Genomic DNA, 67,500 nt, shown 5'->3' with positions numbered 1-67,500 from the left:
TCGACTTTAATGCTACTTTGGTTTGGACTTAAGTGAGATTCATTTGAGTGAAGTCATAGTAAGAGCGGTTCAAACCACGCGGATCGTGTGTTAAACCACGATCTAGGAGGATAGAGGTATCGACTTCTCGATAGGTGACCATAGGAGGGGTTGAGGGTTAAGGTTTCGTGATCACAAAGTAGGTTAGGGTGGATGTTAAACGAGTCCAAGGCTTTTTTATATTGTAATCTCTTCGTGTTTTAGTATTGTGAGTAGTTTAGTTTACTTACATTGTTCCAAATCCCCCTATTCGGTTACTTTGGCCTTAGCACATACTAGGGTTCTTGATTCGCTAATTTGGAACTAACTCTTTTCAGGTTGAGAAGAGAACGGCGTGAAAGCTTCAAGGAGCATCCTTTTGCTATCGAAATAGAAGAAGAGATGCCTTCGAGGGTCGAGCCACGCACATTGAAGGAGCTCACAACTCCTAACCTTGATCAGCAACCCTTATGCATTGCATTCCCACAAGAAGATCAAGGGGAGACTTTTGAGCTGAAATCGGGGTTAATACATTTGCTTCCGACATTCTATGGGCTAAATGGTGAGGATCCGAATAAGCATCTTTCGGAGTTCCATGTGGTGTGTAGCAGCATGAAACCAAGTGGCGTGTCGGAAGAGAAGGTGAAACTCAAGGCATTCCCATTCTCATTAAAAGGTGCGGCAAATGATTGGTTATATTACCTTCCACCGGGTAGCATTTCTACATGGGCTGATTTGAAAAAGGCTTTTCTCGAGCAATATTTTCCGACTTCGATGTCTTTGGTGTTGAAGAAGGAGATAAGCAACATCGAGCAAAAGAGTGATGAAACCTTTTATGAGTATTGGGCCAGATTCAGGAAGTTATGTGCTAGTTGTCCTTCTCATGGTCACTCAGATGAAGATTTAGTGCTCTACTTCTATAATGGATTAAGTGGTGAAGATGCACGAATGGTGAATGCAGCAAGTGGAGGGTCAATTGTGAATAAAACTGCACAAGCTGCTAAAGATTTGATAAACGAGCTAGCTGAGGGCTCGAGACAATTCACTAGAAGAGCAGGAACTCGTCGTATGGCTGTCAAGAGTCCCGGAACTTCTAAGTTAGAGGATCAAGTGCAAGCTTTGACATCCATGATGCGGGAATTCATGACAAAAGAAAAGAATACTCAACATGTGAAAGCTTGTGGCATTTGCTCTTCGAATCATTCCACAAATTTTTGTCCTCATTTGCAGGAGGAAGCGAGTGAAGAGGTAAAGGTGGCCGGATTTCAGGGCCAAGGTTTTCAGAAGCGGTACGACCCGTATTCGAACACATATAATTCTGGGTGGCGAGATCACCCCAATTTGAGATATGGGAACACTTCGGGAAACCAGCAGGGATCGCACCAGTATAACCGTCCTCCACCTCCTTACCCGAGACACGAGGAGCAAGGAGCTCCACATTTTAGGCCACAAGGCCAAGTACAGGGACCGAGTACCAGCATGTCAACTGAAGATATGATTAATGCTTTAACTAAAAATGTGAGTAACATGCAGGGAAATATGGTTCAATTTCAGGAAGAGACCCGATCGAGCATCAAGAATTTGGAGCAACAAATGAGTCAGGTCTCTGGAGCAGTGAGTCGATTAGAGGCTCGAGATTCGGGAAAGCTACCATCTCAAACGGAGCTTAATCCAAAACAGAATACAAGTGCAATCACTTTGAGGAGTGGAAAAGAGATAAAAGAAAGAGATAAAGAGGTCGAGGAGGAGATTGTTGTTTATGAGCCCGAGCCAGAGCCAGAGCCAGAGCCAGAGCCAGAACCTGAGCCTTCCACATCTCATGAGAAGCCCAAGCAATCACCACCTCCACCACTTTATGAGCCAGCTCCTCCTTTCTAGAAGCACTGCGAGATACTCGGAGAAAAGATTGTGATCGTGACATTTACGAGGCTTTCCGTAAGTGTGAGGTAAATATTCCCCTTTTGGATGCTTTAAAGCAAATTCCTAGGTATGCTAAATTTCTTAAGGAAATGTGTTCAACAAAAAGGAAACAAAGGTTAAGGGAAGCTCAAAAGGTAAAGGTTAGCGAGCACGTCTCTGCCATGTTCCAAAAGGCACTTCCTCCGAAGTGCAGTGATCCGGGCATGTTCGCTATCCCTTTAGTGATTGGGAACACGACATTTCCTAGGGCTATGCTAGATTTAGGGGCTTCGATTAATGTCATTCCATATTCTTTGTATGAGTCTCTAGACTTTATGGGACCTTTCCCGACCTCTTTTGGTTTCATGTATATTCTTTTAGCAGTGGATTACGTATCAAAATGGGTGGAGGCTAAGGCCACTCGTACTGACGATGCTAAGGTGGTTGCAGATTTTGTGAAATCTAACATATTTTGCAGGTTTGGAATTCCAAGGGCATTGATTGGTGACAAGGGAACCCATTTTTGCAATCGAACCATTGGTGCGCTGCTGAAAAAGTATCATGTGACTCACAAGACCTCAACGGCCTACCATCCACAAACACATGGCCAAGCGGAGGTGTTTAATCGAGAGACCAAAGCAATCTTGGAGAAAACGGTGAATCCAAGTAGGAAGGATTGGAGCTTGCAATTGGAAGACGCACTATGGGCATATATGACAGCTTATAAAACCCCAATTGGTATGTCACCATACCGATTGGTGTTTGGAAAGCCGTGTCACCTTCTAGTAGAGCTTGAGCACAAAGCATACTGGGCCGTCAAAAACTTCAACATGGCCCTGGATGAAGCTGGATTGCATCGGAAGTTACAATTGCAAGAATTGGAGGAGATAAGGAACGAGGCTTATGAAAACGCATCAATTTACAAAGCAAAGACTAAGGCATGGCATGACAAGTTAATTATAAGAAAAGAGTTTAAGGTGGGCCAAAAGGTCCTCTTGTTTCAGTCCCGCCTCTTGGACCAGGAATAAGTGTTCACAATCTCATGCTAGATTCTTTCATGCAAATCCAAGGTGGCAAATTATATGGGACTAACATGACAGGCCAAACACTGTACGGAGTTGAGACATTAGAAAATGGATTAAATCCATCACTTATGAGCCCCAACCTAATATTACGAGGGTTTGCAGAAAAAACCTTGTGTTCCTTATCAAAGTGTTGCCATGCTTTCCCATCAGCAGGCTGATTAATCACCCCTTTTTCAACATCCCTTTCATGATGCCATTTCATATCGGAAGTTGTTTTGGAGCACATGAATAATCGTTGAAGCCTTGGTTTAAGTGGGAAGTATCGAAGTACCTTTTGAGGAATGTTCTTACCATTTTCCCTTGTTCTAGTTTCCCCACTATGCTTCCCTTGCTTCCCCCTAGAAGCGTTGCAAATTTTATAATTTTCTAACTTCTTGTCATCTTTCCAAAAAAGCATACAGTCATTTACACATGCATCAATTTTTTCATATGAAAGTCCCAAATCTTTAACAGTCTTTTTAGCATCGTAATAGCACTCAGGAAGGGTAGACTCATTTGGCAACAATTGACTTTTCAGAAACTTCAGCAACATAGTAAATGACTCATTACTCCATCTCCCAATTGTTTTGATGTGAAGAAGATTTTTAATTGCAGACAATCGGGAAGAGTTAGAACCTTCAAATAATGGTTTTTTAAAATCATCAAACAACCTATAGAATTTCTCTGCATCAGTGTTAGGTCTTTCTTGTTGATCACTAGGTGTACCAATATGCAGGTCATTTTCACCAAACACTCCACGATTTGAAAAAAAATCCCTAAGCATTGTCTCTATCTCATCCTCATTGTCATCTTCAAACATATCATTATCATTATCACCAACACCACCACCTTCACTAGATTGTAATTCAATCGAATCCTCACCTACCCTTTCTCCATGATGATACCAAAAGGTATAGCTTTGAATAATTCCATAAGTCAATAGATGATCCATAACCATCTTACGACATCCAAATGATGAGTTTTTACATTTTATACATGGACATCTGATTTTATTGTCTTCTTCCGTCTTCTCAAATGCATATTTTAACACCTTTTTCATATGCAACATTCCAGCGATCATCTTTCCCAAGTTTCATCCAATCCTTACAAGGTGCCATTGTAAATATTCTGGACAAATTTTGTATCAATTAAATAATATTACTTACTATACTTCATTTTATAAAATATGCATTTGAAAGGAATATATGACAGATAATCAATCTTAATAAAAGGTACTTCCAGGAATAAATTAGACACAAAAAAGAGAAAGACAATCAGCGTATATGATATAATCTTTCATTAATTTAATAATGACCTACTATATCATATATGCATTCTCATCTCATCTACCTTATCTCTGATTCTAAACAAATTTCAAGACCCCTTAAAGTATGGTTCGAAATTAGGGTCAGGGAAAAGATTCAAATTAAAATAATAATCATTTAAATGAAAATCCGAAAACTTTTTGAAGTACTAGTCTTGAAAGAAACAAAGTTAGCCATTCTAAGACAATTATTTTAATGACATACAATAATTTTCATCATACATAACCCAAAAAATATTCTATACTATTATGCAATATAGCAATACACTCAATACATAAGCAGTAGCATTATGTGAAAATGGGCCTTTTTTAATTAAAAAAATAAAGCAGCACCACTAGTATAATTTTATCAAGAGCATTAATTGAAGTGGAGCAGCAACATTAAGCAGTATCAAGCAACAACGTCAAAAGAAAATAAGCAATAGCTTTGACCACTCAAAGTAGCATCATCGTTAATAGAAATAAAGTATAGTAACGTCACTAAATCGAGCACAATTAACAAGTAACAACTATTGACTATAGTTTTCGAAACCAATATACTCAAACAACAAACACATGGCTTAGGATTAGTAGTTTCAAGCAAAGCATTTCATCAATTAGATGTTAAATTATATGTAAAACAGACAAAATTGAATTGGAACCCAAAAATGAAGGATTGTTTGAAACCCATACCTGAAACAAAATTCTCTTGAGCAAGGAGTTTAGGAAACCCAATATCAGCTTTGTTCGGTCAGATATGTCGAACGCCTCTCACTATACTCGCTACCCCAATCGTTTTGGTTATGGAGAACGCCTCTGACAGTGTTCGTGTCTCCAATTCTGCAACTCAATACTTTGCTCAATAAATTCACTCATTTTAACTTGAATTTTTGCAAATATTTGTGGAAATAATCTAAGTTTTAGATGCCATGGTTGGTGTGTGTAGAGAGAGAAAGGAAAAAGGAGATAGGAGAAAGGAGAAAAGAAAGACTGAACTTTTAGGTTCCTTTTTTAGTAAGATTAAAAATTAATTTTTTTTTCATTTTTTTTACTAGTAAAATTTTAAATTACAACCACAAAATTGTCATAAGTAATTTAGAGATGGTCGTAAGTTGATAATAAAACGGGGAATAAAACCCGCTTAAACTTTTGGTGAAATTTTTCAGTTTATTTACAACGAGTATTTAAGAATTACAACAAGAATTTGGTTTGGTCGTTGAAAAAAGTCAACAATTACGACCAGATTGAAATCTGGTTGTAGTTGACTATATTTTACGACCAGATTCGCGTGTGGTCGTATTCTGTGGTTGTTATTAAGACATTTTGTTGTAGTGTTTAATGACATTAGCTACATCGACTAGCATCCCAATTCCATAATCCTTAATTCATAATGAGAATTCTAATTATAAAACTAAACTAACTAGACTTAACTCACAACCTTCACCTAAATCAAGAACAACAACAACGCACTGCCACAACAACAACAAACAAACAAACAACAAACAATAATAATAACAACCCAATAACATCCACCACAACAATTCCACCACAGCCACCACAACTAAAACAACCATCACAACAACAACAACAACATCAACCACACCAACAATCATAAAGAAACAACACCACCACCACATCAGAGGGGGCGGAAAAAAGAACAGGACACCAACACAGTCGCAACAACGACATAACAAAAGCAACACAACCACCACAACAATAACACAACAACTAATTCCCAATTTACAAATTATCAACCTTTAACATTCTAGATATTTGGCCTCAACTCAGAACCAACTATAAGCTCAATAACACTAGCTACACCATATAACTAGCATCCAACTTCATAACCATAATTCCAAACTCTTAATTCTAAATTCTGTAAACTAATTCTACATATCTTTGGATCATATAACTAACCACAACTAGCAACAATACTTCACAATGACGATGACTCACCAACAACATAACCTCAACCACAAGAACAGAACAACAATAACCCAACAACACTACTACAACAGAGCAACAACAACAATAACAACTTCACAACAACTTCACCACAACCACCACAACAACAACAACATAACAACTCCACCTCAATCATCACAATTACTCCACAAGTCCATGTACTAAACACCTTCCATTTAGAAGCATAATCGTAATGATTTAGTGTATAAGTGTTGTTTAGGTCAAATAAAACATCTCTAATGAACCTTAGCATAATATATCCATGTTATATACTCAATATACACATAATAAAATACACATCATAAGTAAATTCATTTCATAAACATGCTTTACACCAGAAAGAAACAACCACCTAACTATAGGTAGGGAAATCTCTAGGTTGAAACCAAACCAAGTGTGTACCTTCACTTAGGTTGCTTAGTGCACTTAAAACTTCTTATCCTAAGTGGTTTACTCTTCCTGCAACTTCCCCTGAATATGTAAAGTGCTAGGGATTAGTTTCAACAAGCTTATAGATATGAAAAACTAAGCTTAAATACAAGAGGTGTAATCTGTTGAACTTACATCAACTTATGTGATCTTTCAGCAAGGTTTTCTTTATGAGTTTAGGGTCTAAAGATTGGAACTGTTGGGCCCTCATTTTCTGTAGGCTTTGGCGGGATTTGGATTTATTTTGAATTTGTGATTTGCATGGCAGTTGGGTGAAGAAGTGGTGTGACCAAGTCAAATAACGTTGTGCTATGATATCTTGGCAGTTGAGAGAAGCGGAGGATTACACTTGATTCGGCTGACGTGGCCCTTATTTGGAGGAACAACTCAAATGGCAGCTGGGAGTATTTTTTAGATATATATTTGTAATCTTATGTAAACCTAGCTTTTTCTTCTGACTTCTCCTCAAGCAAAAAAAATACATTTTTTTCTCTCTCTTTCTTCGATTCTCTCTGATTACCATCGAGTAATATCTCGCATTGTACTCGATCTTTATATTGACGCCGACGACATATTAGTGGATTGGTGATCAAGAGCATCACCCGCGGTTTTCCCTTTAATTGGGTTTTCCGCGTCAACAATTCTTCTGTCTCTTTATTGTTTTTTTTTCATTTTTATTTCTTATTTATTCGATGATGTTGATTGCTCAAAATATATTGATGTAGTTGTTGGCACCTTCACCTCTTAAGTACTTGGTACAAAATCGGCATAAACAATTTGGCGCCCACCGTGGGGCCATAGCAAGATCTTTATACATCCGTTGACAATCACATTCATTCAGTTCATCTTATTTGCATACATTTTTCCGTACTTTTCCATCTCGTTGTATTTTCAATGGAAGGACAATGGGTCACCACCCAGGAAGTCATTGACGAGCTCAATCGCGTTAAGGCGGAGATGGCGACGTTGAAGGAAATATGTCGCGTCCTGCATGGAGAACCAGAGCTTGAAGTCCGCCCAAAAGCCTTCGAAGGAGCCAAAGCCTCGCAATGTTCGTGACGTCCCTAAGATGTGTGATCTAGACGCCGGCGGATTCGAGACTCCTGTGAACCATGTCATTCCTGAAGACACTGATGATTCAAAAAAGGAAGACAACGATGGTGATGAAAATGGTGGCGTCAATCCTCCAAAGGAGCCCATCCGACGCCGTCTTGATGATCCTATCCAGCAACGTCTCCAGCAATTAGAAGACATGATCGCTCGCATTCCTGGCGTCCCCCGGCCAACGGAAAAAGCCACCCCTAACAGTTATGCTGATTCTCCTTTTGCTGATCCCATTGCGTTGATCGAGGTGCCCAAGCGGTTCTCTGTCCCGTCCATGAAGCTGTATGACGGCACCACAGATCCCAACGACCATGTCGCTCAGTACAAGCAGAGGATGATTACCATTTCAATTTCAAAAAAAATGCGAGAAGCATGCATGTGCAAAGGCTTCGGCTCGACGTTGACTGGGCCAGCACTACAGTGGTTTATCAATCTCAATAACGGGATTATCTCCTCTTTTGCTCAATTAGTTAACACTTTTAATATGCAGTTTGCTAGTAGCCGTAAAATGGAAAAGCAGGCTTGCGATTTACACAGAATTGTGCAAAAATCTGACGAGTCTCTTAAAGAGTTTGTGAACAGGTTTAACCGGGAGAAGGTGTCCATTCCAAATTGTCATGCCCGGACAGCCATCGAAACTTTCAGACGTGGCTTAGATGAAGAGTCTGACCTCTACAAGGAGCTGACCAAATATCCTTGCCCGACGTTCGAAGATGCTCAAGCCAAGGCGTTGGCCCAAATCAGGCGGAAGGAAGACATGCAGTCCAGAAAGGCTTATGCCAGTGCTGATAGCCGGAAGGCGGCGACCAACAAGCAAGCGTCATGGCGTCAAAAGCCGTATGAGCGTCCGCAGCAAGTCTATAGCGTCCGTCACGTCGGGTCGGTCAACGACTGGAAGAATGATCCTGGCCTGCCTCCTAATCTTGCCGAATATGGTTTCAACGTCACCATGGGAGGTATAACACTTTACATTACTTAGGTTCTGCTGTTAAATGGCCTTACAGGAACGAGAAGTCGACGGCCCATCGCGACAAATCTAAATGGTGCGAGTTCCACGGGGACCATGGACATCACACCGACGAATGCGTCGCCTTTAGGCGAGAGGTGTCCCACCTGCTGAAGCAAGGATACTTAAAAGACTTGCTGACGGAGAAAAGGAAGCAAACGGCGTCGAAAAACGACGACCGACGTCAACCACCGTCATCACCAGCACATATCAAGGTAATTAACGTAATTAGTGGTGGATCAGATATATGTGGACTAACATATTCTGCAGCCAAGCGACATGCACGAGACGGTCCGAATCAGGACGCCATCCCCAAGGAGCTCCGTCACCCGCGTGATGCTGAGTTGGAGGCCATGCCCATCACCTTTGATGATGCCGACCTCGGTGACGAAAGGGATATACATCACGACGGACTGGTAATATCTCTAACTGTCAGTAATTGCTTGCTTAAACGTGTGTTAGTGGACAATGGCAGTTCATCAAACATCCTGATGAGAGGCGCTCTAGAAGATATGGGGATCGATGAGCGTGACGTCATCAGGAAATCCACCGTCCTTGTCGGATTTAGCGGAGAGTCCAAGCATACTGTGGGAGAAGTGACGTTGCCCACCTTCGCCAAGGGAGTTAATATGCCAACAAAGTTTTATGTCATTGACTGCCCTTCTTCTTATAATGTGATTTTAGGCAGGCCATGGATCCATAGCATGAAGGCTGTCCCATCATCGTTCCATCAATCTTTTAAGTTTCCCACAAAATGGGGAGTGCAGGAGATCAAAGGGGACAAACGAATCGCGAGAGAATGCTACAAGACGTCTCTCAAACCAAGAAAGTCGGAAGCATATCAATTACAGACGCAAACGTTGGGAGAGCAAGACTTTGACAAGCAGCAAGTGGACGAGGTCGTCTTAGACCCTAGCAAACCAGATTAAACAATCAAAATAGGGGCTGCACTATCTCCCGACGTCCGTCAACAGGTAATAGATTTCTTAAAGGCTAACGCTGACTGTTTTGCATGGTCCCACGAGGACGTCACAGGAATAGATCTTGACGTGATCACACACAAACTTAATGTTGACCCCAATCACAAACCGGTCAAACAGAAGTGACGCAAATTCGCCCCTGAACGAAACTAAATTATCAACGACGAAGTTCAAAAGTTGATTGACACCGGCAAGGTAAGGGAAGTAAAATATCCCGATTGGTTAGCTAACGTCGTTGTTGTCGGTAAGAAAAACGGGAAATGGAGGGTCTGTATAGACTTTACCGATCTCAATAAGGCATGTCCTAAGGACTCATTCCCCTTGCCGCACATCGACACCCTTGTAGATGCCACAGCAGGACATGAGCTGCTGTCATTCATGGACGCCTTCTCAGGGTACAATCAAATACTCATGCATCCAGAGGACCAAGAGAAGACGTCATTCGTCACCGATCACGGCATCTATTGCTACAAGGTTATGCCGTTCGGATTAAAGAACGCTGGCGCAACCTACCAGCGTCTGGTTAACGCCATGTTCAATGACCAGCTAGGGGACACCATGGAGGTCTACATAGATGACATGTTGGTCAAGTCCAAGAATACACATGATCATGTGTCGCATCTCCAGCAATCATTCGACGTCATTCGGAGGTATGGTATGAAACTTAATCCTAAAAAGTGTTCTTTTGGAGTGTCTGCAGGTAAATTTTTGGGATACATAGTTACAAAGCGGGGCATCGAAGCTAGCCCAGATCAAATCAAGGCTATCCTCAACATTCAATCGCCGCGAAATTCGAAATAGGTGAAAAAGTTAACTAGACGTGTCGCCGCGTTGAACCGTTTCATCTCAAAGTCTTCAGACAAATGCAGACTATTCTATGACGTCCTGAAAAAGAACAAAGGATTCGAGTGGACGCCAGAGCACGAGCAAGCCCTCCAAGACCTCAAACAGTATCTCATGACACCACCCTTGCTATCAAAACCAGTAGCCGACGAGCCGCTACAACTGTACGTCGCCGTCAGTGAGTCCTCGGTAAGTGTCGTCCTGGCCAGAGAGGGACAATAAGGGCAATTGCCAGTGTACTATGTAAGTAAGTCATTGGTTGACGCTGAAACCAGGTACGCTTCTCTAGAGAAGCTCGTCCTAGCAATAGTGACGACGCCCAAATAATTAAAACATTATTTCGAGGCACATTCTATCCATGTCAAAACTAACTATCCTGTTAAGTCCATTTTAAGACATCCAGAATTGACAGGAAGAATGAGCAAGTGGGCGATTACACTGAGCAGTTAAGACATTACATATCAACCTCGAAGAGCAATAAAGTCGCAAGCATTAGCGAATTTTGTGGCTGATTTTAGCCCTAGACTGGAAGCGACGACACAGACGGAGGTAAGCATGCTTGAAGTTAATACGACTAATAATAAGTGGGTCTTGCATGTAGATGGGTCCTCCAACTTTCGGGGCGCCGGGTTAGGCATATTGCTAAAGTCGCCACAAGGGGACATCATTGCACGAGCTATCAGTTGCGACTTCAAAGCCACCAACAACGAAGCAGAGTACGAGAGGTTGCTAGCAGGGTTGACGTTGGCCAAAGACTTAAACGCCACTGAAGTAGAAGCATACAGTGACTCACTACTCATCGTCAGTCAAATCAAAGGAGAATTTGCCGCCAAAGATTCCAAAATGACTGCATATCTAGACGCCGTCCAGTCAAAGGTAAAATCTTTTGTGAAGTTTGACATTTTTCAGATCCCTAGAGACCAGAGCACGCAGGCAGATGCATTGGCAAACATTGGATCAGCCATGAGGAAGTCAGGGTTCAAAAGCATACCCATAGTACACTTGTTGTCGCCTGCAATTGATAAAACAACTACGGTTGTTGACGTCAATGACGTTGCGACGGGTGTTGGCGATGTCGCGACGCGATCAGCAAGCTGGCGAACCCCGTTCATTCAGTACCTTAAAGATGGTACCCTCCATGAAGATAGGCTACAAGCCAGAAAGGTAAGTTTCAGAGCTTCAATGTACGTCCTACTTGACGGTATACTGATTCGTAAGTCCATTGCAGGGCCATACCTGAGATGTCTCGACGGCGACGAATGCCAACAAGTGTTACAAGAAATGCATGACGGGTGTTCCGGTAATCACTCGGGAGGACGTAGTCTTTCCAACAGGACTTTATGCATGGGATACTATTGGCCGACACTGCGTCAGGACGCTGTTGTATACGTCAAGAAATGTGACGCCTACCAGCGACATGCCGCCATGTCACATAAGCCTGCAGAGAAGCTGCACCCTACTATTACCCCCTGGCCCTTCATGAGGTGGGGAATGGACATCGTTGGAAAACTACCTCAAGCACCGGGGTAAAAAGTGTTCATGTTAGCACTAACTCACTATTTTTCCAAATGGATTGACGCTGATTCATTCACGCAGGTACGTGATAAAGAAGTTATTACTTTCATATGGCGTAACATCATATGCAGGTTTGGCGTCCCCTCTAAGATCATTTGTGACAACGGCTCCCAATTTATAAGCACGCCCACGAGAAATTTCTTGGCTAAATGGAACATACAACTCAGTACTGCAACACATAGGTATCCGCAAACTAACGGGCAAGCCGAATCAAGCAACAAGTCAATTATCAAAGTCATCAAAAGACGTCTCAAGGCAGCCAAAGGTAAGTGGGCAGAAGAGCTTCTGTCAATCCTTTGGGCAAACAGGACTACCCCCAAGACGGCGACGAGACAAACTCCTTTTTCTTTAGTGTACGGCTGTGAAGCCGTCCTTCCCCCCGAGGTGCGCATCCCGACGTCGCGTTATAGCTTGCTGACTCCAGAAAGGAATGATGAAGAGTTGAGCCACGACATCGTTACAAGCGAAGAATTAAGAGAAGCGCCACTTATCTGTATGGCGTCCGAGCAGCGGATAGTGGCCAGAAGTTTTAATAAGAACGTTAAAGCTAAAACATTCAACGTCGGAGATTAGGTTTTAAGAGAAGTCTTCCAAAACACTAAGGAGCTTAATGCAGGGAAGCTGGCACCAGCATGGGAAGGCCCGTATAGAATCCAAAAAGTGGTAGGCAATGGTGCCTACCGAATATATACCAAGGACGGCAAGCCCATCCCAAGGATTTGGAATGTCGTCCACCTTAATCGTTATCATTTTTTAGTAAAGCATCATCATGTAATAAACAATTAAAATAGGTAATGATGTACTTAACTTGTCCAGATTATATTTTGCCTAATTGGCATGTTTTCTCCTTTACTAACATTGGTACTTGAGTTATGTTAACAACAATGTAGGTATACTCATCATACAAATAAGAGACGCGACGTCAGACGTCGTTGTTATTAATTACAAACTCTTCACGGCTGTATCATGACGGAATAGGGGCAACATATACATTACGAGACGGACGCCCCACCCCGTCAGACACATCTTAACAGCTTTTACATCTACAACGTCATCAAACCAGTGTGTTTAGTTGGAAGTGGCAGTTAGCCCTTCATTGCAACAAAAACACCACTTGGTCCACATCACAAAGGTACCTTACAACATTGTACTTACATACATACTTGTGTTTATAATCAAACATAAACAACATGCATAGCAAACAAGCATGACATAGCCAAACACGTACAAATTATAAACACAACATAATATTGTCATAAAACTACGCATAATCAAAAGTTAATGTTTCACAACCACACCATATAAAACGAAATTCAAAAACATCCAAGTTTTGTGACACAGCACCTCCAAAAGTAAGTCATAAAGCTAACTATTTGTTATAGGTGATGCAACACCTTGCAGTAATTAGGAGGAATCAGGCAACGCCGTCGGTTTCGGTATTGACACCAGAGTCAGTAGTTGTTGTGATGTCAGCATTGTTTTCGCCTTCGGGGACTAGATCTTCTGCCGTCCCAAACACCTCCAAAAACTACCTGACGTCCGCTTCAGGAGTCCATTTCGACGTCTGCCCATCCAAGAATTGTTTCATCAGCCTAGCCTTGGTCTTCCAGGTGTAGCGGCTGGCTGCGTCCATCAGCTCCTCGCGGAGATTTGCTATCGTGGCGTCCGTCTCCTCTTTTAGCGACGTCATGTTAGCCACATGGTTGACGTTCCGACTCTTTTCCTTAGCTAATTTACCAGACTAACTCCGTCACCTTCTTCTCTGCTGCCGTCAGAGCTGATGAAGATCTTTCCAGCTTCTCACGGAGCGTCTTGCACTCCTTCTCCAGGCTAATAGCAGCAGAACGCAGGGCCAAAGAATTTTGGGTGGCCTATGCAGACATTCGGCGTCAGTAAGTACATTTTAAGCAATTGAATGTTATAACATGTGTCGAATGGCTTACATGTATTTGCAAGGCCAACTCTTCATTCGCCACTGTCGCTAGAGGTAAGCTAGCCAGACGACGTTGAGGGGAAGGAAACGCCAGCTTCTTTCCCGACGGAAAGATGGTTGGTGCAGTAATCTCACAGAAATTCTTGGGGAGGCAGATAGTGAAAGTCTCCCCTCTGGGGGTGGCATCCTGGTTGGCTTCGGGGCGTCCGTCGAGCCTGTGTCCTAGCAATCTTGGGAGCGTTCATGGGTGACGGCGTCACAGCTAAGGCGCTTGCGGCTTGTTTCCTCTTCCTGGCCCGTTCTAACATCTCTGCTTCAGAAAGGCCAACAGTTGGTGTCTTGGACCTTGTGGACATGGTATTTTCTGGAGGCGTATAAGTGCCGTCAGTGTCATGAAAACAAGAAAATTCATAAGGACAGCACAGGAGGGTGTGTTACCTAACGCCATAGATAGAGACGTGTCGTTGGTAGGTTCATTGGTGTTGGAAGTATGCTCTTCTGTAGATTGGGGCAAGGCGTCTCCGTCCGACAATGTCAATTCGAACTTGTTGCAGATGGTCCGTTATTTGGCGGAGTACTTCTTGAGGAGCTGATTAATTTTGGTCCTACTGTAGATTGATTCTTCGACGGGCAGGGGTAGTATTTCTGCAACCACAAAGGAAATTAGGCGGCGTCAACAGTGTAGATAAGAAAAGACATAGAAAAGAAAGGTAACTACCTTCGGAGTTCCATCCGTCATATAAGAAATCGAAGCTTTTCCCCATAGATTTCTTGTTTACAAAAAAGTATCTTTTCTTCCACCCTCTGTCATTCGCCCCAAAATTTTCTACTAGAGAGTGTTTCCCGGTTTCCAAGAAAAAAGTATATCTGGAAACTTCTACTCTCTTAACTTCATAAAGGTATCACAGATCTTCAAGGGTGAATTCCATGTTTGTATCCTGGGTCAATTTGTCAATTACATGGATTACACGCCAGACCAAGGGCATGATTTGGGCTGGACTCACTTGCATGACAGAAAGAAGTTGAGTCATTAGGGAATTTAAGGGGAATTTATAGCCAATTTTGAAGGGGTATTCGTATAAAACTACCCAACCCTCAGGACAGTCATCAGGGCGTTCATCTACGGTGGGTGCTCTAATTTTAGTGGATATGGGTAACCCAGATTTGTCAAGAAAATTGTCTATGTCGTCTTCGGTGAATTCACTAGCGACACTCTTCCCCCCTATGACCCCTGCTTCGACTATGATAACTTCATCCGTGCTTTCCATCGTTTTGGGTGCCTTTTTTGAATTCCTAATCCTAGGGAGATTTTCTTCGGGTGCCATAAAAGAAATGTGAAGGATTTAAAGAGAAAGATTACCTGGTTCTCGATTCGTCGAGGGGTTGAGGAAGCACCTGAGGAAGTGACCGTTTTTGAGAGATAATGAATGTTTGAGGAGAGAGAAGTGAGAGAGTGGAAGATGAAGAGATGAAAGGACAAAGTTAATGATGGGGGTCTTAAATAGAGAAGCGTGTCAGGTTGGTGAAAGTGGGCAGTTGTCCCAACGTGGGTGATTGACGGTTTTCTCTAAGGATGGATTACAGACACGCGTCAATCAGGGGCAATTGTTGGGCCCTCATTTTCTGTAGGCTTTGACGGGATTTGGATTTATTTTGAATTTGTGATTTGCATGGCAGTTGGGTGAAGAAGTGGTGTGACCAAGTCAAATAACGTTGCGCTATGATATCTTGGCAGTTGAGAGAAGCGGGGGATTACACTTGATTCGGCTGACGTGGCCCTTATTTGGAGGAACAACTCAAATGGCAGCTGGGAGTATTTTTTAGATATATATATTTGTAATCTTATGTAAACCTAGCTTCTTCTTCTGACTTCTCCTCAAGCAAAAAACATACATTCTACTCTCTCTCTTTCTTCGATTCTCTCTGATTACCATCGAGTAATATCTCACGTTGTACTCGATCTTTGTATTGACGCCGACGGCATATTAGTGGATTGGTGATCAAGAGCATCACCCGCGGTTTTTTCCTTTAATTGGGTTTTTCGCGTTACCAATTCTTCTGTCTCTTTATTGTTTTTTGTTCATTTTTATTTCTTATTTATTCGATGATGTCGATTGCTCAAAATATATTGATCTAGTTATTGGCACCTTCACCTTTTAAGTACTTGGTACAAAATCGGCATAAACAGGAACCAAAGCTTGAACTACTTTGTATGGATGTCTAGTAGAGTTATATGTAAAGAAAAGTAAGTGTCGAAGAAGAATATTTAGGAGAAAAGGGCGAAAAACCAAAACAGTCTTTTATAGACTGATTCTGGCGGTACCCATGAGGGAGGGAAACCATTTCTGGGTGAAATCGGTTTCTTGGTATTTTTACGAGGTTCTTGCTTGAGGTGTTCGCCTTAGGTGTTGGCTTTCATGAATACAAAGGTTTTTGAGAGATCGACACTTAAGTAGCTGCTAAGCAGCTTACTTTGAGCATAGGTATGAGCTGTAATTTCAGCTGGCCAGTTCTTACAATGAAAGCAATTTACCTTAATGAGCCACGTAATTATTAGGTATAAATGACCATTTTAACCTTAAGATATCCCAAGCATGCCATATATCAAGTATGGTTAGGTTCTGAGCTCGGATTCAACCCCGAAAAGCTCTTTAACTGGAAGTTCATCGTTACCCGATAAAATAATCTCCAAACGATTTTCACAATATCAATGTTTAAGGCTCTCAAGGACTTTCTAACTTATCTATTGGTTCTCAAAGCTTTCTTAACCACTAATAATGATAGTGCGTATCCTCTTTGACCTTTCTTAACCATTAAGAATGATAGTGCTTATCCACAAGCTTTCTTAACCGTTAAGAATGGTAGTGCTTATCCACAAGCTTTCTTAACCATTAAGAATGATGGTTCTTATCCACTTTTGTCCTAGTATCATGTTGGAGAGAATTCTACTTAAAGGACCAAAGCCTGATGAAGACTTAATATAGCTAACAAAATATTTGAACTTGCTTAAAAATTCAGGGTATTACAACCTCGGGAAAGACTTTAACTCTTCGGGATGTTCATGTACCGGAAGTTAGGAAGAATCTTGTGTCGGGAGGTCTTTTGAATAAGTTTGGTTTTAAAGTTGTTTTTGAGTCGGATAAGTTTATAATTACCAAGGGTGGTATTTATGTTGGACAAGGTTTACATTGTAATGGAATGTTTAAATTTCGTATTAATAATAAAATTGATACTAGTTCTATTTACATGCTTGATGTTTCTTCTCTATGGCACAATCGTTTATGTCATGTGAACTATTGTAGATTATATGACATGTCTAAGTTGGGTTTAATACCTTCTTTCTATTTAAAGTTAGAGAAGTGTAAGACATGCATGCTAAATAAAATTACAAAGAATCCTTATCCTAGTGTGACTAGACAAACGGTATTGCTAGAATTGGTGCATAGTGACTTGTGTGACTTTCATAGTTCACCTTCTTTGGGAAATAAAAAATATATTGTAACTTTTATTGATGATTTTTCAAGGTTTTGTTACATATATTTATTATTTACTAAAGATGAAGAACTAGAAAAGTTTAAGACCTTTAAGACCGAAGTGGAACTTCAATTTAGTGGAAAAGTTAAAAGACTTCGGACGGATAGGGGTGCTGAATACTATCATCTAGTTATTTTAGTTCCATTGGTGTAATTCATGAAACAACCGCCCCATACTCACCTCAAAGTAATGGTATAGCAGAAAGGAAAAATAGGGTTCTAAAAGAAATGGTAAACACCATGCTTTCTAATTCGGGTCTTAATGACGGTTTTTGGGGTGATGCAATTTTGACTGCATGTTATATATTAAATCGAGTTCCTAATAAAAGGAATAAGACTACCCCTTATGAACTTTGGTATAACAAAAAGCCTAATCTCAAGTACCTTAAGGTATAGGGTTGTAGGGCAATTGTCAAATTGACGGAACCTATAGGAAAACTTTAGGTGAAAAAGAAATTGATTGCATTTTTATAGGCTATGCGGTACATAGCAAAGCCTATAGGTTTTATGTCATTGAGCCCAATGACTTTGCCTCTATCCATTCAGTGATCCTCATCGATTCCAAGACCAAAGGAGATGATACCTAGTACTAGTTCCAATGTTGTGGATGACATTTCTAATGATCATGATACTACAACACCGTAAATTAAGAAAAGTACAAGAATTAGAAAAGAGAAATCTTTTGGACCGGATTTTCAACTATATTTAGTTGAAGGGTCAAGGGAGTCAATTGTGACTCAAATTTCATATTGTTACAATATGGAGGAGGATCCTAGGACCTTTGATGAGGCTATGAAGTCTCATGATTCTGCTTTCTGGAAAGAGGCAGTGAATGATGAAATGGATTCAATAATGGGTAATCATACTTGGATTATAGCTAATTTACCTCCCGGTTGCAAACCACTAGGTTGTAAATGGATTTTTGTATGGAAAAAGAAAATCGATGGAACCATACTAAAACATAAAGCCCGGATAGTGGTCCAAGGTTTTATGCAAAGATATGGTATCGATTATTTTGAAACTTATGCTCTGGTAGCTAGAATAGCTACTATTAGACTTTTGAGAGCATTAGCTGCGATTCATGGTCTAATAATTCACCAAATGGATGTGAAAACTGCTTTCCTTAATGGTGAATTGGAGGATGAAGTGTACATAGATCAACCTGAAGGGTTTGTGGTCAAAGGTCAAGAAACTAAAGTTTGCAAATTAGTTGGATCTTTGTATGGTCTTAAACAAGCACCTAAGCAATGGCAACAAAAATTTGATGAGGTTATTTTGTCTAGTGGCACTAGAGTGGAAAAAAATGGAAGGGCTGCAGTTAAAACAAGCCTAAGGGCTGCGTTTTTGGCCAGCAGAGATTTTAAAGCGTAGCCCTTCACAATGAAGGGCTGCGTTTTAGGCCCAAAACCGCAACCCTTCCATGTTGGAAGGGCTGCGGTTTTGGGCGTAAAATGCAACCCTTCTTGTACAAAGGGCTGCGATTTTGACCATAACCGCAACCCTTTTGACCCAAAAAAAAAAATTGGCAATTTTTTACTCCTAAATATATCCAGAAATTTACAATAATAGGAAAAATCAACAAACAAACAAAACGAAATTATTTATTAACAATCAACAAGAACATCAAATTACAATTTACACTAAAAAAAAAATGAATGAACAAAATTATATATCAAGAAAAATGAAAAACGAAAATAAAAATGAACAGTCCAAATGAACAAGAAAAAGAAAACGAACGAAATTATATAGCAACAAGAAAATAAAAAAACGAAATTACATAGAAATTTACAGTAAGAAAAATGGAAAAAAACGAAAATGAAAAAACAAATGAACGAAAAGGAAAATACAAAAAGAGAAAAAATTATAGATCTGAAATTACATGAACATTAATCAAAACAAAGATCAAGAAATTATAAATCTGAAAAATAAAAATTATCACCGACGACGAGGAAGAGATGAGAGGAGTTCGGCTTAAGCGGAGCATCCACGAATGCAATTTTTCGTCCATAATTTTGAATGTCAGAAGGAGTTCGACCGACCAACGGCACTGGTGGTAGCAGGAGCACGATAAAGTCGCCGGTTTGAGGATGAGGATGGGGGGAGATAACTTTTCGTCACAGTGGTGGCAGGCGAAGGTGTGGCGGCGTGGTGATGCAGCAGTGGATGGACGAAGGGGGGAGGGTGAGAGAGAACGAAGACGCGTGAGAGAGAAGAGGGAGAACGAAGAGGCGTGATAGAGAATTTGTGAGATTATTGCATTGGGTTTTAATTTGTGAGAAACCCTTAAAGCCCCTGCAATTTCTTTTAAATTAAAAGTTATTTAAAAAACCGCAGCCCTTTATTACTTAAAGGGCTGCGATTTTCGGCTAATCGAAGGGCTTCACTATTAAGGGCTGCGTTTTTAGAAAAACGCAGCCCTTGCACCGCAGCCCTTCCAGTTTTTTCCCATAGTGTGGGTCCAAAATAAATCAGTCTGATAAGTGTGTATATAGCAAATTTAATAATAACGTTAAAGGAGTTATAATTTGCTTATATGTTGATGATATACTTATTTTTGGGACTGATTTGGAACAAGTGGAAAAAAACCAAAGTCTTTCTCTCTTCTAACTTCTTCATGAATGATTTGGGTGAAGCGGATGTTATTCTAGGTATTAGAATAATGAGAGGGAAAGGGTCTATTTCTTTATCACAATCCCATTATATTGAGAAGATGGTGAAAAGGTTTAATGAGTCAAATTCGACTCATTTTGCTACTCTCATGGATCCTAGTACTCACTTGGTTCCGAGTAGTGGTACTCCTATTTCACAATTAGAGTATGCAAGCTTAATTGGAAGCTTGATGTATGCTATGACTAGCACTCGGCCGGATATAGCTTTTACTATTGGCAAACTCAGTAGGTATACTAGTAATCCTAGTATGTTCCATTGGCAAGCATTGAGAAAAGTGTTAAGGTATTTGAATAAAACCTTGAATTATGTCATAACTTACAAAAGAGAACCTTCTATCTTAGAAGGTTACTCGGATGCTTGTTGGATTTCCAATAAGTAAGATTATTCATCCACTAGTGCTTGGGTCTTTCTTCTTGGAGGAGGTGTAATTTCATAGGCATCCAAGAAGCAAACATGTATAACGGATTCCACTATGGCATCGGAATTCATTGCTTTGGCTTCTTGTTGCCAAGAAGCGGAATGGCAAAAGGAATGTGTTGAGTGAGGTTGACTTATGGTTCAAACCTATGTCACCTCTTGCTATTCATTGTGATAGTGCATCAACCATAGCTAAAGCTTATAGCAAAGTCTACAATGGCAAGTGAAGGTACATTGGAGTTAGACATAGCTATGTGCGGGATTTGATAAGGAATAGTTGTATAACTATTAATATTGTTCGGTCTAGTTTGAACTTGGCGAATACGTTTACTAAACCGTTGTCAAGGGAATTAGTGAATAAACTGAATAAAGGGATGGGTCCTAAGCCTATTGAACAACCTATGGTAAAGGAAAACTCTATTTGATGTCTAATACAACGTTAAATCTCAAATTCAAAGAGGATAATACTTTTCTAGAAGGTTGGGAGCACTTGTTTAATACATCGCGAGGTTAGTTCTTGTTGCTACAATGTTAAAGAGGTTGAATTTATTCTTAATAAATCTTTGATAAAGTGCTCAATTGTAGGAGCATGTTCGTAAAGATTTACCTATATAAGCTAGAGGTTTGGCTGCTTCACCAAGTCTAATGTTTAACTTGGAATGCTTATGAATGGATATGGACACCAAGGCTTCATAGGTGTCGGAGGTTAAAGAACCTAGTTTATATTTATGTGTGTTAGTATCTTCAATAATTTGTAGTGGTTATATGAGTCAAAGCTTTGTCTATCATTATGATCGAAATTATTGGAAAGTTACTTTTACGAAATGGAAATTCAATCGTAAGATATTTCCATGATGCATGAACATGGGTGCTTGTGATTTATAGCAAGTTGAAAAACTTTTCAACATTACCCTATAAATGGGAGGAGGATTGTTGGAACATTTATAGGGTAATGGGTTTTATGCTCATATGGTCATATACTAGAAGAGGAGGAGGTCTAGTATGCAAAAGATTAGAGTACACAAAATTGCAAAGGCACGTTGAAAAACAAGGAAAACAGAAGACTAGTTGCGGGTCGCGACCTGGGGGCCGTCGCGGGTCGCGACCAGTGCCTCGTCGCGACTTGCGAGTTGTTTATCGCGACTCGCGACGTGTATTCTGTCTTGGGACGTGAAAAGATGCTTTGACGGTTTTCAACCGTTATGATTTGTACGTTATCCGTTCAATGATTATTAGGATCCTTAAATGAGTGGATTAAAGGTCCTTAATCAATTATTAGAGGGGGGTGGGGTTATGAAAGTAACAACTCTAATCTATGAAGGATACATTTCTATATAACCTTTGTGATTCCTATGAGGATGGGGTGAGAAGAAAAAAAAATCAGTTTTTCAACACTCTAAACTTCTTGCTTTGCTTGAGAGAAACTTTGCTAATTTCTCTTTAGTGTTCTTCACAAACTCTAAACACGAGTTCTTGTTGATTCACTTAGAAGATCATCTAAGTGAATTGTTCTCTCTATTGTATCTCATTAGTTATTTCGTGATAACCCGGTGATCCTAGAGGGGCAAAATTAAATTAATAGGAAACCGTAGTTTTCGTGCCTTAGAGTGGTATATCCGGTTCTCTCGTTGATCATACCTAACAAACCTTATTCTCATCAACTAAGAACACTACAAGGAGCTTCGTCTCATCACCAACCCACACTTTGTGCCCATGCAGTAATAAGTCTAGAAGTCATTGCCATCTATGCACGTAATAATAAATGTTTCCAAGATCAGTGAGTAGAAACTAGTAGTTCTCCCCCAACAAAATAAATCGTAGTATATTTATGTAATCCCCCGTAAATTATAAATTTTATAAATATATTTTAATGAATATTTATATATATTTCAATATGCTTTACCATTTATATAATTTACTTTATAAAAGGTTGACTATTTGAAAGTCAAAAGAATTATTTAATGATTTTAAGTAATCAAATATTTTATTTAGTCATGCTTTGAAGAATCATTTTATAAGTAAACTAGTGGAGTTGAAGTAAAAGGATTTTAATATTGGGTTAGAGGAGTCCAAATCTTATATCTTTTCCTATGAACATTGTCATTCAACTAACCCATCAAAGCCCAACTCCTTATTGGATCCCTAATGGGAGAACATATAAATATCATTATTTTCGCAAATCCCCACACATTAAACATATTTATTGTCTCTCTCTTCCACCACTATTTTCAGTTCTCTCCTCTTCTTTTCCTTTCTCTCTTTTTCCTTCTTCCTCCCTCAGTTTCTCCCTCCTCGGCAACCGTCCTCCTCTCTCCTCCTTTGCTTGGTTCTTTATCTTCCTGCTCAAGTTTTATTTAATTCAAAGTTTATATTTTTAAGGATGGGTTTTAATATGATTATATTTAAAATTTATACTTTGGTGATTTAATTATGAATCTAAGATTATATGATTTATATAATGAAGCAATTAAAATTTAGATTTACTTATTATGATTGGATTGGAATTTTAATTATCAAAGCATGGATTTGTAGGGTTTTATGAGTTAGAAAATCATAGTAGTATATTATTTTATGAAATTGAATGTTCTTATGATTTTAAATGTGTTTAAGTATGTTTAAAGAGTTTTAGTATATGATATGTTACTAGAATTTACAAAGAGTGTTGATGATGGACTTTGATGATTTTAAACATGAGTTTTTGAGAGTTCTAACAACTAGTATAGTAGTACTATACTAGGAGGTTTTAATAATTAACTTTTAAATGATGATAAAGGTTTTTAATACTTTTAAGAAGGGTCTAAAGTATTTTATTATGCAGTAAATTCATAAATTAAGTATTGTTTATGGTCCTATATTGGTTGTTTTCGGCGGAAAATATTCTATAGGCGACTTTTAAGGTTGTGAAAGTGGCCTCTCGATTTGTCTACACAAGGTACATACATACTTATGTGTTGATTGAATTAGTATCATGTGCTAAAGACGAGATTTATGTAGTATCATGTATAGGAAACTATTATTAGTTCATATGTGATTTTTATTAAGTTGGATTTGCATGTTTAATGTCATCGTGTGAATCATGTTGGTTATGTTATTCATATTATGTTTGTATGGAAGATTGATGCAAGCATATGCGATTTGAGAACTTTATTTTATTAATTTATATGAGGGATTAATATATATGTTGGTTTGGATCATGATTGAATCATGTTGTTCTCTTTGAAGTATTTAATTACTTTATGAGGACCGAGAGACTTATTTGGTAAGTGGATTATTATACTTATCAAAGGTTGGTTGGTTGTTGACTTGGTTCAACGAATAAAGGAAGATTATGAATTAAAGTTGGAATTAATTTTGGGTTGTTAAGTTGTTGATCACCTTATAAAAATGGAAATTTATGATTGTTTAATGATTATATTATTTGTCCTACTTGTGAGTCATAACAAGTGAATAAATTATTAATCATGTAAAATGAAACGTGGATAGCAATAGTCATATACTTGTTCACGTCTGAAGTGTTGGACAAGTATGAGTTGGAGTACATGGTGGTAGCCCATGGCTTTTCTTGGGACTGGATTGATCACTATGTCCTATTTTCATTTTAAAGGTCTTTAATATCGTAGGTCAGGGGAATAGGGTTGTTTATTTATTTATTTATTTATTTATTATGTAATACTCAAATATGTTGATTACGTGATTTGTGTGTATATGTTGATAATGGCTATGCGTTATTGATCTTGTGATGGCCCATTTGGTGAGAAGTCTTTAGTGATCAATAGTGTATCGTTTATAGGTTTGAATATGATGCATCATGGGTTCGGGATTTGGAGAGTTTGTGTTGACTATTTATTATATTTGACTTTACACTTTTCATAGTTGACTTTACCTATTGTCGTTGAATTTGACTATTGTCGTTGACTTTGACTTTGACTTTTGTTGGTTTGTCTTTTAGAGTTGACTTGTTGGTTGACTAAGTTTTATTTTTAAAGTTTATTTATTATGTTTTCCGCTGTAAAATTATGAATAAGCCGATACGTTATCGATCACACGAGCGATAAAACTTTTATGATTCTCTACGCTTTATATTAAAAATGTATTTTGGAAAATAGAATTGTCGAGGTGTTACAAAGATGTATAAGAGCTTTGGATTTTATTGGTCTGTCGTGCCAACTTTAAATTTTTACGCGCCTAACTAGCTAGTTACTTAAAATGAATTTCTTAGAAATCGAGCTCCCACTTATTCGCTTGGTTTAAATTACTTTTCGAAAATTTTAAAACACAAGATTTTAAAATATTTATTTTATTTAAAGGTCCGAAATTTTTTATATATATTTTAAATAAATTGGTCCGAATTGTTTTTTGAGGTTCGAAAATTTGTTCTTTTTTCTAATTTATTTCAGTTTTTTGTTTTTTTTTTTTCTATATATTCGAAATTTATATATTAGCTGTTTGTTTTTTTTATTTATTTTGATACTTCTAGTTATTTTGATCTCGTTATTATTTTGTGAGAGATGGTAGTATAGGAAGAGAATATAGGATAGAAATATTATGTGTCTGCATTAAATAGTTAGTTCAGCATAATTATACTTTTTGTCCCTACTAACTGTTTATGTATTATTATGCTTTATATTATTGTTATTCTTGCTTATTGCTTATTGTTGGGATTATACGCTAACTGAGAGTATTATTTATTTATAGATGTCGTGTGCTTCTGTAAACGGACCTAGAGATAGGACTGATAGGGAAAGCTACTAGAGTAGGAAGCTACTACAACCTTACTGTACTAAGTGATGATGAGGATGATGGAGGATATGAGTTTGACTGTGATAGCTACACTAGCCTAGAAGTCATCATGCGTAGGATCCTAAGAGTAGGTATGCCGGATAATGATGATGAGGTCTTTCATGAGTTTGACTGCGCTAGAGGACGTACCAGGATGAACATCTACCATGTTATGAGACCTGAGAGTGATTCTGAGTTAGAAGAGGATGAGTCTCAGCCTAAGAGGATACAAAGATTTACTAGGACTAGAAGATGCTACTACTATAACATTGAGTACGTTGAAGATTTTGAAGATGAAGTTATCATTCCAGAAAAATATAAGGAAATTAAGGATAGACTGATAATGTATCTACCTATATTACTTACATATGTATTTATACTTTCAGAATAAATGTTGGATAATTAGTCAAGCAATGGTTTAAATTTATTTCTTAGTACTTTTGTTTTGTTTAGGAAGATTTGAGTATTATGGATTAGGAAAAAAATGTTACTAGCATCTTTTGAGGAATAAAAAGCAAATATATAGATATCCAAGTGAGCAAGAATTTATTTTGGCACGTGAATGAGAATATTTTTATTTATTTGTTATGATTGAATTTTTAATTGATCCTCACATGTGTTTATTCTTGATGTGAATATTTTTTCATAAATGATTATGTGAGTGATGATGATTTATTTTGTGGTATTATTATAACGTCATGAGAAATTGTATGTTGATGCGATCTTGTATGATCAATTCAAATGTTGCCTTTATAGAAAATGGCATGTAAGTTGTGTATCAAAACCTAAAGTAGAGTTACGTTAATCCAGGTCGCGTAGTAGAATGGCTAACAACGGTAATGATTTAACTTTTGCTATTCTCCTATTGGCAAAGAAACTGACTCAAGAAAGAGCTGAGCGTTTTGATTCTGTCGAGGATATGTTTAAGAGATTAGCCAAAGCTAAGCCCCCAAAATTTGAGGGAAAAGCTGATCCTACCTTCTTAGAGAGCTGGATTAGGGATTTTGAGAAGATTTTTGAGGCTGTGAACTGTCCTGAGGGTATGAAAGTAGGTTTAGCGTACTATATCTGAAATATGAGGCTGATTTGTGGTGGAGAGAAAATGGGGCTAGAATGAGTGTTGTTGAGCGATTTAACAGGGATTCCTTTGTTAATGCTTTAAGAGGGAAATTTAACCCTACTTTTATGAGGAAACAGAAAGCCCAAGAATTTATCAGCCTTACAATGGAGAGCATGACCATCTCTGAGTATTATAGTAAAGTCATAACATTGTCGAGGTTTTCACCCGAGGTAGTACGCACTCAGGAGTTAAAGGTTTGAGCAAGGTTTGATTGAGGAAATCCAGTTGGGATTAGGTGCTGAAACTTTTCCATCTCTAGACATTGTGTATGGAAGAGCCGCCCATATTTATGGTATTCAATCGAGGTGATAAGAAGAATGATGTAGTGGGTAAGAAGAGAAAGTATTTCAAGGAGGAAATTAAGGGAACTTAAAAAAGAATAGGAATGGGAATGGGAATTTCCAAGCGAGAAATGGTCAGGGATACAACAATACAAGCAAGTCTGAGTGGATTTACGATTATAAGAAGTGTAGTAAGAACCATCATGGCAGAGACTATAAGGGAGACCTAGCAACCTGTAACTACTGCCAGAAGAAGGGCCATATGAAATATGAGTGCTTCACAAAGCAAAAGAAAGAGCAAAATGGTAATGGGAGTGATAACCAAGTGAGGTCTAGGTTCAACCAGTCAGAGAGCTAAGGTTCTAAGCATGTAGGGTCACAGAACAACCAAGGAAGTTACAGTAAGCCTGGTAGTGAGATTAACAACTAGAATAAGGCTCCGGGTAAACTTTTCGTGATGAGTCGCAATGAAGCTGAACGATCTGCCGACGTGTATTTGATTCCGGAGCGACTTATTCATTTATTTCGTTGTCTATCATTAAGAGTCAGGGATTGTTTGATTTTGAGGTGATTGATTTTGCTATTAGTATATCCACTGGAGAGATCATAAGGTGTACCAAGTTATTCACGATTTGCCTCTGAAGATAGTAGAGTGTGTATTTACTTCCGATTTGATAGAATTCAATTTCGAAGAACTAGATGTTATTCTTGGGATGAATTGGTTAGGTTCCTAGAGTTGTTGTGTTCACCACAGACTTAGTTCCTGAAACTACACCGATATCTAAGGCACCTATATCTAAAGCACCTCCTAAAATGAGTGAGTTGAAAACGTAGTCTCAAGACCTGTTAGATAAAGGTTATATTAAGCCGAGTGCATCGCCTTGGGGAGCTCCTATGTTGTTTGTGAAGAAGAAATATGGGAGTATGAGATTGTGTATCAATTATATGGAGTTGAACAATGTAACCATCAAGAACAAGTATCCTTTGCCTAGGATAGATGACCTATTTTACCAGTTGAATGGAGCGAGCATGTTCTCAAAGATTAATTTGCGTTCAGGGTATCACCAGCTGAGGGTAGCTAATAAGGATATAACTAAGAATGCGTTTAGGACGCATTATGGTCATTATTAGTTTACTGTGATGCCGTTTGGGTTGACCTATGCTCCGACTATATTTATGGATCTGATGAATAAGATATTCCATGAGTTCCTAGATAAGTTTGTTGTGGTGTTCATTAGTGATATTCTGATTATTTATTCAAAGAGTGAAGAAGAGCATGATGAGCACTTGAGGATTATATTGAAAACTTTTAGGAAGAATCCATTGTATGCCAAGTTATCTAAGTGTGAGTTTCGTTTGGAGAAAGTAGCTTTTTTGGGTTATTATGAATCAAAAGAAGGAGTCTTTGTAGATCCTAATAAGATCCAATATGTTAGTGCATGACCTACTCCAAAGAATGTCTGAGATATCAGGAGTTTTTTTAGGTTTGGCTGGCTATTATAAGAGATTTATGAGAGATTTCTCGAAAATAGCAAGGCCAATTACCCATTTGATGAGGAAAGAGTCAAAATTCGAGTGGAGTGATAAGTGCGAGGAAGCTTTCCAGATTTTAAAGGAGCGTTTAACCTCTCCACCCGTTTTGAGGGATTTGAGGTGTATAGTGATGCTTCAAATAATATTTTGGGATGTGTTTTGCAGTAGAATGAAAAGATGATTGCATATGCGTCGCGTCAGCTGAACCATTTGAGGGTAATTAACCTACCCATGATCTAGAGTTAGCTGCTCGTGTTTGCCTTGAAAATTTGGAGACATTACTTTTATGGGAAAACTTGTAAGATCTTTACCGATCATAAGAGCTTGAAGTACATTTTCACCTAGAAAGATCTCAATATGAGACAAAGGAGATGGTTAGAGTTGATCAAGGATTATGACTTTGACATCCAGTATCATGAAGGGAAGGCGAATGTAGTTGCCGATGCTTTGCATAGGAAGTCGAGTCATAGCTTGAATGCCTTAGTAGTCCTTGAGGAATTGTGTCGAGATATGCAAAGGCTTAGCCTAGAAATTTTAAATCCTGGGGAGACTGAGTGCTTTGTCACTGGGGTTGTGAGTTTTTGACGACATCAAAAAGGCTCAAGTTGGAGATGAGCACCTAGATAAGATTAAGGAGAAAATGAAGCAAGGTAAGGAATTCGACTTTAAGATTCATGATGATGGAAGTTTGATATTGAAGGGAAGGTGGTGTGTACCACAAAAATGTGATGAGCTTCAGAGACGACTTATGGATGAGGGGAATAATACTCCATATTCTGTGCACCCTGGGTTTGATAAGTTGTATAAAGATCTTAAGGAGCTCTATTGGTGGCCAAATATGAAGCGTGAGATCGCCAAATTTGTGTCTAATTGTCTAAACTGTCAGAAAGTGAAGATAGATCATAAGAGATCAATGGGGAAGGTTCAATCCTTAGATGTTCCTGGATGAAAGTGGAATTCTATCTTAATGGATTTTGTAATTGCTTTGCCGAAGACGAGAAACAGCAACGACACTATTTGGGTTATTGTGGACTGTCTGACAAAGTCTGTTGTGTTCATTCCAATCAAAGAGACATGGAAGAAGAAGTAACTTACGAAGACGTATATCAAGCATGTAGTGAGATTGCATGGGGTCCCAATAGATATTATTTCAGATCGTGATTCGAGATTTCTCATAAAATTTTGGCAAAAGGTCCAGTTAAATCTTGGGACAACATTGAAAATGAGCACTTCTTTTCACCCTACAACCGATGGTCAGAATGACACAACTAACCAGAATATGGAAGATATGTCGAGAGCGTGTGCCATTGACTTCCAAGGTAGATGGGAAGACGAATTAGACTTAATTGAGTTTTCATACAACAATAGTTATCATGCGAGCATGAAGATGACTCCTTTTGAGAAGTGTAGAAGTCCCATTTGATGGAATGATTTCAGTGAGAATATAGTATTGGGGACATAATTTATTGAGGAGAACGTTAAGAATGTCAAGTTGATTCAGGCTAGAATCCAAGCTGCTCAAGATAGGTAAAAGGGTTATGCCGATTTAAAGCGAAGAGAAGATGAGTTTTCGCAGTAGGTGATAAAGTGTTTTTGAAAGTATCACCAACTAAGGGAGTGATGAGATTTGGGAAAAATGGAAAATTAAGTGCTAAATATGTTGGCCCATATGAGATTTTGCAAAGAACTGGGAAGGTAGCTTATAAGTTGGCTTTGCCAATGAAATTTGAGAAAATGCACGATGTGTTTCATATTTCCCAACTCAAGAGATATATATCCCTGATGAGTGTCATATTTTGGAGTCTGAGAAAATCCAAATTGATAGTAGCCTCACCTATGAGGAAAAGCCTGTGAGAATTCTTGATAAAAAGGTGCGTAGTACACGCAATAAGGATGTAAATATCATGAAACTACTTTGGTCTAACCATGAGTTTGAAAAGGCAACGTGGAAAGCCGAAGACGAAATGAATAAGAAGTATCCCGAGTTATTCCTTGAGGTGAGTTACGAGGGTATAACTGGTTTTCTTTAGGGGGTAGAATGCGACATAACTTTGTGCTTTTTACCTTATTTTATGGTATTTTTATGCATTTTATGCCTATTTTGGCGATTTGCACATGATTTGGGCCAAACAAATAGATTCTCCGTATGGAAAATGTGTTCATGAGCAACACGAATGGTTTTAGAGTTGGTAAAAGTGTACACAGGAGTGACACAAGTATTTCTCAAATGGAAGCCGAGTTTGAAAAAACTTTTCAAAATGTGTGAGTGTTCGTGTCAAGTTTCGCTACAAAACTTCTTTTAAGATGGGTAGGCTGTAATCCCTCGTAAATTTGGATGTGAGTCATAACAAGTGAATAAATTAATAATCATGTAGAGTGAAAAATAGCAATATCTTTATATTTATGCACGTCTGAAGTATTGGACAAGTATGAGTTGAAGTACATGGTGATAGCCCATCGCTTTTCTTGAGACCCAATTGATCAAAATGTCCTATTTTTATTTTAAAGGTTCCTCGATATCGTAGGTTAGGAGAATACAGAGCCGCACTCGTATTTCGTCTTCTAGATTGAAGATAGATTTTGGTTTAGACAACTCGTTTTATTGTCTATTCCATCTAAATCAATTAATCTATTAGTTGTGAAGTTTAGTTCAGTAGTATTAGTTTGCAATGTTGGTTTATTATTATTTATTAGTATCATGTTAGGATTGTTTATTTATTATGTAGTACCCAGCTTTGCTTATAATATCATTTGTGTGTATATGTTGGTCATGGTTATGCGTTATTGATCTTGTGATGACCCATTTGGTGAGCAGCCTCTAGGGATCGATAGTGCATCGTTATCTACAGGTTTGAAGATGATGCGTCATGGGTTCGAGATTTGGAGAGCTTGTGTTGACTATTTATTATTTTTTACTTTAAACTTTTCATAGTTGACTTCGACTTTTGAGGTTGACTTTGACTTTTGTTGGTTTGACTTTTAGAGTTACTTTTTGCTTGACTAAGTTTATTTCTAAAGTTTATTTATTCGTTTTCTGCTGCAAAATAATGAATAAGCCGACACGTTATCATACGGGCGATAATACTTTGATAATTCTCTAAGTTTTTATATTAAAAAGGTATTTTGGAAAATAGAGAATTGTCGGGGTGTTACGATTCCAGACATAGATTAATAAGAAAAGGAATAAATAAGATCAAGTCAACTACAAAGGGGTACTGCTGATCATGATAGATGTCTGCTATGTTCCAAAGATGTTGAGAACCATGATCACTTGTTCTTCCATTGTCATTTTAGTAAAAGTTGCTTACAGAATATTAAGAACTAGTTGTAGATTAGTAATTCTAGTTTCAACTTGTCACAGCTTATCAGATGGATTCCGTTTGCCAGGGTTTCCAAATTTAGGAAGCAGTGTGGTATGCTGATTTGAGGGTTGTCATCTACAATATTTGGGAGAGCATGAACAAAGCCTACTAGGAGCAACATGTTCCTACTATTGGTGTAATGGTGGAGAAGATTAAACAATTTATTAGAGGAAGAATCTTAGTTGTATTTCCTAAGAAAGTTTCAAGAAGAGATTTTATTTGGTTCAATAGTCTGAACTAGTTATTTTTTAGTGTTGTATATATAGAGCTTTATTTGTTGTCCTTTGGATTAGGGGGGTTCAACCTAGTTGGTTTGGCTTCCCTTTAAATAACTAGGTTACAATTGGTTTCTACATTCTTAATATATCTCTTCTTAATTAGCAAAAAAAAAAAAAAAAAAAAAACTGCAAAGTCCACATCACCTTTATTTACGGCACGCCTAACTCCTTAGCAGTAGACCCTTTAAGAACCGCTGCAATTCAATGTTTTTCAAGTAGTGCAACTCGACAAGAATTACATGTGAAGGATCACTATGATACCTGCGCAACTGTGACGGCAAAGCTGAACTATACGCGACCTCCACAATTCTCTCAAAAATCTCTAGGCTAGGGACCCACATACTTCAAACTCAACTTGCTCCTTTGACCGAATCGCATCACTCCCTTCATAGGAGAAACCTTTACAAGAATTACATGTGAAGGTTCTCGACACAAATCCGCGTACGATTTTCGCCTATCTTGAGTAGCCTTCATCTTAGCCTAAGTCACTTTTACCTGCTCAACGCACTACAAAAAAAGCTACATACAGAGGCAATCCAAAATTGCATGTAAATATATATTTGTAGCCTCTAATGGTGTTTAGAAGCAATTTTCTCACTGCCTCTAATTAGTCTGTGGCTAAATATAGGTTGCCCCTAATGCCACCTTTTAGAGGCAGACAAGTTATGGTGTTGCTAAAGACACTTATGTTTAGAGGCAACCATATGCTTGTCGCTAATTGTTGGTTTCCTCTAATGCCACCTTTTTGAGGCACAAAACTTGAAGTGTTACTAAAGCCACTTACATTTAGAGGCGACCATAAGTCAGTCGCTAATTATAGGTTACCCCTAATGCCACCTTTTTGGGGCACACATGTTACATTGGTGATAAGACCATTTATATTTAGAGGCAACCATAAGTTTGTCTCTAATTTTAAGTTGCGTCTATTGCTTACTTTTTGGCGAACACAAATACTGTTTCTAAAACCACTAATATTTAGATGCAACTATAAATTTTGCCGCAGATTCTAAATTAAGACAACCACTTCTTTTGCATCTAAATATATTTAGAGGCAACTACATTTCGTAGGTTCAAAACACATTTAGGGACATTTATATATGTTGCTCCTAATTATATTTAGATGCAACTGTGAAATTTTATAAAGTAGGTTTTTAGAAGCACCAAATTGTTATAATGACGTTTAATAATGCCACGTAATTTTTAATATTATTTATTTACTTACTTATTTTGCATAATAATACAGAAAATTAACATAAATGGAAGAAAGAAATTATAGATTTATCAAAGAAAGAAATATTTATTTATATGAACGTGACAATTGTATACAATCCAAAATAATATCCACAGATGGCCAACAGTAAATCCAATCAGGGAAACATAATAACCTAAAAGGTTTTAACATAATCAGTCCTGACAAGAGGATGGGTTCACCATGGCTAGGCCTATCATGTGCAAGCCACCCTTGCACACAAAAAAAGTAACCCTAACCAACTAGGACAATAGCAAAATCTAAGCTTTACTGAATCATAACTTAAGCTACGTAGTCAATGCACCATGTCTGGCAATCTGTTCCCAAAAGTCTGTGCCTAAAAGATCTCCAAAATCTAAAACTGCTGTACATCTTCCAAACTGTTGTACATCTTCCAAAACATCTGCAAATAGGAAAAACTTACAAATACTTTAGTAACAAAATGGATGCATAAAACAGATACCCATTGTAATCAGGTTAAATGATAATGTATCATGTTAACTGCCAATATTCCTGTTAGAGCAAAACACCTACAAAAAAGAAAGCAAGCAATTCATTGAAGCCACCTTAAAAAGCCACAGAAGTCTTGTTGTTCTTTAGACTCTAAATCTAGCAGCAAAATCACGCTAAAATTACCCAAAACATAAACGTGAAAACCCATAAGATCCCCATAACACTGTAGCAAGTTAAGCAAAGGAAAATTAATGGCCTTATAACTACATCATAAATCAGAAGTTGCACCTGCACAGTACACTACTGCTACCAGTTGAATCCCCAATAAAAAAAAAAAAAACCCAAAGTCATATTTTTAAACTATGCGTTAAGTTTGTTATAGAAGGAAAAAGAAACAAAATTTCACATTAACTTAGATGGGAAAAGCATAAAAAAACATTAAACTTCTTGAATTTGAATTATAAATGACCATCTGGACTTAGAAGTACCAAATTTAAACACTACTGTGAAGATTTAATACTTCAATTGCAGTACTCTTCCTGTACTGAAAAATAAAAAACAGATAGAAGAGGTCACAGCGTATTCGGCATCATGGAAGATAGGTAAGACATGAAAAACACTAAATTATTGGACAAATAATGCATGACGCCTCAAGAATACAAGTGATACAAAAACTTTATCAATGAAGCCTAAACATCAAGGAGTATAGTCAACTTATACTTGGAGACAGCGAACATCAGAAATCAAAGTATTGTTTTGATTTTTCATTAATTGAAACAATAGCCCCTGCAATCATAGACTTCATAAGTCTATTTCAAATGAATCCATGAAAAAAAAAGAAAAGAAATTTGTGTCAAGATAAATCTTTATCAACATAGTATTTGCTCCTCCATTGACACACCAATTCAACCTACAACTTCACCAATTCCTATAATAAATCTGATACAAAATAAAATTAGTTAAAATAGAACGAGCAAAAGAAAAGGCTACAACCTTTGCTCTAGTTGCAAGAATCTTTCATTAATCACTTAATTAAATATCAATACAATACTAGTATATTATGAAGAAATTGCAGTATAAAATTCATAACAATAAAGGAGGGTGAGAACTAAGAACACATACTGAGTGGGGCATAGTAGTCCCCTGGATTATGAAAACGGATAGGAAATCAGCTCCCTGGGGGAACCTCATTGTCACTACCACTATCACTGTCTATTTCTATCACCTCATCTTCGTCGCTTTCATAATAATTGGTCCAATAATCATCAAACTGATCAGCTACAACATAATATGCAGTCCGATCCAAGATTGTCCTCATCATCACTCTCTCCACTTTCATTGTCCTTATTTTCCTCTTCCTGGTCATAGATCATGACCCCAACCCCCTTGTTCCTCCTCCTGTTAGACGTTCTTCTAGGAGCAAGCAATCCTTAGTACAAACCCCAATTGTTCATTTTGTAGATTGAATTGAAACCACTTAAAATTAAGCACATAATAACTCATTAAAACGTGCAAAAGTTTTAACCATTTGTTCACAATGACTTCAAAATGACTGAACAACAACAACAACAAAACATTTGTTCACTATATGAACATTTACATAAAACAAACCAGAATTTGCTATCAAACATACCAGAATTACAGGGACTGAATTACAGGGATACTACGATTCATAATTTGATCAGGAAGATACACAGAAGAACAATTTATATGCATATGTGACTGCGTACCAATTACACAAGCATAATTTGGTAACTGTGGTTCAATTTCAGCAAATTTCTATTGATTCCACACAATTCCAAATATTATAGCAATAAATAATTATTAACTAAATTGAAAAAAAAGAGCTAATTTTTACCTTCTGAATTATAAAGCACCTTCTCCTTCCCCTTACTTCCAGCCGCATGTTTTGGAGATGAAACCCTGGCCTTCTCCTTTCCTGTGTAGCCCTTCTCTTATTGGACGAAACCCTAGCCTTTTTGTTCTCCAATCCGCTCCCCTTCACTGGAAGGGCACACACAATGCATCGACCTTCTGCAACCTCTTCTTCCAAAGATTTCATTACCATGTCCAAGGCTTTAATGCGCATAGGGACTCATGAATGGCCTTGTTTCTTTGGTTCTCCTCAGATTCAGAAAGAAAATCGAGAAATTTTCTTTGAGTGAGAAGGTCAAGATAGAGTTTGAGCCATGATTTTCTCTGCGAATCTTCTTCAATGTCGTAAGTAATTTTCAATGGGCTTAGGTCAACTATTTTTTGGGTGGAGAAGGGGTGGGAATGACCGTAAATGGGAGGAGATTTGGGTTTTGCAGAGCGATTGAGGGAGGTGAAGGAGATTGAAGATTGAAAATAGAAGATTAGGGTTTAATGGGAAAGGGGGTCATACTTGGTTTGGTAGAGGGAAGGGAAGAGATTAGGGGGTTTGCTTTGCTGAGGCGGGAATCTATTTCAGATATAAAAAATTTCCCTCTTTAAGTTATCCTAAATGATATATTAGATTTTTGAGTTTGTGAAACTCCTAAATTATACCGTAAATAATATCTAATATTTTAGAGATTTTTGATGTTTTCTTCCTAATAAAATAGATATTTTGTCTTGGAGAAGAAATATAGAATATCATAGATTAATCTAAGTTTTGTCTTTTTAATTATTATTATCAATAATAAAAAAAAATTACCTTTATATTATAAGAATATGTGGAACCATCTAGAAAAAAATAGATATCAATTACGCATACTATCATATCATACTTATCACTAAAATAATAATCAAGTCAAATTTATAGACTTTAATGATCCTTATTATGCTCATATTGAAATTAGAATATTTTTTAAAAAAATTTTGCAATGTAAGAAAGAATGATAAACATAATGAAATCTCTCAAAAAATAATACTTGGTATACGAGTACAACTTATATGCGGAGTTGAACCTAAAGTCATATAAGTACGTTACATTATATACTTACGTAAAGTAATGAACAAGGAGTAAGCATTGATTAATTGATATTCATTTATATTCCGTATGAAATAAGAAAAATTGACACATAATAAATTAAGACAAATTCAATTTATATAGAACAAGAATGTTTCATGATAACAAGAACGAAATTGTTACTCCCTCCGTTACGCATTATTGGCAACAATTGAATATTTTACCTCTCACAAATAATACCTAATGTTGCCAATAATGCGTAACGGAGGAAGTACTAAGCATCTTAGCATGGGAGATGATGTCGTTGTTTTTTTAAGTAATAATCAGGCAAATTAATTAATTAGGTTTAATTTGATGTTAGTGTATTAATTCAGTTAGGTTATGTAACTATATTACTAGCCTAACATGACTATATGATACTATATATGTTGTAGTTCTCTTTACGACGAGCTATTCTAAACCTAGTGAACGTCATGACTATGTTATTTCCTAAATGTGAAGATGCACGTACAACCATGCCCAATTTTCTTGTTAGGTTGATTAATTCGTGCCCTGCCATCGTGCCTCATAAAAGTTTTAGTTATTATAAGTTTTGAACCAAGATAAGCATTTCAACGTGTGGGCCGACCTTTCATTTGTGTTCGTGCCGGGTTTGTGCCAAACTTTTAGAATGTTATTCATGTTTAGCCCGTACTGGTCCATCTACCATGCGTGTGTGACATGACATGCTCATAGCAGGTTCGTGCAGGGCCGAGCTCAATTCGTGTCGTCCGGAGTTGGCCCTCTTGCATGATCAAATGATAACTAAAGTAATGGATATTTCCAACATGCATGTAAACTTTATTTGACCATTGTCTAACAAAGACTCTTTTTTTTTTTTTTGTACTTGGATTCAAAGCTAGCAATTATAAGGCACAAAAATCCATTGGGCTAAAATTACATTTCAACACCGAAAATCTTATTGAGAAAACCTCCTTAAAAACCTCTTAAAAAATGTACATATTAATTTACTAAAAACACATAGTATTGCAGATAATTCTATGACATCCAAACAAGTACATGGATTTGAAATATTGATTTATGGCGATATTTGACTTTGCCTATATCGACTTTCCAATGAAGAATCCCCAATGACAACTTTCAACATTCAAGACATGTCAAATACATTTCAATCCAGGCTCATAATGCCAAACTCAAGAGAAGCTCACCCAAAGTGGGGACTTCCTACGTGTGGTGGCTTCTCCAAATTAAAATGCCAAAGAGTGGAAATCTGAGGACCTCATTTATGGACCCCGATCATTTACTAAAAACGATTTTTGAAAATCATTATATGCATTTCTAATCACTCTATCAATCTACATATCTTCTAACCTTGCAAAATCCTGACCATGCATTGCAGCCTTTCAAAATCCTGACCGTGCAGTGCGTTATATACATTCTAGTCTTGCATAACTCTGGCCTTGCATGACGTGTCAACCCATAGCTTTGCATAAATTAATCCTTGCATAGCGTCTTTTGCATCCTTAGGGAATCTAAGTTTTCATTATTGCATCATTATGTGCCTTATCTGAGTTGTTTGCACCTATCTGCTAAAATCTTTCCCTACAAGTAATCAGATTACTTGTAGTTATTGTCCTGCATATTAACTTTGTTTTGCAGAGACCGATGTATATAGATAAGTTCTAAACTGCAGAGCGTTTAGAATCGTCTTCTGTCCCGACACCGTATACTTTGACTTTCGGTTTCCTGAACCTCAGTCAAAGTTCGGGCTTCTGTAGACACATGATTGTGGCTCCCCATTTAAGGATCTAATGATGAAACATACTGCAGTATTATTTGGCGCGACTCAACGAAAGAGCAATCTAAAGAACCACTCCAAAATTGTGTTTCGAAATGATATTCTAAAGCCCAATTATTTATTCATGATAGTTAATTGTATTTGAGCCCAATTCTTTGAAAAGCCCAATTAATTTATAATTAATTATTTTATTTTAATAAATTAAAATGTTCAAAACATATTTTCTATAAGTTAAAATCAATATTATCCTATAAAATCAGATATCTGTAGTCAAAAGATAAAAGAAAATCTTTTAGAATGCGTCTTTTTTTAAAAAAATTAACAAGACTTGTCAGAAACAAGCTCTACACTGAGCGTAGCTACCTTCGCCGAGTGCATATGTCCCGACACGTGAGCTTCCACGTAAGTCGCGCCTAGCGCACAACCTGTGCCAAGCGCACCAGAACTGCCACGTAGACTTTCTGTTTCGTGGAGAGTCCTGCGTCAAGCGCAGTTCTCTTAAGACGCGGAATTTATTTTTTATCTTATTCAAAACGCGTGCCACGCGTACGCTTTTTACAGGGCATGTCGCCTCATGCGCTTGACACGTTATCTGCGCCGGGCGCAGCTGGCACGTGAGGTGTAGTGTCGTTCTGCCTATAAATACTCCAAATATCTCGAATCAAAGGGGGCTTCTCATTATTATTTTACGAATACGGAAAATTCTCTCGAATACTTACGAATACACTTCGACTTCCAAAATACTCAAACACTTCAATACGTTCAATCTATTCCTAATCACTGCGTTCTTAGTTCAACGACTGCTCCGCCTAAAGATCGTGGCGCTCCATAATCTAAACCTCAAAGGTATAATCCTGAGGATCCTTGAATAAATTCTCTATTTTTATATTGAAAGTTACTAATCGTTTCTTCCATGATGTAGATCTTTAATATAAAAACCTTGCCTTTGTATATTCTAATCCTTTTCTCTTCTTTATTTCATATTATATTATATTCATGTCTTTGTAGATCATATGACTGCCTGATCATTATATGCATAGTATATGATTGTCTTGCATGATTGTTACCACCCACATGTTATTATTGCTAAACAAGACCTAAAGAACTGTTTTAATATTAATCAGATTAATCTGGACAACCTGTTAGGAACCTTGTAATCTGATTCCGTAATAACATGTCACTAAAAATTAGACTAAATATTTTTAGTGTGTTTAAAATATTATATGATTATTCTTTGGCATAAAATCTGTAATGAATCGATATTTAGTAGAGGCCAAAAGTAGGCTATATAGTTCCTGATTGTATTGTACCCTCACCCCCTAACTTAATCTTTGGTTCACTTTGATCATCTATGGAGTCATGACGGAAAAAATCTACTTTGAATAAGTCCCTAATTTGTCCCTACAATTTTCCAATATCCAATTAGGTTTATGATTCTCCCTAAAAAGAATTATTTCAATAAAACCTTTATAATGGGGTAATTAAATCAAATACGCGCTCATCCCGCATAAACACGCCTACAACAGTGAAGCAAACTCAAGTTTTCAAGAATTTTCGTCAAGCAATCTACCTTATAATTCTTCTTTTGAAGATGAAGAAATTTCTACTCGGGAGAGGAAGATTTTGGGCTTCCATCTAAGAGTACGGGGCAGGATTATGACATGCAGCATGAAATGGGATTACCATCCGAAGCCTATATGGATAATCAGCTGCAACAATCTCGAGGAGGAGATTTGGCCTATCATCTTACTCGTATGCCCAATTTCTCACTCCGCAACCTCTCCCGCCACAAACTGTAACTATTTGTCAAGGTTTTTCTTCTTCAACTATCAAGCAAGTGTATGAGGAAGGGACAAGTCATCAACCTCCGAGGCAAACACTTTTGAAGCACTTGGTATCACATAGTGGGCCACACAAACGAATGGAGACACTCACCCTCCTATAGGTAATATGTTTAATAATAGTGCATCTGGTTTACATGATTATGTTGATGCATAGGGGACAACGTTACATGCGGTTGCTCAATCTCGAGCATTTAGAGCACCTCCAATGGGAAAAAAAAACCCTCCCCATATGGAGTCTCTCTCCTCAAATGGGGCTCCACATGAGTGGGGTTGGTTCCCCATTTAATGAGGATGCTGAAGTTTTAGGGGAGGTGCCCAAATGAAGAACAAATGAGATGCTTACACCTGGCGGCAGAGAGAGAGAAAAAAAACGGACCAGCTGGCCCTGCCAGCCTGACGCGTGGCAGAGAGAGAAAAAAAAAAGGGGAGAGCTGGCCCTGCCAGCCTGACGCGCGCCCAGAGGCCCAATCACTTGCTGCTAAATGTCAACTTCCCCTTTAAAAGCAACGGTTATTTTTTAAAATAGCCGTTGCATAATTTTGCTATTTTAAAAAAAAATCTGCTAATTAAAAAAAAAAAAATTATACCAACGTTCATATTTTTTAATTGTCTATAAATAGACAGAGACCAATATGCTTTAGATACATTCAAATTTCTCTACCTTTTCCAATCTTTAATTTCTCTAATTTTTCTCATCTTAATTATATATTTTATTCCTCTACTCTTTAAATACTTCCAAACAAATTATCCATGATTATGAATCCTAATAATTCTAATTATGGAAATAGGCCTCAAAGAACCCCAAATTATCAATTTAATCTCAACCACCCACAAAATCCAAATTTCCCACAAAATTCTAACTCCCCACAAAATTCTAATTTCCAATGTAATCCAAATTTCCAACAAAATTCAAATTCCCCACAAAATCCAAATTTCCATCAAAATTTCGAACAAAACCCAAATCGTCAAAATACTAATATTGCTTTTGATCCAAATATGCTCAATAACCCTCAAATCCAAGCCTTATTCCAAGCATTTGTACTCCAAAGTCAACAACCTTCTAATTTCGAAACCCCGCCCCATACTCCAGTGAATCTCTCATCTCCAATGTCTCAATATATGGATCAAAATCCTACAACTCCAGGGGGAGACGGGAGCAATAACCGAATACCGATTGGAGATTATTACCAAACTCAACAACTCGGAGACGATGATGATGCTTATGATGATGATGATGAAGATGAAGCGGACCAAGGTGGAAAAGGTAAAGATAAGATACTAAAAGAAAGGTGGGGACATGATGAGGATATAGCATTGGTCTCCGGATACCTTAATTGTGGTGGTGATCCATTAGTGGGAACAGATCAGTCAAAGGCAAAGCTTTGGAAAGAAATCAAGGCATCTACGATGTTGAAGTGGTAAAAAAACCATCACTCATCCACCCAAGGACCATGAAGTCAATTAAAGCGCATTGGAGAACCATCAACCGACTCGTGACTTTGTGGGTATCGCAACTCGGTGAAGCGAGCGAATGAAATCAAATGTGAGAATGGCTATTACGGATGTAGAGGCTAAAGCTCATGAACTATACCAACAAAAACAAAATAATAAAGCTTTCAAATTGTACCATTGTTGGATGGGAATGAGACACCTTTCAAGATGGCAACCCGGATACGATTCAACTGTTGTGAGTCAATCAAGTTCAAAAAGGTCAAGTGATGAAGTTGTATCAGTTCGCCCGGATGGTGCGAAGAAGGCTAAGGCACAAAGAAAATGAAAGGAGTAGCTACAAGTTTAGATGATTTCAACAACACTTTAAGTGAAATGCAAGGTGAACGAATTACAATAAGGAAAAATATAGAAGAAATGATGGATTACCAAAAGCAGCGAGATGAAAAGAAAATGAGGTTCAAGATGTATCAATTGTTGATGACCAAACCATCTCTTGATGCGGTTGAGTTCGAATACTATGAGAAGCTAAGAGAAGAGTTTATGAAGTAGTTTAGTTATAAGGTTGTTTTATTTAGTATCCTTAATTCTTTCGTAATTCTAGTATTTACTATCCTAGTTTGTATTGTTTTATATATTTTTATCTATTGAGAATCTTATCTTCTGAAAAGTGGATTACAATCTTATCTTTTGAAAATTTTTTTTTTGGGATTGTGTAGTCCTTTCTTATCTTCAGAGATTGCACTCTTATCATCAAATGTCTATAAAAGATGAATTGGTTGAATGATAACATCACACCATAACACCATCCTTCTTTCTACAAAAAATATCATTCTTCTTCCTTCAAACCACTTCATTCTTCTTCTCTTCTTGCAACAAAAGGAAACATGAACTTGGATTACAATTCTTCAAGTTCAAGTGATGACCAGTTTGATGATATGGTCAATAACATGATTTTATACAACGCGTATCTTGAAGAACAAGAAGACTACGTAATTCAACAAGCTGTTCAAACAATTGTTGCTCCAATCATAGAAGCCACTCAAAGAACATCTCCCAAAAAAAAAAATATTATTCCAAGAGACCGTGCTGATGCAAATCAAAGGTTAATGAACGATTACTTTGTTGATCGTCCTCTATATACCGAAGACATGTTCCGACGCAGATTTCGTATGCGTCGTCCTCTTTTCTTTCGAATTATGAACGCAGTCGCTGCGAAAGACAAATTTTTTCAACAACTACCAGACGCAACTGGGAAGCTAGGTGCCTCCACTCATCAGAAATGCACAGCAGCATTGAGGTGTCTAGCATATGGATCAGCATCTGACGCAGTCGACGAGTACATCAAAATTGCTGAATCAACAGCAAAGGAGTGCCTTGTGCACTTTGTGCAAGGAATTCGAAAAGCTTTTACGACCGAGTACTTAAGGAGGCCTACAGTAACCGACTTGCAACGCCTCTTACGTGACGGGGAAAGGCGGGGTTTTCCTGGAATGATGGGCAGCATAGATTGCATGCATTGGCAATGGAAAAATTGCCCACGAGCATGGAAAGGGTTGTATCAAGGTAGGTCCAAATCTGCAACGGTAATTCTAGAAGTGGCCTCCGGAGACTTGTGGATATGGCATGCATTTTTCGGAACACCGGGAACTTGTAATGATATCAATGTATTGGCACGTTCTCCGGTGTTTGATGATCTTTATCAAGGAAGAGCTCCTGAGGTCACATTTAATGTGAATGGTAATACCTATAATAGGGGATATTACCTAACAGATGGGATCTACCCTAAATGGGCAGTGTTCATGCCAGCAATTCGACTCCCACTATCTCCCGTCGATGAGTTGTTCACCAAACGTCAAGAATCAGTTCGGAAAGACGTCGAACGTGCGTTTGGGGTTTTACAAGCACGCTTTGCAATAATACAAAGGCCATCACTCATTTGGGATGAACACTTAATGTGGGAAATAATGCTGGCGTGTATCATTCTTCACAATATGATTGTCGAGGATGAACGGGATACATATCTAAATTATCAAGACGCATCAGACTTCGAGCAAGAAAATGCCTCGATTGCTAGTACTTCGTCTAGCCATAGGCTTGAAACATTTTCTGTTCAACCTGGTCGCTACAATGATATAGGGATGCAACAATATTTGCAAAATAGAGCTGATGCGTGGGATAGAGATGTTCACAACTCCTTACAAAAGGACTTGGCTCAACACATTTGGCACAATTGTCGCCAATCAACCAATGATGAGTGAATTATTGTTTGTAATATTAAGTGTAGCCATTGTTGTAAGAAATCTCAATTAAGTAGCTTAATTAAAAGATGAGCATAAATTAACGATTTATCGTTTTAATAGCGTGATTAGCAATTTACATAGCGTAATTAGCAACTACCGAATTTAATTAGTGTGTCAATTATTTATTGATTAATTATGAAATTAATGAGGATAATTACGATTTTTTTATTTAATTACAAAGAAATCATGTTAAATATGGAATATATAATCAATAGATAAAATATTGGTGGGGTATGGGAAAGTAGGAGAGAGAAAAGGTGGTGGGGTATAGGAAATAAGAGAGAGAAGATAAATGGGGAGGTAGATGAGTGGAGGTATGTGTTTCAAATTTGAGTAAGGTAAAATGGGGAGGTAGTGGAAAATGAGGTGGACAAATAAGGTGAGGAGAGAGAAGAAATGGGGTGCCCCATGAATGGAGATGCTCTTATGGCTCCTATTTCAACTAGGCCCCAAGGATTTAATGTTGGGGTGGCTAGTATCATCCCTCATGCAGGGCCTATCTTTCAAGTACGAAATAGACTACGTACTTTCCTTAATTCACTCAATGCAAGATCTAGAGTTCACCCAACATTCTCCAAATTCTCACTTTTCTCGATATGTTTCATCTTCTCAATCTCCAGTACAACCTCATATTGAAAAAGATCCTGCTAACTAGAGGTGATCATTTTGGCCCGGCCCGCTGGCCCGGCCCGGCCCGTTTTTGGAACGGGTTTTGGGCAGAATTTTTTGGCCCGCCCGTTTTTTTTTGTCTTTGGGCGGGCTTTGGGCAAGCTAAAAACGAATTTTTAGTCTATTTTTTGGCCCGGCCCGTTTTGGCCCGCAAAAGCCCGCTAAGCCCGGCCCGAAATAGCGGGCTTTGGACACAAAAATTCGGCCCGAATTTAGGCCCGGCCCGGTCAATGGGAAAATTTTTTGACCGCGGCCCGGCCCGAACCCGGCCCAGCCCGGCCCATGATCACCTCTACTGCTAACACACCTCGGTCTCTAGTGTCAAACAATGAAATCGTCCTTCATGGTATCCTTGTGTTATCCACACTTTCGCCATGAAAAAAGAGAAGCACTAGTAGAATAATTGCTTATTTCTGCGGTGGTATTGCTGCGGTTTTACCCATACGCAGCAATATATGACGTAAAAAGAAAAGGTAAAATATAAATAAAAATATTGTTGTGGTTTCGGTCTGAAACCGTAGCAATATGGAATCAATAGGAAAATTTTTGAAAAAGTTGACTATTTGACCAGAAATATTGCTGCGGTTTTTAGGAAAAATCGCAGCAATATATTAAAATAATATTTAAAAAATAATATTTTAATATATTGCTGCGGTTTTTATCAGAAACCGTAGCAATATCATAAAAGAATTTGAAAAACACAAGTATATATAAAACTTGCGGGTCATAAGTAGGGTTTTTATTGTTGCATCTCCTCTAACCCAGCCGTTTCTCTCAACCTCTCCTCACTCCTCTCTCCTCTAACCCTCAGCGTCCTCTCTCTCCTCTCTCCTCTTAAACCCTCACTCTGTTCTCTCGCTCCAGATCTACTCGACGCAACAAATCCACCGGCTTTGCTTCCTCCCTCGTTCGTCGCCACCCTCGCTCGACGCAACAACATTCGTTCACTCTCCTCGTTGTTCGTCCACTCTCCTCGATTTGTTCGTCTTCTTTCGCAACGAGTTCAAATGTGGGTCGCGAGGTGGTCTCGGTTGGTTAGTTGCCGGCGACAACTCTTCGTTCGGAGCGATTTTTTTGAACTGTACGCGCATCGAACTTTCGGTTGGTGGCCGGCGACAAGGACGACGTGCAGATGGTGGCCGGCGGTTTAGATTTATTTTGTTTCCTTTATTTTTTGGATTTGTTTGATTTCAACACTCGTTTTTTTGTTTCTTAGGTTTCATACTTTCTGTTTTTTAGGTTTCATTCGTTTTTTAGGTTCTGTTTTTTTTTTCCTTTTTCCATTTCTTTCTTTATTTTTGATCTGTAGAATTTTTATTTTAGGATTTTTTAATATATATATTTTTTTTCTTTTAGTAATAGTCATTGTAACCAAAATTTTAAGTTGCCATAAGATCTAATAAACAAATTTATTTTCATCCTTCATTTTGAGATGTTATGCACATTATAGTGGATTGGTTTGTTGCCTGATTTTAATCTTTCATATGTGATTGCAAAATGCAAAAAAAAAAAAAAAAAAAAATTTGGTTACCAGGACCTATTGCTGCGGTTTTGGCCCAAAACCGCAGCAATACTCTCTGTTAAATAGCTAATACATAATAATATTGCTGCGGTTAGCAATATTTGAGAATATTGTCGCGGTTTTAAACCGCAGCAATATAATTATTACCTATTGATGCCCCCTCAATTGTTGCGCTCCCAAACCACAGCAATAGACCACTTTTTGACCGCAGCAATAAGCATTTATTCTACTAGTGAAGGCTTCCACCTATTTCTCATTGTAAGTCAGTTAGGGATGAAGTTAGTTCAATTCATCCAGGTTATATTGAAACGAATTGGGCGCTTAAAAGATGGCGTATGAAATGGGAAGCATAAGAGGGTAAGGTTGGTTTTAATATGTGGCATTGTGATGGAAACAGTTTTAAACTCGTACCAAAAGCCCTAACTGATGTGGGCATGGCATAAGATTTCGGTGTTGAAGCTATGAAGAAATTACGTCAAAGTTGTCGCATAAAAGGCATGGTCAAGATATGTGTGTTCAAAAGGTGAAGAAATGGAAACAAGATGACAATGCATCAGTTTCTGGTTATGGGAATGTTTCTACTGACAACCAGGAGGATAGGGAATTGCATTCCTCGGTTGTTCTCTCTCTCTCCACCAGTGGGTGTGGGATCTGGCCCAGCACATCTCTCTGTCTTACCATGAAACTAATCGCATGGAATGCAACGGGAGTAATTGATGAATACTCCCTTGCAATGGCGTATGTATTTTGGTTGTTTCATATGCATAGGCCTATGTTTTAATTTTGTCTGAAACAAAATCTAGTATGGATCATGGATGTAGCTTGTTCTAGGTTTAAGACTATCGCTCCCACTCATGTTTTTGGCTTAGATGCAGTTGGTTCTAAGGGTGGGTTACTAGTTCTAGGTTCGTCACAAAATCATGTTGATATTGTTCGCAAACATCAAAATCTTATCCTTCGTAAAATTTCAAACTTTAGTGGGAAAAATATGGTATATTTGCTTTTTGTTTGGGGCTCCTATTGTTCAGGAGAAACCTAATGTGTGGTATAGTTCTAGGTTGGTCACAAGATTTTAACCAAGTTGAGCTCTTTGAAGATAAACTAGGTGGGTCAAACACAATTAGGGGATGGGATAGTTTCAAGGATTGGAGGTTTGCTTCAAATATGATTAGTGTGTCTTTATGGGACCTAGGTTTACATGGAAGAATAAGCAACTAGGTTCCAACCTCATTATGGAACGTTTAGATAGAGTTTTTGTCTCTCACTCTTGGATGTACATGTTCCCACATCATATAGTGATGCATGAGCCCATTACCTGCTCTGACCATGCAGCCATTATTATCTATATTACCTTTATTGTTGACTCCTCAAATAAAAGACCTTACAAGTTGAAAAACTGGTGTTTGCGTAGAAAGGAAATTATTGAGATAATAATATCAGTTTGGGCTATCTAATGCTAGGGGTCACTAGTTCTCACTATACAAAGAAGATGAGCTTGTTAGTTGCAAAGGTTAGGACATGGTGTTTGGCACACAAGACCTTTCATGCCATTAATTGGAGAACTTTTTGTGAGAACCTTGAAATTTTGCAATAAATTCAACATCAGGTGCCACATATCTCAAAGCTATAAATGCCTATGCGGAGCAAATTCAATCTAGGTTTCACTTTTGGAAACAAAGAATAAAGGAGAATTGGACCATGTTGGTTGATATTCCCTTACATTTGTTATACTCAAGAATTCGCCAACGCAAAACAAGAAATGATATTATTACAATGAAAAATGAATACGGTGATTGGGTTGAGAATGTTGATGAAATTACTTCCCTTGTTCGCTCACACCTAGTTAACATCTTCATGCAAAGTAGCACCCAAGAAAGTGAGAGTGAAACTGACCAATAACTAAGGCAACTCCACTTGCCTCAGATTTCTTACACTCAATGTGAGGAGATCCAAAGAGCCTTCACAGAGGAGGAAATCACAACAACCATGTTCTCCATTGCTGATTCTAAGGCCCCTGGGCCTGATGGAGTCAATGTCAAGTTCTTCAAACTTAAGTGGAATGTAGTCGACCTTGATACTATTAAAGGTATCCTACGTTTTTTTGTCTTCGGGTTTCTTACTTAAACAATGGAATAACACCATGTTGGTCATGTTACATAAGGTGGATAACCTTCCGATCCTTCTCAACTCCGACCTATTAGTCTTTGTAACACAATCTACAAGTGCATAGCAAAATGTTTGGGGGATCGTATGAAAATGGTGCTCCCTGGTTTAGTTGATGACTACCAATTTGCTTTTGTGCCTTAGAGACACATGTCTGATAATGTTCTACGTTCTCAGGATCTCTTGCACATTATCAATAAGAAAAAGGCTGGTGATACTTCTTTTGTTGTAGTCAAAATCGATATCAATAAAGCCTATGATTGAATTCATTGGGATTTTATTCTGAAAGTTCTGAGAGCCTATGGTTTTCCAAATAATTGGCTACAGCAGATTTATCAATGTTTTTTTACGGTGTCATTCAAGATTCTACAGAATGGTAATCTTTCATAAATTTTATACCCTACATGTGGACTACGACAAGGTGACCCCCTTTCTCACTCCTTATTTATCCATTTTATGCATGGACATATATTCTAGAATGCTTTCCTTAGGTGAGAGCCTACACATGTTCTAAGGTCTTAGGATCTCTCGTCGATGCCCTCCTATTTCTCACCTTTTCTTTGCTGATGATGCACTTCTCTTTTTTCATGCAACTTCATACTCATGTAAAAATGTTTATGAAATCTCACAAAAACTTTGCAAATATTTGGTTCTCGTATTAATCTATCAAAATCTTTCGTCAAGTTTAGCCCTAATACTTCCCTTGAAAATCAAAATCTTTTCAAATGAATTCTTTTATGCCACAAAATGAGATCTTTGGTAAACATGGAGGTGTTCCTATAGATATTCAAGGATTGAAAAATGCATTTTCAGTATCTCATTGATATTTTAGCACAAAAGATTCTAAGTTGGAATTCTCTTTTACTCTCTCAACCCACTAAAGTGATCCAAATCAGTACCATGTTAGTTGCTATGATTTCTCATTTCTTACCCACTTTTAAAATCCCTGCTAGAGTTACTTCTAAGCTGGGACTCTATGATTTCATCATTTTTATGGTCTTCGAAGGATAAACGGAGTTTCCATTAGGTTGGGAGAAAGGTTGTTAATCTTTCAAGAGGCTTAGGAGGTTTATGGGTTCGTTCTATTTCAATCCTTAACAAAGCGTTTCTAATAAAGAAGGTTTGGCAAATTTATTCTCGTCCAACCTCCCCGTTTTCTAGAGTTTTTAATGCTACCAAACCTATTGCTCTCAATCCTGATATGTTTGTTAGGAAAATGGGATACAATAGATCATGGGGTTTCCATGGGTTACAAGGTGTTGAACAATCATCACTAAAAGGTGCTGCTTGGAAATGGATCTAAGCTTCGTTCTTTACAATTCGGTGGAAGGTATTCCTTTGGAAAGTACTAACCACAACAAGAATCCGCGTATTTTGCGTCTGCCTTTAGCGTCCGTCTAATAAAACAGACGGTAAACATCGAATTACCGTCCGATGTAGTATCCGACGCTATGTACCGTCCGATGTAGCGTCCGTTTTTGAAACAGACGGAACTTAGCGTCCGCCTAAGGACTTTAGTGTCCGTGTTTATGCCAGACGCAAATTAGCATCCGTTAGACGGACGCTAATATCACCTGGCGGGCGCTAATTTGGCGGATATTCCAACCAACCCTTCGACCATTCCCAAAACATTTCGACCACACACACCTTCACGAAATCGAAACTACGAAAACCTAACCCCCTATTTCGCCGGCGAATCACTCCCTCCTTGTCGCCGGACACTCCCACCGGACTCGCGCTGCTGCCGGACTCGCGACGCCGCCGCACTCGCCGCTGCTTTCTCTCTCTCTTCACAACAATAAAAAGCCGTTGTTTTCTCTCTCTTCTACGGTTGAAGCAGATCGCCGCCGCACCGCCGCCCCGCCTTCCCGCCGCCGCCGCCTTTTCTCTCTTATCTACAGTTGTTTAAGGTTTGAATTTATACTTTAGTTGATTTATGGCTTGAATTTCTTGTTGTTAATTGGAGTTTTTGGTATTTTTTATGTATAGTTGTTGTTCATAGTTGTTGTTGATAGTTGTTGTTGTTGTGTGTGATGATTGTTGTTGTTTTTAATTATATTGTTGTTGTTGTTTAGTGAATTTGTTGTTTTTAATTGTATTGTTGTTGTTGTTTAGTGAATTTGTTGTTGTTTTTAATTGTATTGTTGTTGTTATTTAGTGAATTTGTTGTTGTTTTTAATTGTATTGTTGTTGTTGTTTAGTGAATTTGTTGTTGTTAAGTGAATTTGTTGTTGATAATTGAACATGTTAAGTGTTGTTGTGGTTGATAATTAAATACATATCTTACGTACTCCTATTAACATGGTAGTGAATATAGTGAATTGATATTTTCTAGTTGTATGTAGAGTTTTAAATTATGAAAAGGAAGGAACGTAGCTGGATGTATAAAAGACTTGATGGGCGTTCCCTTAGAACTGAGTATGTGAAAGGAGTTGATAAGTTCATTGAGTTTGTTTACAACATCCTCATTTAAATGACGGTGATAAGTAAAATGTCCATGCATGAGGTGTAATAACTTGCGTTATTTGGATGTGGACACGGTCAAAGTACATTTGTACAGTAAGGGTTTTAAACCGAATTACTTTGACTGGTTATGTCATGGTGAACGTGCTACGGGGTCCTCCTCATCTTCTGCTCAGTCAAATCCGTATATGGATATGGTTGTGGATGCTTTAGGGAATACTGAAGATCATGCCATGCTTGCCGGTTCAAACTCAGTTGAAGAAGAACCAAATGGTGAAGCAAAGAAGTTTTTTGACCTTCTTAAGGCGGCCGAGAATCCCTTGTATGAAGGGAGCAAGATGTCCGTGCTGGAGATGGCTTCTAGAATCATAAGTTTAAAGTATGAGTATAACCTACCACACAGGTGTGTTGATGGTTTTCTTAGTTTATTGAATGAGGTGATACCCCAGAACAACAACATGGGAAGAACTTTCTACGACACAAAGAAAGTTCTAAAGGGTTTGGAGCTTCCTCATGAGAGGATACATGCATGTCCTAAAGGTTGTATGTTATTTTGGAAGGGCGATGCTCACTTAGATAAATGTTCCCTCTGATGCAAATTCAAGGATTGAAGGTTCATGACTTCATTGAAATAAATACTCATGTTTGGAAGGCAAGTCTAGTTAGGTTGTTCTTTCATCATGCTGATGCCCAAAAATTATTTCCATCGAGATCCTACTTGAAGGGAAAGATGATTACATGTATTGGAAATTTCATCCAAGTGGAAAATTCTCTACCAAGTCAGCCTATGGTTTTCTACTTGAGTCTTCTCAACAGACTACTAACCAGCATTACAACATGGTTTCTAGTAAAATTTCAAGACTCTTTGGCCCCTATCGCTTTTTCCCAGATGGAACTTTTTCTTATCAAAACTTCTTTACGATCGTTTGTCTACAAAAGAGCAGCTAGGAAACCGAGGTATTCCAATATCCCTTGCCTGTGATATCTGTCATCAACATGTTGAATCTTTACACCATATATTTTGGGAGTGTGTAATTGCACAACAAGTCTGGCTTGCACTTCAGCTCACCATTGAAACCCAAAATTATTCAACGTCTTACTCAAATTGGATTATTACACATATTCTGCTTTTCAATAGCGAGGATGGAAAGGATAGCCCACGTCTTTTAAAGTTCGTGTGGGCTCTATGAAGCATCTGGTTGCTTAGAAATAATAGACTTTCTAGAAATGAAAGTTTTGATCCTTTCAAAGTTCTTCATCAAATTTCTATCCTTCAGCAACAAAATGACTCATTAAAGGAGTTGTATGTCTCTCAATGTCTTCGTTTTCTTCAACCTCCTGAAGATAGTATGTCTTCTCCACCTGGTTTTATTGTAAGTCATTTGGGTCAATTTCAAGTTAGTTTTAGTTCTAAGACTATTCAAATGGATGCTTCTTGGAATAAGAATGAGAAAGTTTCAGGTTTTACGCGGATTGCCGACAATCTTCCTAGTAATCAGCTTAGTGGTGGCGCGTCTTATGTACTTTTTACCTCAGTTCTTCATGCAGAAGCCCTAGCTCTCTTTCACGCCATGACCTGGGACTATCAACAACAGCTTCGACGAATTACTTTCCACACGGATTGCTCAAATCTTGTTTCATTCTTCAAGACGAAAAGAAGGCTCCTATTTCGGCATACCGGACTAATTGTCAAATTATTTCGCTCGCGAAAGAATTTCAATGGTGCCTGTAATTAAAGGTTAATCGTAAACAAGTTTATTCTACACACTTTTGGCAAAAAAATAGTGCTCGAACTTGTTTAGGATTCACCTTCACCCTCCCCTCAAATGTTTAACTTTGTTTCTTTTGCCTTCCACCATTGTCATATATATATATATATATATATATATATATATATATATATATATATATATATATATATATATATATATTGGGGCGAGATCACATGAGAATGATTCTTACATGAGAAATGAGAATAAATCTCAACCACACGATTGGATTAGAGTTACAACACTTGTTCATTAGATTATACCTCCCTAAAAAAATTTGAACCCAAAAAAAAAAAAAAATTTTTTGAACTTTTTTTTTTCTTATATTCATTTTTTTGGAGTTACATCACTTTTTCGTTAGAGTTACATCACTTATTCATAAGAGTTATATCGAATAAACTTCATTCTCATTTCTCACATAAGTATGCATTCTCATAGGAACTCATTTCTATATATATATATATATATATATATATTATATATATATATATATATATATAATATGATCACGTGAAGTTCCCTCCTTATGCTAAAAATTGAAAATTGCAACACAAAATGAGCAAAAAATTTCTTAAATGAGCAGAAAGTTCTTAAAATGAGCAAAAATATAAAATGAGCTGGAAAACATAAAAAAATTTATAAAATGAGCAAACGTTTAAATAAAGGAAGGGGGACGAAGATTGTGTTTCCCTTTAAAAATATTAAATTAGCCTTAATGAGCTAATGGAATAAAAGAAAACAATTTAAGAATCCTTTCTCATGAGAATATTTATAGTATACCTGGGTGTACCATGCTCATGGTACACCCAAGCCTATTTTCTTTAAATGAACAAAACGAGCGAATGAGCAAATGAGCAAACTGAACAAATGAGCAAATGAGCAAATGTTTCTACTCATTTAATAAAATGATCAAATACCTTTATTACAAAATGAGCAAATGAGTAAACGAGCAAAATGCCCATATAAGCAAATTTGGTGTCAAATAAGCACCTGAAGTTCTAATTTATTACAAAAATACCCCTGGGTGTACCATGCTCATGGTACACCCGGGTGTACCATGAGTGAACTCCTTTCTCATTTCAACTTTCCATTCTAAATGGATATAAAGCACTATTTTAAAATTAACGCACGCATCAAATATATATATATGCAAGATCATGTGAGAAAGCTTTTTAGATGAGAAATGGGAACAAATTCCAACCGTTAGATCCAAATACATTTAATGGCCGAGATTATTACATGGAAAAGTTGAGAGAAAATCCCCGAAAATATACTCTCATTTCTCGCATTGTATCTTCCCCAAAACATACTCTCATTTCTCTCTCCTCTCATTCTCTAGCCATCATCATCAATTTTCACCGGCGATTCCGAAGAGTTTATAAATCAAGATATTTTCTCATACATTTAACAGAGCAAGAATATATTTTTGATCCTCGCACTTCTTTGTCACCACATCTTCACATGTTTGTATCTATCTTATGTTACACCATAAGGAAACTTATCGAGCATGGTGGATTTCGGGAAGTAGGTACTAATTACTTTGTACAGGAAGGTATCAAAAAGTCTTCCCTATTATAACAAACAGAGTATTTGTATCACTAGTTCCTATAAATTCAACAAAAGATTTGGCATAACTATAACAAATATTGCTAATCCCTAATTACCACTTCCTATAATTTTTAAAAAATATTGATATAACTCGAAACAAGCATTTGCAGTTAAAATAGTTATGTATTACATTAATCAAGCCACATAATCAAGTATGTTAATCAAATTGTTATAACTCTAGTTAACTCTAAACAAGCCTTTTATTTTCTACAACTCTAAAGAAGTTTTTGTAATATCAATTTTCCTATATAATATTACTCTATATCAATTTTGTTGTAACTCTAATTACTATTGCATATAACTCTAAAGAATTGTTGTCGTAACTCAAATTTTATTTTCTACAACTCTAAAGAAATGATTTCGTAAATTTAATTACTATTTCCTATAACTTTATACAAAATCTTCTTATTTGTAACTCTAATTAGTATATTCTATAACTATACACAAGTGTTGGTGTAACTCTACTTACAATCTTCTAAAACTCTAAACAAGTATTATACTCATATCTGTAATTACTATTTCCTATAATTTTTGAAGAAGAGATGGTGTAACTATAATAGGTATTTTCTAAAACTCTAAACAAGTAGTGTACTCGTAGCTATAATTACTATTTCCTATAATTTCTGAAGAAGAGATGGCGTAACTATAATAGGTGTTTTCTACAACTCTAAACAAGTGTAACTGCAACTCTAGTTACTACTTGTTATAACTCCAAACAAGTATTTCAATAAAATTAATTATTACTTTCTATAACTTAAACAAGTATCTTCATAACTCTCATTACTATTGCATATAACTCTAAACAAGATATGATGTAACTCTGCCAAGTATTTTCTACAACTCTAAATAAGTTATGCCACAACTCTAATTACCACTTCCTATAACTCTAAATAAGTGATCTCATAACTCTAAACACATGTTGTCATAACTCTAATTACTACTTCCTATAACTCTTAAACGAGTATTATGTAAGGGTAAAAATACAATTTCATAATCATATCAATTCTTCCATGTCATAATGCCTAACCACATCAATATCTTCCTATAACTCTTAAACAAGTATTATGTAATTCTAAAAATACAATTTCATAATCACATCAATTTTTCCATGTCACAATGCTTAACCACATGAATATCAATTTCATAATGTTGATGGACTAAAACTCGCATGAAAATAAATTTTATAAATGAGGATTATATGGGTACACATTGTCCCAAAAGTGAGCACTGTGAGTTCTGGGAGTTACATGAAGTCTTTTGTAGAGTTATAGGAAAAAATACACTAACTTGAGTAATAATAACAAAATAAGTTTGAATCTACCTAAAACTTACATAATTGCAATTGTACAAAATAATTTGTTCTATGCTTAACTTTCTAACTTCTAACAACATTTCATAACCTATGTGGGAATCGAATCCACATCTTGTGCATAGCACAATGCTCTTCCATTTGAGCTAATAGGTTTTAGGGTGTAGAAAGGAGTTATATTCCTGGTTCTTAGTACAAAAGTTTCTTAATCAATTTTGGTTTGTGAGTTGAAACAAATTCCACTTTCACAATGCATATAAATTTAGGAACTCAATTACAAACATCCAACAGCAAAGAAGCTTAGTACACATAGGCACATGTGAGTGCATAGAACAATAGCAGTAATGAACGCACATTCCTAGCTAACAAAGCTAACCTAGTTAGACCTGCAAAACCCAAACTAAACGGCAATCACCATGGATTTTCCAGAAAAATACAATGGAAATTTTAAAGCATCACAGAGCCTAAAAAGACAGAAGCATGAATTAAGTTATATCTCTACTGTCACATATTCTGAGCAAGTAAGGCACAAATCAAACATGGATGTAGCACCATTTGTTTAAGAGTGATACCAAGCACTAATTAGAGTTGTAGTAACTTCTAGTTAGAATTGCTAGCAACATTTGTTTAGAATTATTGGAAATACCAATTAGAGTTATATTAAAGCTTGTTTAGAATTATAAGAAGTACTAATTAGAGTTATATGAATACTTGTTGAGAGTTGTAATAAGTACTAATTGGAATTAAAGCAACATTTAATTAGTGTTATAGCAACATATGTTTTGAGTTATAGGAACGAGTAGTCAACAATTATAAGTGTTAGTACTAACGGAGTAATAGGAGTTATACCGTCACAAAGGAGTGAGCTAGTTAAAGAGAGAGAAAGTATCCATACTTACACTTCGTTAAAACAGACAATTCCGAGTACTAACAACGGCGCAGAGCCGCAGAGTAGTAGCATAGGCTGCAACCAAAATCGAATCAGATTAAACTAAAAATCCAACACTAAACAACCTAAAATTCCTCCATAACTAACTGATAGGAATCAAGATCGAAACAGACGAATTTTATACAGAAAAACTAGAATAGAAGATTCAATTGAACTTATATCCAACAACAAGCGACCTAAAATTCGTCAATAAACTAATTAATAGGAAATAAAATCAAAATATAAGAAATTGTACACAAATAAACTAAAATAGAAAGATTCAATTGAAATTACAAGAATTAAAAACACAATATACTTACGCTTCATTGAATCGAGAATAAACCGCAATTTGCAATTGAACTTTTTCAAAAAACACTCTGAATCGATCTCAAAAATAATCCAGTTTCACTTAAAAATCACACCATAATGATCCAAAGCATTGAATTTCACCAAGATATGAAAATTCAATCAGAATAATTATGCTGAAAATCAAAGAAACGAGAGGAGAGAGGAAGAAGAGAGGAGAGAGAATGCTTAGCAAAAATTGTGTGCGACAAACCATTAAGGTTATGGCAATTTTCCTTGAACTTTTATGTTTTAATCTGGGCTGTTAAATAATCCATTATCTAAAGGTTGATATTTATTCTCACTTCTCATATAAAATACCATTCTCACATGAACTCAATTCTATATATATATATATGTATATATATATATATATATATGTATATATATATATAATATGTATATATATATATATATATATGTATATATATATATATATATATGTATATATATAATATATGTATATATATATATATATATATATATATATATATGTATATATATATGTATATATGTGTATATATGTGTATATATCACTACAAGAATGAATGGCAATTGCGACCAACCTTTATGACCGTGCGGAAATCCGGTCGTAAAAAGCTACCAATTACATCGAGATTTGGAACCCGTCGTAGATATTAAGGTTATTTTGCAACGAGTCCTAAATTGGGTGGTAAACATTAAAATCTGGTCGTAAAATGTGTGAAATTGTGCGAAAAAACATGACGGCGAGCTTTCCCGGTTTCTCAATTTTTTAACATCCATTTAATTAGTAATTACAACGTGATAAACGGTTGCAAAAGACTATTGAAATTTTCAAAAAATATCATTAATTTGTTAATCCCCAAAAATTAAAAAAATGCCCTACGCTTCTTAGTCCTCAGTACTGTTCCATTCGGTTCTCTCTGATCGAGCTTCTTCACTGCGCGAACTCCTCTGTTCATCTCGAATTTCTGGGTAAGTTTCTCCATCCTTCATGCTATAAAGCCAAAATCAGATGTTCTCTTTTGTTTTTGTTCGCCTTAATTGACGGTCTTCATGTTTTTATTCATTTATTTTTCATAGTTCTACGGGAATTCTCGACCTAGATTCATCCCATTGGCCCCCAATTTGTGAGATATTTTCATAATCTCCAACCATAATTGCGAGATATTAGGTATTATTCTTCCATATTAAAGCATAATTTTGATTTAAATATTTTCATAATCGTAAACCATAATTGTCGATTTTTTTACGGGGATATAATTGTCGAATTCGGCTGTATTATGTTCATTTGGTGTGATTTTATTAGAATATTAAACCAAAATTGGTGCTTTGAAACCCCAATCAAACCAAACGACAAAAAGACATTCTAAATTGTGATTTGCTTGTTGTCCAGTATATGTGTTTTACTCTTTGTGAATATGACATCTGTTGTGTGTAGTCTCTGATTTGCTAGGAGAGATTGATCTAAACTTGAGAGTCGTATAATCTTTCTGGTCTTATGGTTTTGAGGGATCAATGTTGAAGCAGTGGCCATATCTCTACATATATGTAAGGCCAGGATGTGTTTTTATGGTGAACTGAAGCAGCTTACTTGCATGACTTTTTTACTAACTAGCAGTAACGTTCAGATTTCTGGGAAAAATGGGTTGAAGATGATCACACGCTTTACATTAAGCCCCTAACACAAACCATAGTAAAACCCTTAATCATGAATTCAACTAATTAATGCTTGGAGTTTCTAGGTTCTAATGACATGTTATTCAAGGTTAATTATTTGCTAACACTTGGATTTGGATTTGGATTTTGTCGTAGGTTGTATACTAACAATTGGGGTTTGTGTCGTGATCCTTCCTGTTGTCTCCTTTTCTGCGTGTTTAACAACGATCTTGCACACTACACATAGTCCTAACATATTGGAAAGGTAAATTATTAGATTCTTTTTAATATTCATGCTTTATTTGTAATTTTAAACCATAGATATTCTCCATTTATGAAATTAGATACGTTTATCTTATTATAAGAAAACATTACATTTGTTTGTTCAGAATACAATGGCCCCTTGTAAGGAATGGATGAAACTTTCCCGAGATGATCGTTTGAATGCTGCATATGAAATAGGCGTTGAAAACTTTTTAAAATATGCATCTGAAAAGTCGGGAGGAATAGAAAAGATTAAATGTCCTTGCGTAAAATGCTTAAATGCATCATTTCAATCTCTAAATATGGTAAAAGATCACTTATTAACTTATGGAATCATCGAAGGTTATACATTTTGGTATCACCATGGGGAAAGAGTTGGGGAGGATACCTTTGAATCACAATCTAGCGAAGAAGTAGGAGATGATGAGTTATTAGATGACGATAACGAAAATGAGATGGATACAATACTTAGGGATTTTTTTCCTAATTGTAGTGGTTTTGCTGAAAATGAATCCTTTAGTGAATTACGGGCTGAAGATCCGAATGATGATGCTAAGAAATTCTTTAGATTGTTTGATGATATGCAAAAGCCATTATTTGAAGTTTCTAAGTCGTCAAGATTGTCTACAATTGTTAACTTGCTTCATATTAAAACTCTTGGGAGGTGGAGTAATGACTCATTTACTATGTTATTGCAATACTTGAAAGATCATTTGTTACCAAAAGACTCAACTCTTCCTACTTCCTATTATGATGCAAAAAAGACCACTAAAGATTTGGGGCTTTCATATAAAAAGATTGATGCTTGTGTTAATGATTGTAAAATTTGCAATGCTTCTAGGTGGAAGCAAGGTAAGAATAGTGGGAAAATTAGAACGAAAGAAAATGGTAAAAGAATACCTGAAAAGGTCCTTCGATATTTTCCGCTTAAGCCAAGACTTCAACGTTTGTTTATGTGCTCTAAGACAGCTCATCATATGAGATGGCATCATGAAAGGTTTGTCAAAGATGGTTTTATTGAGTACCCCGCAGATGGGAAAGCATGGAAACATTTTGATGAAAAAAATGAACCTTTTTCTTCTGAATCTCGTAATGTTAGGTTAGGGCTTATAAGTGATGGATTTAATCCCTTTCTAATGTTGCAAAACCGTATAGTATTTGGCCTGTGATGCTAGTTCCATACAATTTGCCTCCTTCGATGTGTATGAAACCTTCGATATGTTATTGTCAATGCTTATACCTGGTCCAAGGGTCCTGGCGATGCTATTGATGTGTATTTGCAGCCTTTGATAGAAGAGGTTAAAGAGTTGTGGGAAGTTGGTGTTGAAACTTATGATGCATCAAAAAAAGAAAATTTTAAAATGCATGCGGCTTTGCTGTTAACTATCAATGATTTTCCCGCTTATGGAATGTTATCTGGATGGAGTACCAAGGGGAAGAGAGCATGTCCTTGTTGTCATAAAGAAACTTCTTATATGTGGTTACCTAATTGTCTTAAGCATGTCTATATGAGTCATCGACGTTTTCTTCCTATTAATCACCCATGGCGAAGGAAGAAAGATGTTTTTGGAAAGAAAGAAAAAGGAGAGGCACCTAAGCCATTATCAGGGGAGGAAGTTCTTGAACAAGTTAGAGATCTTGAAGGTATATGTTTGTCCAAAGATCCCAGTAAGAAGACGAAAGTGTCACATAAGATCAGAGGCAATAATTGGAATAAGAAAAGTATTTTCTTTGAGTTGCCTTATTGGAAAACACTTTTATTACGACATAATTTAGATGTAATGCACATTGAAAAGAACATATGTGATATTATTCTGGGAACCATCATGAACAAAAGGACAAACTAAAGACACAGCTAATTTTATGTTTTGATATGGAGGGATTAGGTATAATGCCAAAGCTACATCCTATTTCAAAGGGTGGCAAAATTGAATTACCCCCCGCACCATACACACTATCTAAGAGTCAAAAAGAGATATTGTGTCGTTTTTTTAAAGAGTTGAAAGTTCCCGATGGCTATTCTTCAAATATTTCTCGATGTGTAAATGTAAAAGACTATAAGATTTCAGGATTGAAGAGTCATGATTGCCATGTCCTGCTACAAAGCATACTTTCTCTTGTGATTCGCGGCCTTTTGGTGAAAGATGTATCCGAGCCTTAGTTGAGCTATGTCAGTTTTTCGGTGTGCTCTGTGCTAGATCTGTGCAAGTTGAACATCTAGAGAAAATCAAATCCCAAATTCCTTTAACTCTTTCGAAGTTAGAAGCATGGTTGCCTCCTTCTTGTTTTGATGTCATGCTTCATTTAAGTGTCCACCTAGCTAATGAGTTAATTCTTGGCGTCCTGTCCATTTTCGTTGGATGTATCCTGGGGAACGATATCTCCATAAACTCAAGTTATATGTGCGTAATAAAGCACGTCCGGAGGGCTCAATAGCGGAGGTTATATTGTTGACGAGTGTATGACTCTATGCTCAAGGTACTTAGATGACGTTGAAACAAAATTTAATCGTCTTGAGCGTAACTGTGATGGTGATGATGATATGCGAGGAAACTATCTATATTTTCTCACCCTGGAAGCCCTTAGGGGGCGGAAAAACCAACAATTTGGACGTGTATGAAAGAGAGCAGGCTCACATCTATGCTTTAAAGAATTGCATTGAAGTTGACCCATTCTATAAGTGAGTAGTTATAACATTTGTCTGATGTTTCAGTTGTTTTTAATTAATTTTAACTAATTTACTGTCCAACATAGAGAATATGCTGAAATGATAGCACATGAAGGAGTTGAACTTTCCCAGCATCAACGAGATGTGAACTTTGCGATTTGGTTTAGAAAAAAAGTACGTTTTCATTCCGGACAAGTTTTATCTTTGACTTTCATAATTTGAGATTGCATTTTGATCGTTATTATGTGTATTTTCCAGATTAAAAAGTTGGACGAACAAAAAGCATGTCCTTATGGGGAAGAATTTCTATCTTTAGCACGTGGTCCTATATACAGTTCTAGGTCTTTTAGTGGTTATGTCACTAAGGGATTTAGGTTTCATACATTACACCGTGATAGAAACTTGAGAACACAAAATACTGGAGTAGTGGTGTTGGGTGATACTAGTGAGGAAAAAGAGGCCTTAGACTTTTATGGGGCATTGACAGAAGTAATCAGATTAGAGTATTTGGGGGGTAATTACGTTGTATTTTTCCGGTGTGATTGGTATGATGTGCTTGATTCTAAGAAAGGAATTAATGTGGACAAATTTGGGTATGTTAGTGTTGATACACAATGGAACCTCAAAACAGATGAACCCTTTGTGCTAGCTAGCCAAGTGTCACAAGTGTTCTATGCAACAGATATTGTAAAAAAAGGTAACTGGCGTGTTGCAGTTAAGACAAAACCTCGAGTTACATATGAGTTGGCAGTGGAGAAAGACAATGATTCTCAAAACATGTAAATCTTAGATGATGCCGAGGATGCGTATCAAGAACGTGAATCTTTTGGCTTTGTTGCATCTACATCGGCATACACGCATAACGAGATGAATGACGAACACAGGGTTGACATGGAACCTGAGATTGTTGAGATCGTTGATGCTGTGGTAGTGAAGAAACGAAAGAGAAAAACTTAGAGATCCTTAAAATATTATTGTTTTAAGATGGATTATTATTAGATTGCAATATTTCTTTATTTTTCTTTTTTGAACAAAATAATATCTAAATAGTGTTTGGAAAGGTTATGTTTGTTGCTTAGAAGTACTCCCTCCGTCCCATAATATAAGTCGTGTTTCCTTATAAGGTGTCCCAAAATATAAGTCTTATTTCTATTTTCAATCAATAATTATTCCCAAAATACCCTCATGAAAATAGTTTAATTCCCAAAATGTCATCATAATTTCAGCTTCCAATGCACCATTATTAATGGCACAATGGAATCTTTTACCCCATTAAACTCCTCTACACATTAAACCATGCAACATTAAATGACAGTTTTTATTTTTTGTTAAAAAGAAAAAAACAATGCAAGTGTTTCTCAATAAAAATAATTTTTTTTATTCAAATAAAACAAGATTCCATTTAACCTTAATTCCCGCGTAAAAACAAAAGCAGGACTTATATTATGGGACGGAGGGAGTAGTTGACAAGAGCTAATGTTGAAATAATTTATTAGTTCTTGCCTATATATTGGTGCTTAAAGTACACTTGCTAAAATAAAATGGCACAACTTTGAGATTTTTAGTGTTCATGATCTGGTAAATCAATGGAATTTAATAAGCACTTGCACTTGCATTGATAATTTGATATTTGCATTGTATATATGTAAAGGGGTGTGTGTACAGGGGAGTGTGTACAGGGGCTGCGGGAAAGGGGTGTGTGTGTGTAGGGGCTGCGGGAAAGGGGTCTGTGTGTGCAGGGGCTGTAGGAGGGTATGTGTGCAGGGGCTATAGGAGGGGGTGTGCAGGGGCTATAGGAGGGGGTGTGCAGGGGCTGTAGGAGGGGGTGTGTGTGTAGGGGGTGTAGGAGGGGCTGTAGGAGGGGGTGTACAGGGGCTGTAGGAGGGGGTGTGCAGGGGCTGTAGGAGGGGGTGTAGCAGGGGCTTAGGAGGGTGTGTGTGTGCAGGGGTTGTAGGAGGGGGGTGTGTGCAGGGGCTGTAGGAGAGGTTGTAGGAGGGGGTCACATTATTATTTTCTGGCTTCTGAGCCTCATTTAAGAAGATCTGTACAACCATTTTATACTTTAGAAGATCTGTACAACCATTTTATACAATCTGAAAATGTAAGCCTTCTCTACATAGTCAATTATTGTCACAACTTCATCAGCAATGGTGTAAAAAAATAACTATTATTTTCTTTCTTATCATCAGGTGAAAAGGGTTATTAGTGATGTAACAAAGCGATCGAAAGTATTAGCATATATTACAGCCCTCAAGAAGCTTTGTAATCATCCGAAGGTATATGTTAGTTTGTTAAAAGAAATTTAAATTGTAAGATATGGTAGTTTGCATCCCTCTTGTAAGTAACTTATTAAAATGTAGGACAGATCTGCATTTTGGTCTTTTATACGATTTCGGCTCTTAGAAGTATCGTTTTCATGTATGTGGTAATGAGTGTAGCTGTTTAATGGTGATGATCAATTTGTTGGACATTAGCAGGGAAGTATTGCAAATACAAATTAATAAGTCTATGTCTGGGGGGTCTGCATTTGATTTACCTAATGTGTTTTTGAGTTGAAGTTTAGTGCCCGAGATTGAGATGTCAATAACTGACATTTCTTATTTCAGAAGTTTCGGTGCTTTTGGACTCCAAGATAGGTTCTTTTAGATAAGAAAAGAATTTTACTAGTAAATTGTAACAATGATTTCCATTAGCTGACATCATTGTTAAGATTGAATAATGGAATCAAATAACAGGAGTCCCTGCAAAATCATTTGCTATGCATGCCAAAATATTTTCTTAATTTTTTAAATGGTTGGCACACATATGGAGATCTGGAGCATTAACATCAGTAATCTCGGATGCACTTCCATGAGCATTGATCTTATGCTGACTACCAAAATCGTTACAGTGAGTGCTACTGCCACTTGGATCCACAACATGTGAACTGCTGCACCCATGTTGCTCAACTGATTCTTTAGTTACAGGCTTAGGAGGGTGTGTGTGGTAGGCTCAACATGGGCTGGAACACAGCACCATAGCTGGTCCAAACACCACTATCAGACCAACATCTGATGATGGAAAAGTGGTCTGAGGCCTCTTGTTACTGTTGTACCTGCAGAAGAGGATAGCTCTAGTCATTAGATATTATCTTAGGAAAGTCTGCATTAACAGCAGCTGAAATGCAGAAACGATAGTCTGCACCTTGAGGTTCACAAAGTCTATCAATGCCTTCCCAATCTGAAATTACAAATCCCTGCAGCAGATATATTAGGATAAAGAAACACCAAAAACCAGTTAACACATATACACAAGATTCCAAATCAATACTAATAAAATGAAAAACAGATTTCAATGTGACTTGAGAGGGAACTCGATAAAGTAAGGAAAGACTTGGACTATTGTTTTTGGTCTATTTTTTAGATTCATTTTGTTGTTTGGACTATGGTTTTAAATCTTGGATCCGGTTGTGATCCCGAACTTTATCTCTTGACATGCCACTAACCAAAAGTAATACATGGACAGGTTAAGTTTAATTTTCGTGTACATCATAATGACACCAGGTGGGAAGAAGAACATGTTTCTGGCACCTGAAATACTTGGTAGAAACCGTGGCAAAGGACTAAAAGCTACATTATTATCGAGTGTGAATGCAAAACCCCCTTCTTCGTCCACTTTAGGTGAAACAGTTACTTCCCCTAGGGTCACAAACCATGTACATGTTACTTCTTTACCTTCAAATTTAAATGTAACTAATGCAAGCCAAATGAACCAACGGACTACTAATGAGGAAATGGAAAAGGAGCTTACTTCCGTTCCTTCAACTTTATCTCTTGATGAGAAGATAGACCATGATGATTTCTTACAAAGATCCATCAATAATGATGCAATTAGTAAGTTTTTTTATCAAAATTCTTCACAAGATGCCTTGAGGATCCAGGAGGAAGGTATGAAATTAACTTTGAACATCAAATTGTTATAATTCAAGCTTTAATTTTTTATCTCCCATTAATGATTTTTTGTTGCTTTATGGAAGTATCCAACCCTACGGTTAGGAAGAGAAATAGGAGACCGGATGCAAAGCCGAGGGGTGTTAATAAGTGCAAGAAAGTGGGAAATCTTAAAGAAGGTGAGAAATTAGAGGTAAATTTTTATAACAGTGGTCTAGTTGGAGACAACCATAAGGAAATGACAAGGCACATGGGCAAAATTGTTCGAGATCGCTTAATTTGTCCAGTTAAAGTGCATTCATGGAACGAGATAGATGATAGTGCAAAGGAGCATATGTGGAAATTAGTTGTGGTAATGCTAACCTGACCTTTATATCGCATACACCGTAATTGCATATATACACAACTTTGTTTTCATTAATTTGTGTTCCAAATTTTTTATTTTGCAGAATAAATTTGCAGGAAATGGCTTTGAGTTGGACCGTACAATAACCCTCTGCCATTTGAAAAGATTGTGGCAAAACTGGAGAGGGATCTTGATGCAGAATTCAATAATCAAAAAAGGTGGTACGAAAATGCATTAAAAGAAACGCCAAATGATCTAACAAAGGAGGATTGGGAGTGGTTGGTGAAAGAGCATTTTACAAGTTCCAATTTCAAAGTATGTCATTTTCTTAATGTTTAGCATTTTAGTATGTCATTTTTGTAATGATTAACAACTCTTTTCCTTAATAGAGGTTTAATTATACTTTGTGGTTGTAGAAAGTTAGTTCTAGAAATTCCGGAAACAGAGGACATTTAACAATGCCTCATCGCACTGGTAGCATGCCATTTCGACAAGTAATTTGGGATGATATGGTAAGATTTTTAATTTATAGTCTTTTTTTAATATAATGCTCCTTTGATGGTTTGATTATTTTATATGAAGGGAGGTAAAGAAGGGAAGGAACCACCTCCAATATCAGCTGTTTTTAAGAGGACAAGGAAAAGAAAATCTAGAAATTTAGATGAAGACGAGGATGGCAAATATGTATGTAATATTTTCACAAATGTTCTAAAATGTTCAAAAATAATGTTTATGTGACACAATAAACTTTGCTTTTTTCTGTTTTATTCTTTTAGAATGAGATAGTTGACGTTGAGAAAGCGAATCCATCCCTATCACACTTTGAAGTTGTCGAAAAATGCTTTGGGGAACAAGATCGTGGTAGCGTTGTTTGCTTTGGTTTTGGTGTAACACCTAAGGATGTAAGAGGGTCTTTACCTAGTAGAGCTGAACTTATGGCACGTATCCAAGAGAAGGAACGAGAAAATGTTGATCTTAACAAAAAAAATAGATGAAATAAAGGAGGACCACGACAAAAAGATGAATGATATGGCAGCACAATTAAGCATGTTAATGGAAGCTCATACTCAACGAACTAATAGTCAGGACCAAGCTATGCATAACGTTTCAGGTGACTATGCTTTCTAACCTTTGAAGAATTAAATGTCTCTGATTTGATGCTGATATTAAAAAGAATGAGAAAATTAGGCTAGTATAATACTAGCAAAGTAACTAGTTTCTGACATCAAAACCCCAAAGGCTCAAAAACCACAATTGTTGTGACTTGTGAGTTGTGTATGCTTTGTGTATAATGTAGTTGGTTTAATGGGTGTTTTTCCCACAATGACTAATGGAATATTCTATGTAGATCTTCAAAACACATAAAATGCACACATACGCATATATGAAGCTAAATCATGCTCTTCCAAGGTTTAATCTTAGTTTTTCCAAGTGGAATTAGAGCATGGCAGCTGTCACAGTATATGATGAAGGTTCCACTATCATAAACATTCATTCTAACATCATATTGGTTTTTGCCATATAGGAAAGTTAATTGATGCAGCTTTTCATATAATATATCTGTATGAAAAGCTGATGGGAAAGTTAACTAAGGACTTGCCTTTCTATCATGTAAAAAAAGTGACATGCTGATGGGAATAATAATATGCTTCCATGCATAACTCAAAGAAGTTTCTGGAGGACATAAAGAGTTATGTTTCTACTCCTTTTATAAGCCAGAAAGATAGGCTTACATCATACTCGCTGCAAAGTATGA

At 37.1% G+C, this 67,500-nt stretch overlaps 2 protein-coding genes across 2 annotated transcripts; both read left to right on the top strand.

The window, feature by feature from the left end:
* The first annotated feature begins 420 nt into the window (after positions 1-420).
* On the top strand, positions 421-1,896 carry LOC104893344 (uncharacterized). The gene has a single exon (XM_010679440.2). It carries the CDS (start codon positions 421-423, stop codon positions 1,894-1,896), a length of 1,476 nt encoding a protein of 491 aa, XP_010677742.2.
* A 40,808-nt stretch (positions 1,897-42,704) lies between these two features.
* On the top strand, positions 42,705-44,078 carry LOC104893343 (uncharacterized). The gene has a single exon (XM_010679439.3). The coding sequence runs from the start codon at positions 42,705-42,707 to the stop codon at positions 44,076-44,078; it is 1,374 nt and encodes a 457-aa protein (XP_010677741.3).
* The last annotated feature ends 23,422 nt before the right edge of the window (positions 44,079-67,500 follow it).

This window comes from Beta vulgaris, chromosome 5 (genome assembly GCF_026745355.1).
Source record: "Beta vulgaris subsp. vulgaris cultivar EL10 chromosome 5, EL10.2, whole genome shotgun sequence".
Lineage (NCBI taxonomy): Eukaryota > Viridiplantae > Streptophyta > Magnoliopsida > Caryophyllales > Amaranthaceae > Beta > Beta vulgaris.
Note: the sequence above shows the minus strand (reverse complement) of the source record. Positions and strands in the feature narration are given on the sequence as shown.

Coding starts and splice junctions, on each gene's coding strand:
- LOC104893343 (XM_010679439.3), top strand. CDS start 42,705: ATGAACTTGGATTACAATTCTTCAAGTTCAAGTGATGACCAGTTTGAT.
- LOC104893344 (XM_010679440.2), top strand. CDS start 421: ATGCCTTCGAGGGTCGAGCCACGCACATTGAAGGAGCTCACAACTCCT.